Genomic DNA, 72,089 nt, shown 5'->3' with positions numbered 1-72,089 from the left:
GTTCTAATCAAGCTACTTGGCAATGATGGAATTCAATCCCCCACTCGATACATAAACACTGGAAATAGAGACATGAACAGGGAGATAATTGTGTAATCTTCAACAAGCCTTCTTTACAATGAAATGCAGAAAATAAAGAAGAAAACACAACACAATTTCAAGTGGTGGTAAAGTCTATGAATTAGAATGAAACAGAATGAGGGCCATAAAATGGAGAGAGGTCTTCAATACAGAAAATTCAGGAACACTCTTCTTCTGAGGAGGAGCCATAAGAAGAAGTTTGGGTTGTATTTTAAATGTGAAGACAGTGTTTCACATGGATTTGAAACAAGAGATGAAGTAACATTTATCAAAAGTTCATTCAGGCTGTTGTGTGATAAATACATTGTAGAATACAGGAGGAAATTCAGAGTCAGTTTGGACACTGCTGCAGTAGATTAGGTAAGAATTGTTGTTGACTCCTGCAGAATGTTAGCCATAATGGTAGTGAAGGATGGTAGAATTTGAGAATTATTTTGAAATTAGGATCTGTATTCACACAAATATACATTTTGAGCCAAAGTGGTTGAATTCATATATTATTTACCTTTCCTTTTTAAACCACAAGCACTTGGATGGCAATCAATTAATTCATGCATCTTTATTAAACTCATATAATTCAGGAGGCATTCTTTTTAGCTTTTAATATTTTTTCCTCTTTATAACATCTTTGCAAGCTATTCTTCTTTATTTATTGAATGCCTATGTTACTTATGGTTTTGTTTTCACCCCACATCCTCTTCTAACTGGAAGTAATCTTGAAAAGCCTTATATAGATCAATCAATTCAATAACCACCAAGTGCCTAAAGCTTCTAAAACCTACGTGTTCTGCCCAGTTTTCTTTTCTGCATTCTATATGCCTATATCAAAATACCTATTAATATTTTGCATTTTGTACTGGCAATTCTCTATTTGTCACTACAAATCCAGTCCCCATTCTTTTCCATCATATCTGTGACCTGGGAAGCTGTACTCTGTGGAGTACTGGGCTCCCTTGCCTCCTGACTTTCTGATGGATTTGGCCAATGAGAGGCATTGTGAGAGATTGAAAAAGACAGGAGAGAGAGATCAGGGTATCATTTCTGCAAACTTGTCAGGTTATTTATTACTCCCTGCTGTGAAGAGGTTTGCAGTAGCTGAATTCATTAATTTCATGGCTCCTGTGAGGCAGCATCACTTCTGGGACTGTATCTCCAACTGAATGCCAATAAAGTCTTCTTTCCTTTGGCCTTTAGGTCCATGAGATGATAACGACTTCCTGTGCTTCCTAATCCCTGGGTGATTTACTTTCACTCCTAGTCCCATTAATCTTGCCCATTTCTTTCTTAAAAATCCCTTAATTAAATATTTTAATTACTCCTTAGAGAAAGCATCAACAAACTTTCTTTAAAGGGCCAGATAGCAAATATTTCAGACTTTGCAAGCCAAGAGTCAAAATTGAGTATATTTTTGTATCAAAACTACACTTTATTTTTGACTGTTCAAAATATAATAATTGAATATACTTTTATAATAATTGTCTAGTAATGAGAAGAGTGGGATTAGTTTTTGGGGGCAGGGGATAACATATTGCTTAACTGGATTTTATGGTTAGTGTTCCCTATCATCAAATTAAATAGAAATGTTCATCTATAAAAACCACTCTTAGCTCATGGTTTATAAAAAATAGGCAGCAGGCCTGATTTGGCAACTGGGCCATAGTTTGCTAACCCCTTCCTTAGAGTGTGCCATAGTTTACTGCTTGGGACCTGAGTAATAAACATCAGGATGCCCAACAGATACCTCAAACTTGTACATCCTTTCATAGCCCTTCTCTTGATAACCAATAACAACATTTACATCATTCCAGCCAAAATGTTTTCTTCATATGTTCTCCTTTCTCCAGTATATTCTATCTAAAATACAAATTGTGTCCTCACTCTAGTCCTTTAATTTCCTCTCAGCTGCTCACAGTGTTCAGAAAGAAAAGCTTCTCCAGCTTATGCCTTCATTGCTCTTCAACATGCACCCTATGCTCTAGTTATATGGATCATTTGCAATTCCTTGATGTGACCGCCTTCCTTCTTTTACCAAACTCCTGAATCATCTGTTGGCCATTTCATTCTTCCTTTCCTGGCTAATACTTCATGAAGCTTTTTGAAGTTACTTCTTCCATAGGCTGAATTTGATAACATTAAAAAAGTCTCTTTATACATGTGTATACCTCCATCATAGGATAATAGGACTGTATTGCAAATGGTGACCAATGTGTAATATCCTCTGCTATAGGTTCCCCAACAACTAGGACAACTCCAGACACATAGTGGGGCCATAATACATGTTTATAGAATTAATAAGTGAATGAATAAAATCAATGATTTGCTAGGCTAGATCTCAACAAGCCACAAAGGCAATGCTGTAATTTAAAAACATATAAAATATTTGTACTCTATCTCAGAATTCAATCTACCATGTTAATATAGATTGACTGATTTCCTACAAACCCAGAACAAATTATTGCACACACAAAGAAAAATGATGCAATAAGGGTAAGAGATTATCTAAAAGACCATATTTTCAGCCGTTTAAAAGAGAAAGGTCAGTCAGACATGTAAGTTTGGAATTATCCCTTCTGTGAAAGCTACTTTGATCCTAAATAACTTTTGCTGATCATTCAACATAACAGTGGTTCAGAGCCTGTCCTTAGGAGTTAGAAGTGTCCTGGTCCCATCCCATCTGATCCTTATCTGCTCTGTGACCCTGAGCAAATTTCTCAGTCTTCCACTCTCCTCTCTTCTTTCAACTATGGAATGAGAATAAAAATAAATCTTGCTTAACAGGATAAGACCCTTAGCACTTTCACTGGTACAACTTAATCCCCAAATATATTCATTTTTAATTATTGTATCAGTATTCCTGGCATTAATATAACCAAACACCTACTGAGTAAGAGGAACTAAGCTCTGGAAATATAGAAATAACACTCACTTCAGTGTGTTAGAAAAGAAATCTAAATAAATAAATAAGAGCAAATCAGGGTGAAAGCTATAAAATAAGCAGATAAAAGGGGGCACAACAGAAAAATTGTCAATGTGAAATAGAGTTTTGAAAAGGATCTTGAAAGAAGAATATGAGTTCAGATGGAAACAATATTTCAGGCAATAGCATGATATGTAAAAAGGCCATACATTTATAAAAGCCTGGTAAAGAAAAGTAAAAGTTAAGAAATAAAAAGTGATCGAAGGTTAGAGTACAAAAGTAAAATTCTACTTGGACATCAAGTGGGGTTTACTTTATCTAGGATGTCTCCTCTTACTGTGAGACTGGCTTAGGCCCCCAAGCACTACCTTATGTTTATCTTTACTGTCAAACATTTCATACCATGTTGAAATTACCAATGAACTCAAGAACAGGAACCTGGGTTCTTTTCAGTGCTGTATCCTCAAACCCCAGCACATAATAGGTGATCAATAAACACTGAAATTGGTGCCAGGCAACTCAAAAGGAGAGTTGCTGTAAAAGACCTAGTAAGAAATAACATTCAGGTAGGGAGAAAGATCTTCATATGTAACTCATTTTTTTTTTTTTTTTTTCTGTATGTGGGCCTCTCACTGTTGTGGCCTCTCCTGTTGCAGAGCACAGGCTCTGGATGCACGGGCCCAGCGGCCATGGCTCACGGGCCCAGCCGCTCCGCGGCATGTGGGATTCTCCCAGATCGGAGCACGAACCCTCATCCCCTGCATTGGCAGGCGGACTCTTAACCACTGCGCCACCAGGGAAGCCCTGTAACTCATTTTTGAAGCAGATTCCAACAGCATTATTATATTGTATGAGTTGGACTAAAAGGAGGAATTAATGATTACTTTAATGCAGGGGTTAAAATAAATGACTACAAGAGCCTTGGAGGTAATGTGCCTTAAAGTAAGATACTGAATTTTTTTGGTTTCTGTCAATCTGAAAATGACTATGGGTGAATATATGCCAAGTAGTTAGTCTGGAGGTGGGAAAGTGTTCAAATTTGGATGTTATTTACTTAATAGGATAAATCATATTAGAATTCATGATATTTCCCAGAAAGTATATAATGAGAATTTTTAAAATGCTGGATCCTCTGAGAATACAGATATTTAAAGAATGGGTTGCAGAAGGAATGTGGGGAAAGGGCTAAAGTTGTTGAAAATCTTTTTTATTCCAGTGATACTGAAATAATTAAGCTATATCATCAGATAACAAAATTCTACATATTATTGTAAAGATGATGAAATTCAGAGTTAGAAAAGGTTAAATAACTTACCCCAAGGGGATGGCTCATCCCTGAGTCAAAAGATAGACTCTATGAACCTGAAACTATGTTTTTCACTCTACTGTGCTGCCATGGGTTTCTCCTGCTATGAAATGAAGAAGTTGTTATCAGACACTTTCTAGGGGCACTACCTAATATTTTATAATTGCAGGTGAAGAACCTCTTATTTATATATTTATTACTGTGTCAAATAATGTTCTAAAAGGTTTGTATATATTAATCCTTATTTAATTCTCACAACAAGCCTATAAGATAATTGATACTGTAAGATAATTTTTTCCACTTAAAATTTGCCAGAACTGAGGCATGAAGATATTTGGTGACTTGACCAAGGCCACATAGGCAGGAGCAAGCAGTGCAGCTGTAGAGCCTGTGCTCTTAACTGATAAACTTTATTGCTGCTCTGCTTTGGCAACACTTACTGCAGAATTGTTCAAATTCTTCATCTTACAAATTCATGAATACAGTAGGAAGTAAATCTTGGAAGAGAAAATTTCTAGGCCTTTGAAAAAATAGAAAGAAAATAAGAGCTGAAAAGTGTGAGATGTGACTTAAAAGCCCTATAGATGTCCCTAGATTTGTCGTCATCAAAAGGGAGGCTGTCAATACATTGCCATGCTCTCAGATTGTAGTTATTATATATATATTATATGTATATATTATATATAATATATATATGGGCAATTCAAAAGCTTTATTTTCTGGTATTTTGTGTGTTTATGTTCTTCACAAGTATTTTGAAATAGTTTATCTCAATTGAATAATAATTCAGAAAAATTTTGTGTATGGAATCATTAAAGAAGTTCTGACTGTTCTTAATAACATAGGTACTTTAATGAAGCTAAAAGGGCAAATGAGCAAAGTGGCCTTGAAGGTTGATAACCATGTGTGCATTATATGAAGTACATTGTGTAATGGATAAGAAGAGTTTTACTTTGAGCAATTACTATCAGTGTGAGAATTCTATATATGAGCAAATATTTCAATCAAATTTTTCATAACCATAATAATCTAAATACAGTTTTTCGTGACAAATATATAGTTTACCACAGTTAGTAATTTATTACAGTGTAGCAAAATTTGAAGATTATTTACAGCTTTTACAAATTATGAAGTATTTGATATGTAAATTATAGAAACAATACAATAGGAAATGATGACTCTATCTTTTGAATTAAAAATACACAATATCAAAAAGAATCCTATAAATTTTTTCTACCTGAAATATAAATAACTGTTATACCTTCATCAAATTTCTGAGGAAGACTTGTATTTTTATATTGGAAAAAAATGAACTCTACCTCACTGAAACCTGAGTATATAGGCATATAAGTTGAGAATATCAAGTACTGTGAAGTAAGGTGCACATCTAAGAAACAGGTACTTATGAGTCACTTTTTCTGTTACCATGAGATTAGATGCATGAGATGGAAGAAGACTATCCAAACTGCCACTTGGAACTATGCTGACCTACTTTTTCTTAGAAGCAACATCAAATATGGAAGAACAGCATAAAGAACAGTATTTATAACATTTGTTAAAATATCTTCAATAGAATATCTACTTTTAGATAATGTCTTATATGTGGGATATAAATAAATATGGCAAAGGTATATCCCCTATACTCTAAGATTTTCTTATAAGGGAGAGAGACTTGGAAGAGTAGAAGGATTTATGCATGAGTGAAAGGAAACTTTCCTACTGAAAGGAAGGATTGAAAAGCTTAATTTGGGGGATGGGGGGAGCGTATAAGTTTTCGATTACTAAATAACAATTTACCACAAATTTAGCAGCTTAAACAATACCCAATATCCATTTATTTATGTCACAGTTCTGTAAGTCTAAAGTCTTGTTGGAGTTGGCTGGTTTCTTTGCTTAGGGTCTCTAAAGACCAGAATCAAGATGTTGGCCTAGATGCGTTCTTATTTGGAGGTCCTTGGGAGAAATTCTCTTCCAGACTTATCCATGTTGTAGGCAGAATTTTTCTTTGCAGCTGTAGGATGGAGAATTCTGTTTCCTTGCTGGCTGTTAGCCAGGGACCTCTCAGCAAATAGAGCCTGCCCACCTTCCTTAGCATGTTGCCCTTTCATTTTTATGTCTAGAAACTGTGGCTGAGATGCTTCTCTTGCCTCAAATCCTTCTGATTTCCTCTTCTTTGTACTAACTGGAGAAAATTCAGTGCTTTCAAAGGGGCTTGTGTGATTAGATCAGTCTCACTTAGATAACATCCCTATGTTAAGGTCAACTACATTATAAAAACATGGTATTAAGGGAGTGATATATCATTTATTCACATGTATCTGAGATTACGGTGTGGAATCCTAAGAGGACCTTTTTTTTCCTGAAGAATTCTGCCAACCGCAGGACCTGTTGGAAGAGTCCTCAAATGATGTAATGTATTAGCTGACCAAAGAAGGAAGACAGGCCTTCAAGAGGTCATTGTATGGAAAAGTATTTTGGATTAAGGAAAAAGCTCAGAAATGCCTAGATCTGAGAATGTACAAAGTGTATTTAGAAAATAAGTATTGCAATGTGACATAGAACATACATATTGTAGCAAGAAACAGGATGAGGGGTTAAAAGGTTATAAGGGATCAGGGTTTTGAGTGCTTCTGTGAGCTTCCAAAACTTTGTTCACTATTTGGTATGAAATAAGATAAAATATGTCAATATTTGCAGATACTTGTTTTTATCTGGGGTAATTGAATGAATGAATATATTTCCTTCCATGAACTGCTTAGTATTTCTCTTTTTTTCTTGAATTAAACCCTAAGTTTAGATATTAGCACATGAGGGCAAAATGTCACATATACCTATTAAAAAACAAGAAGCAAGAGTCTCTTAAATATTTTGCTTGGAACTTCTAGATTAACAGACTTAATGATAACATTAGCCTATACCATTCACTAATAGTGAAAAAAGATATGATACTTCAAAAATAATTTCCTTTATTTCAAATTCCTTTCCTACATCACAGATGTTGCCTTTTCTTAAAAGATATTTTAAACTAGACAATTCAATTTCTTCAGGGATTGATTTATAGAAAACTAATCTCTCTGCTTCTGCTCTATGACACAAACTGAAAACAAAAAGAGAAATGAGGAGCTTTTTGATGAACAAGAAATGTTATATAGTGCTACTATGATATATATAAAGATATGCTACCAGAAGAGAGGGGAACACCTGAACAGGCTGAACCAAAAGTACTGAAACAGGAATGGCAGGAAGAACAGGTGACAGGAGACACATGAAGAACACACGCAAAAACTTTGGTTAAAGAAGAGATGAAAATTATCTTCAAAATTTTCCCCAAGAATTTAGAGGAATTGTTGGAAAAATCAGTAAAAAATTACAAAAAAATATTATTAAATGAGCTATCGGTGGTGCTCAAAATGAATGGGAGGGGCTTCTCTGGTGGTGCAGTGGTTGAGAGTCCGCCTGCCGATTCAGGGGACACAGATTCGTGCCCTGGTCCGGGAAGATCCCACATGCGGCAGAGCGGCTGGGCCCGTGAGCCATGGCCGCTGAGCCTGGGCGTCCGGAGCCTGTGCGCCACAATGAGAGAGGCCACAACAGTGAGAGGCCCACATACCACAAAAAAAAAAAAAAAAAAAAAAAAAAAACAGTATTAAGAAACTAAAATATATAATTCAAGAAAATTTATTGAAAGAAAATGAGTGATCCCATCTATTGAATCATATAATTCTAGAAATATGAATGCAATTAATCAAAGTGATGGCCTTGTGGATTTGCATCATTTTTTTTCAACAAAATGAATCAGTTATATATATACATATGTTCCCATATCTCTTCCCTCTTGCATCTCCCTCCCTCCCTCCCACCCTCCCTATCCCACCCCTCCAGGCGTTCACAAAGCACGGAGCTGATCTCCCTGTGCTATGCAGCTGCTTCCCACTAGCTATCTACCTTACGTTTGGTAGTGTATATATGTCCATGCCTCTCTCTCGCTTTGTCACAGTTTACCCTTCCCCTCCCCATATCCTCAAGTCCATTCTCTAGTAGGTCTGTGTCTTTATTCCTGTCTTACCCCTAGGTTCTTCATGACATTTTTTTTTCTTAAATTCTATATATATGTGTTAGCATACGGTATTTGTCTCTCTCTTTCTGACTTACTTCACTCTGTATGACAGACTCTAGATCTATCCATCTCATTACAAATAGCTCAATTTCATTTCTTTTTATGGCTGAGTAATATTCCATTGTATATATGTGCCACATCTTCTTTATCCATTCATCCGATGATGGACACTTAGGTTGTTTCCATCTCTGGGCTATTGTAAATAGAGCTACAATGAACATTTTGGTACATGACTCTTTTTGAATTATGGTTTTCTCAGGGTATATGCCCAGTAGTGGGATTGCTGGGTCATATGGCAGTTCTATTTGTAGTTTTTTAAGGAACCTCCATACTGTTCCCCACAGTGGCTGTACCAATTTACATTCCCACCAACAGTGCAAGAGGGTTCCCTTTTCTCCACACCCTCTCCAGCATTTATTGTTTCTAGACTTTTTGATGATGGCCATTTTGACTGGTGTGAGATGATATCTCATTGTAGTTTTGATTTGCATTTCTCTAATGATTAGTGATGTTGAGCATTCTTTCATGTGTTTGTTGGCAGTCTGTATATCTTCTTTGGAGAACTGTCTATTTAGGTCTTCTGCCCATTTTTGAATTGGGTTGCATCATTTTAAAGGTAAAGAATATATTCTGCAATTAAGTAAAATACAAAATTAAGAACAAAGGAAAAACAGACTAGTTATAAAACTTTTCCTCGTTGAGATATAAATATAAAAATATGACTAATTTTCATCAGTAACTGGTAAAGTAAAGTGAGGAACTTAGAGACAGAGAAAATTACATGTATAATTACATGTATATGCTACTAGTTATATGTATATGCTAGTATATACATATATGTATGTATATAGCATATATGTATATGCTACTAGTTAATTATTAACTAGTTAATTATTAACTAGTTAATTAATCAAAACCAAACACTAATAAGAGACAAATATTGCAATGAAAGTTAAAGGCTTCAGGGGTGGTAAATGATAGATAGATAGATAGATGATAGAGAGAAAAATGTACATTATTAGAGTCAGTAAAAATTGTTGGCATTTATTGAATATTTAAATGTCATAGTCAATTTTCAGTGCTTACATGTGTGTGACTGTGTGTGTGTGTACATAATATCATTTAATTTTTACATCTCTCAAGAGGTAGTTATTATCACCTTTTGAATATGACGAGAATGAGACAAATATACTTAGGAAACCTACCCAGTACTCCACAGCTTGTAAGTGGTGGCTCTAGAGATGAGGTACCAGGCAGCCGAGCTCTGTGAACTGGTGCTCTGAACCATTACAAACTGGTGGTCTTAACAAGTGTAAACTGGTTCTTAATGGGTGCAAACTTCATCTGAGGAAAGATAGTTAAAATTACAATTTTAATAGCTGTTTATTGGCCACAGTCAAATCTCTGAAACATAACAGATAGTCTTAAAAGAACTTTATACATGGGAATACCTTAATATATGACAATCCAATAATAACTAAGGAATAAATTAATGATCTTCAACTTCTAACCACTGCCAAACCCACATTCACAAATCTCAGAGGTTCACAGATTAGATTATAACAATTTGTAAATATTTAAATAGTCTTATGACCAGAGAGAGTTTTCAAAGTATTCAAATGAAAAGGCAAACAATTTTACAAAGAAAAGATCAAGAGAATAAATTCTTCAAAATTTAAAAACATTTTTGCCAAACACCATAAAAAGGTACAGTATCAATTTAAAAAAAGTCTAAGTGAATATTGAATATCCATAATCTGTGAAGAGCTTTTAAAATTAAAAAAGACAAGTTGCAATAATTGTAATTTTTCTTAGGAAATAATCAGAATTGAAGGCAGTTTTAAAAATATATGATGTTTATTTTTGAAACTACACATTCACAAATATGGTCAAATAAATGATGATGTGTGTCCGATGGCATATTGTGCTGTCCTAAAAACCATTATTCAAGTAATTTTCCATGAAAGGGTAAAATTCATTGTTTCCTGGTTAAAATGAAAAATTTATGATATATAACTGTATATATGAGTCCAGGCTTTAAAGTAATATTTATGTAGTAGATTCATGCCAGATATATGCACATATTGATATATTGCCAGCGGCTTCATGATTTTGCCACTTTGACAGTGAAGGATCTTAAAACCTAGGGCCCAGAGACTTTGTAAGGGCCGTTTCATTTTACACATGACTGGGCTCTTCCTGCTCTAATTCTGAGAAATATTGTTGAGGATTTTTCCTTCCAGATATACTTGTTTCTGTTGTTATTCTATGCCTTACTGGACAACCAACAGGAGGTAACACTGAGTTTACTTCTTTTGGGGGGATCATAGCTGACTACATAATATGTGAGGCCCAGTACAAAATAAAAATGTGGGTTCCATTACTCAAAAAACAGGAAAGCTGTGTCAGTAAAGGTACTAATAAATACACAGAGAGAGAGAGAGAGAGAGCGTGAGCATGTGTGTGTGTGTGTGTGTGTGTGTGTGTGTGTGTGTGTGTGTGAGAGAGAGAGAGAGAGAGAGAGAGAGTTCAGACACATAAGTTAAATGATGCTTTTTATATTTTATCTGTAATTTCTAGGTGTTTGTAGGAGGATATTTTCCCACAGAATACTTCCAACTACCATACTATTCTTGACAAAAAAATACTTAGTCGATCTAAGAAAGATATGGAAAACTTTATTTGAGCCAAATTGAGGATTATAACCTGGGAACAGCTTCTCAGAAAGCTCTGAGAACTGTTCCGCCCATTAGAGGTCAAAACACAGTTACCTAAGTCTTGAGACAGAGGGTGTACATTAAATGACATATCATTGACAGTTTACACAATCCAGAGCTACATGTACAAAGTGAGTAGTGGGTCATGGGTCATCGTGGCCCCTTACAAGATTAAGAAGAAAGGTTATCTCTTAAGTTATCTTGTTGAGGCTAGGAGAATGTTGATTTTCATAGTTGAGCAGGAATTTCTGCCCATGGGGAGGTTTGGTCGATGCATAATGCAGGTACACAATGCACAGTAGAGGAGAGAGGGAAAAAATGTTAATGTCCAAATTTTCTTTGACTTGCCTTAGAATACAAATTTTTATTTCATCACTATTCTAATATTTTTTTAAAAGCTATTTGATTTTGTTGATCTTTTCTCCTACTTACTTTATGTTTACTTTATTTATGGCATAACTTCTTGAGTGGAATCCTTAGATCTTTTATCTTCAGTCATTTTATGTATTGTTTTAAAAAATGAATTCCTACCTTGTATGAGGAGACATGAGCCCTTTGTTTCCTATGGCCTGCATTGTCCTGTGACCGCCTTGAGTGTGTTAACTCAGCAGGCTGAGCTGTTCAGGAGGAACCACCAGCTTTCTGATCTCCAGCAGAAACAGGTAGTAGTAGGCTACTTCTTCTACATGACCGACTTGATTGCCTGGTGTTCTTCTGGTTGTTAAAGTATCCTCCCCCTCAGCCAGTTTCTGATGCAATCATTACAAGTTCTCATGGTTACATAGTAAGTTAGGCACAGTTGTCCACCTCCTAACTTCACTGAAATTATGTAAAATGTTACTTGGGTGGGTTCCCTCTCTTGAGCACTTATGTTTGCTTCTGAGTTTTGTCTCCACCATCTGGAATAATAGAGTAAAAACTTTGCTATAATTGTCACTTCAGTTTTATCCCTAAATTTTGATATGTGATACTTCTATTGTTTTGTCATCCCTATATTTCATAATGATTTTCTCTATAACACATTGTTTCTTTAGACTTATGTCTTCACTTGTAAATATCTAAAATAATCTCCCTTTCTATTTTCATTTTTACTTTCTAATTTCATTTTATTTTGTTTAATCCATTCATTTTTATTTTTGTTATGTTTTGAAATATTTCTAATATGTGTTTTTTCTGTGCATCATTTTTTAATCTTTGCTTCTCCCACTTTCTACTTTCATGACTTCCTGATTTATTTGTATTTGTTCATTTGTGTATGCATTTTTATTGATTCTTTAATTGTTCTTTAGAATTTTGACAGGCTTATGGTAGAATGAGAGTAATCGATCATTAAATCACACATCGTTGAAAAGAATATGAAATAATTAGGCATATAATGGTTTTTACATACAGTAAATGTAGAATATGCAAAATATAACTAAATTTGGAAGAAAATATTCGACAGAACACTAAAATTAATTAACATAAAAATTGGGGGAAAATGTCTTCTTTGGAGATAGATTCTAGTCTTTTGTGGTTTACTCTATTTTAACTTGTGGTCTTCTAGCTTCAACTGCTTTTGATAAAAAAGTTACTATGGTAATTATTTGAAATAAGATCAAGTCATATAATAAACATATTGTGAATTAAATAGAGGTTAATCAGTTGTAAACATTCATAGCACAATATATTGAGGGAGGAAAAAGAGCAGAATTATAATTAAATTTGAGTGAGACTGTTTCATTTTTATTTTAACAGTCATTTCAATTAGGTTCCCACTAAAGTGGTTGTTTTGATAATTCATTTTTAAAAATCTCATTTTAAATAATTTTTAAAATCCTATTTGGCCATAAAGAAATTACCAGGGATGCATTTACTTGATTGCATTATTGCAGAGATTGCATTATTTGAGGGACTTAACATAGCTTTTGAAAGAAAATGTAAAAATTGACATTTCTCTAAATGTTCAGTTATAATGTTACAAATATAGTAGGGCTGAAATTTAATAATTTTTAAAGAAAGTGATCACACCAAAACTTAACATGCAGGTACAAGTGACAATAAAGAAAGAAAAATCCTATTTTTATATCATATTAGACAATAATACAGTTTGACATAATTTGCAGTTGAATAAAATTAATGTATTCACTAACCAGTTGTTATCAGCAGCACATTAAATGTAGTATAAAGCATGTAAAAATTCAGCAAATCCAAAAAGTAAAATTTCTATAGAGCTTTCATTGATAAAATGGAAATTCAATGAATATTTTATTATCTATTTTCTACAAAGTATATTTAGTACTTCTCTGTGGGAAATATAACAATGAATAAGGTATAATTACTGTCCATCAGTAATTTAAAGTTAAATGTGACAGAAAACTTAATTATAAAATATCACAATTTTAAATTAATATTATATATGTTACAGAGCATATGCTGTATAATATTTGTGTTATGTGCTTTATATATATAATGTATAATACTTGTTTTAAATTTGTGATAATTTTATAGTCAAGTTTTTCTGTCTCAGATTCTAAATTATTGGGGTTAGTGCCTGGAGGTGCATATGTGGGGAGCTTCAGATGTGGTGTTAATATTCAGTTTGGTTAATTTCTTGATCAGCTTAATGGGTAGATGGATGTATTCAGTTAGTAAAAATTCATTAAGCTGTGCATTCCTGATTTGTGCACTTTTATGAGTGTATATTTTATTTCAAAAATACTTTACTTTAAAAAATACATTTATATTACTGAAAGAGATTCAAAAGTTTGAATGTTCCACTAAAACTTGTTTGAAACAGTCCCAAATACCAGCTGGACAGGTAGAGGAAAAGCTTTATTTCTGTGGGTTTGTTGCCTAGTATAGCAATTTATGATATTCCTGGCCAAAGACTGGGGTCATCAGAGAAACTTGTATATTGTAGTCCATTAAAAGTAAAGTGAAACATTTAATTTTTCACCTTGAAACCAGAAGTTCTCACATAGTATTTTTGATTTTTAAGTATTTGGATGGGTGACATAATTAAAAAGATGTATTGTTTCTTCATGGTTTTAGTTGCATGCTCTCTAATTGTGTCCACATTATGTGCCCAACTTTACCCTCTTATAAAATTATGTTGTGGACCATCCAGAAATAAAATTCAGGCATAATCTAAACATAGACATTTTCTTCATTGGGTAGAGTGATTGTTTGCTACTAACATAAATCTAAGTGAGAAAAGCTTGACTCATCCATTATAAAGGAAAATCGCAGCACAATATCTTTCATTATCTTTTTCCAGATCTTTCTCTTTACTTATATTTTGCTGTTTCTTAATCTATCCTTTGAGGTTAGAGGAATTCCAGTAATGACAGAAGTCAGTTCTCTTCTATCACTGTTTTCTCTCAGGGTCTTTGAACAATGAAACATTCCCTTGTCACATGTGAATCAGCAAATATCAGATGAATTAAATGATAAATAGGTCATGTAGAAATTCTAAAAAGTGATGTGTTAGTATAAACTCATCCACCAGGGATGGAATTGGGCCTATTAGGGTGGTTAGGATTTTGGTAGACAGAGAAAAATAGAAGATGCTTTCAAGGGAACTGTCAACTTTAGCAGAGGCTGAAAATTTCAAAATATCACCAGTATTCCTAGTTTCACAAAATCTGGGGACCATTGTCATCATCTCCCATATCTGAGATTTTTGATTAACTACATTAATTTCCTCTTTTATAATTTTGAAACAGGCAGAGACAACATGGAAAGTGAGGCCCATAGGCTGTGGGAAACTACTTCAGCTACCTTTATTGGCTGGCCAAAAAGTTCATTCGGGTTTTTCCATTAAGATATTAACACTTTGGCCAACCCAATATTTATTATAGTGAAAAATTGTATATTTTAAAAGATGCATTATTTATGTTCATATACACCACACTACCCACTTATACCACACATATTCATTAAATGAATAAACTGACTGAATCTTGTAATATCTTATAAATTCCCAAGTAATGTTAATAGACCTTAACTCAGCATTTAGGATTTGGGGGTATTTTCTGTTTTTTTTTTTTCTTTTTTTAAAATTTTATTTATTTTTGGCTACGTTGGGTCTTTGTTGCTGCCTCGGGGTTTCTCTAGTTGCAGCGAGCGGGGGCTACTTTTCATTGTGGTGCGCAGGCTTCTCATCTCAGTGGCATCTCTTGCGGAGCACGGGCTCTAGGTGTGCGGGCTTCAGTAGTTGCCGCAGGCTCAGTAGTCGTGGCGCATAGGCTTAGTTGCTCTGCGGCATGTGGGATCTTCCCGGACCAGGGCTCGAACCCATGTCCCCTGCATTGGCAGGTGGATTTTTCAACGACTGCACCACCAGGGAAGTCCTAGGATTTGTTTTAACTTGATGGTAATTGATGAATTGTAGTGCAAAAGCAAGAAATGTATCTTGAAGTAGAGCAGACTTGGATTTAAAGAGCAGCTAATAGCTATTTTTCTAATTTGTAGAGTAAAATTGTGTAGATATTTAGGTTAGAAGCTTTACATTTAACAACAAATTACTTTGTTGCTTTGGCACTCACTGCATAAGCTATTGCATAAGGAATTTCAGAAAAGGGGGTGTCTTAATTATACCAAAAAAAAGTATGTATAAATATAATCATAAGACTTTTTCCATTAGTCTGTTTGAAGAGCTAATCTGCCTGAAGAAGCAATTAAAATGCTTTCATTTTAAGCGTATATTAAATAAATCAAATATGATGTTGTAAACATTCATTATAGATTTATTTTGATATTTGTTCTGCATAAATTACAGATATATGCATAATTTTATCTTTAAACATCTAATAACATTTGATAATCAGGGCACACAACCATGCACTGTAAGTGTTGATGTTTAGCTAATAAAATGACTGTTTCATTGCCTGATTTTTAAACAAACCAAAGAGATCCATTAGCAAAGCTATTCTTTTTTTTTTTTTTTTTTTTTTTTTTTTTTTTTTTTTGCGGTACGCGGACCTCTCACTGTTGTGGCCTCTCCCGTTGCGGAGCACAGGCTCCAGACCCTCAGGCTCAGCGGCCATGACTCACGGGCCCAGCTGCTCCGCGGCATGTGGGATCTTCCCGGACTGGGGCACGAACCCGCGTCCCCTGCATCGGCAGACGAACTCTCAACCACTGCGCCACCAGGGAAGCCCAGCAAAGATATTCTTTAACTTCTTTTGCCTGCAAATATCTTTTTTTAGCTTTATTACATTTAGAATTTATATTACTGATTTGTTGATAATTCCCATCAGTATCACAATTTTACCATCCATCAGTATGATCGTATTTTTAGATATTTGGATTGCATGAGAGACTAATTTATTTTACTTTTCTTAATTTTGGACATCTTTATTCAAACTGCCAAAGAGATATTCTCTAGGTGTTCCAACTCAAAGCCAGGGGTTACTTGGGCACTCAGTCTTAGTATGTGATCTAATTTCAAAACGGAGGGTATGTGCAGTATATCTTATTGGCACTTTTCTGGCCAATAAGATAGGTAGGAAAGTCTGCTGAGGTGGTGCAGTGTAAAGATGATACCTCACACTGGGAAAGACTTTAAACCCTGCCTCTTTATTACTACATGTGCTAGAATAAGGATGTGGTATTTGGACCCAAAGTGGCAATATTGTAACCATCAGGGGGAAAAAGGTGATTAAAAAAATTGTAGATGTAATTGCAATGACATGATATTATTGAGTTATTAAAACAACCTGGAACGCCTAACTCTAGCTTTTCTTATAGAAAATACATAATCATTTCATTGCTTAGGCCAGTGCTAGTGAGATGATTCTGTGATTTGCAGCTGGATGCATCCTAATTGCTGTAAACTTTTTGGTAATCTACACATAACTACCCACATCAGTTTTTATTTTCTCCTTTAATAATTAACTTTTGGGAAGATTTTTATAAAATTTTACATAGATAAGAAGTTATTGTTTGACATGAAAGCACCAATAAGTGTACCATTGAGTTTTCTGTAATAGCTTGATAATTCTTTCTGCCCCCATTAAGCAGCAGAAATACTATTTTCCTCCTGATAACCAGGATAAGTAACACTTGTGAGCATAGTAACTCCTTTCTTTGACTCCTGGACTACTGGTATGAGGAGCACAAGATGGGAGATGGCATTATGTTTAAGTTTAGCGAAACCCTCTACCATGGCTTCTGATAGAAGCATTATTCCTCTCTGGGAACTAGGAACTCTAGTTCATCCGAGATAAAAATTATGGGGAAGGGAAGCTTACATTTCTCAGGTGAATCACAGGGAAGAATGATGAGCAGGTAATCTTCTCCATCCACTCCTTTGTTGAAGACACAGCATTACACTGATCAGGGATATAACACCAATTCATTAGTTTAAAATATATACCATGTCTAGAAGGATAGCACTCCAATCCCACAGTGCTTCCAGTGGAACCATCCACAGTGTCATCCTCTCAAAGAACAAGCTGTTGTACTTTCCAACTCCTACCACCAAGAAAGAGGCACATGACTTGGCAGGTCAGCTTGAGTTTTGGAGATGGTGTCTACCACAAAGGGAAATATTACTTAAGCTTATTCACTGGGTAATTTGGAAGGCTATCAGACTTGAGCAACATCCAGATCAAAAGATGGCATTTAAAAATGTATATGCTCTGATATCACGTAGCATGCTACTTAGGCCTTATGATTGAAACAAATCTGTGGTTTTAGAGGACCCAATGGTAGAAAATGTGCTGTGTGGAGTTTCTGCCAAGTTCTTTACACTAATAATATTTACATTATCTCTGATAGTTAAGTGCAGTCAACAGGTCTCTGCTATTCCAGAACTCTGTCTTTGCCACTGACACCATCAAGTCAAGTTTCACAGCAGATATCCCTATAATTAGCCCTGGCCTACAGAGGAACACCACTGTTGAGCTTCTTAGTGATAATAATGCTCCCTTCACTAGTGCGTTTCTTATTGTTTTGGTGAAACACACACAATGAGTTGGGTTTTCTAGTCTTACATAATAAATCTGTCCTAGTGTACTTGTATCTCAGAGTATGTTCCTCAATACTTTGTCAAGGCAATGGCAGAATCTCCACTTTATTAACTATGGACCATCATTGTACCCACATGTTCCTACCAGGATTTTAAATACTGAAGAAGGAGAAAGGTCTCCACTGTCACTAAATTCTTGCTTATCCAGCCTTATATTCCATCCTTGTGGTCCTCTACATTCAAAATCATTTTCCCATGAATGTTACTCTAGTACCTTCCAGTACTTACTAGTCGTTATTTCAGTTCCTTTCATGATTAAGCTCTTATTTCCTGGATCAGACACAACACTTCTCCAGTTATTCCATGTTGAAATTTGGCCCTAGTTATTTATCTAGAAACAATTAGGGGTAGTGATTTCAGACTTTGGATAGAGTGAGTATTACCTTGCAAGACATCATGTAAAGTCTTTGCATGGTCATAGTCAAGGGCAGGCCTCTTGATGACTTTTGTAAGCTCAGAGGTTCCAGGGAAATCCGGTGGCTCAAAGTTCTCAAGTATTTCAGTGTAGGTATCCTTACTTCAGATCTCAGGGTCCTATTCCATCCATATCCTTGTCCTTAATTTAGTCTCAGAGGCTTGCCAGTGCTCTATATTCAGCCTTATTTGTAGCATTTTTCTTCTTATAATCAGGGCTTAAGCATGAATTTGAACACAGACTTGCCTTCTGATGCCAGAAATCAGGGTCCCTTTACAATGTGATAGAGGCTCTTCTGTAACTTTTGCACCAAGCTGACTGACCTGAGCTTGTTTTCTTCCATCCTTGCTTCAGTGATACTTAATAACAAATAACCAACTCCACATTCCTTATAATTACCGCTACCTCCGTATCTCTCCGTTGTTAGAGATATTACATAAGTCACAGATCTCCTTCCACATCTGTTATATCCCAATTCATCACATGTGAGAGTTGCAGTAATTGTGATGATTCAGCTCACCAAGAGTTATCACCACCCACTTAGCACCAGCAACGTAATCCTTGTTGCCATTTGGACAACAAAAATTCAATTTCCAAATTATATCCTGAAAAACTGCTTTAAAAATTCATGGCTGTTAATACCTGTCTTAGTTTGGATTTTGCTAGAAGCAGACACTTGGACAAGTAGGATTTAATGAAAGCAGTTTTAATGAGATATCATTCTAAAAAAGTGTTACGGGAAGGAAGAAGGAAAACAGGAAAGGAAAGGCAGGTGATAAAGTGTATCTTATCCAACTGTCATCATGGGCAACGTTAACTTAAAACAGTGAAGAACTCAGAGTTAATAAAAAAACATGAGCTTCAGGGTAAACTCAGTAGAGGGGCAAGAAAGCTAGGATAAAATTCTATCAAGCATGGATCAAAGTCTTCTCTTCAGGGCTTATATTTTTATCGCACATCCAGTATACCATGTGCACAGGCAAGGAGGTCTCCAGAAGCTGATAAAAAGCTTTCAGGAAAAGAGAGATGCTGGTAGTGAAAGTGTGGCTAATGCACTGAAATGGTAAGACACAAGAGGAGTGGAGAGGACACCATAAGTATCTGTTACAGTTATATCCTATCTGAATCTTTTCAGGTATTCCTCTATTTCTTTTTCATTTTATTTGTTTTCTCATTCTATACTCCATATTACCTCCTGAACTTTTATGGGGTCTATTCTCTCTCATGCTCTTATAATTTAATTTTTATTTCTGAAATAACTTTCCCTTCAATCTCTTTCCTAAAATCGTACAATTCATGTTTCACATCCTCTGTTTACTACACACCACTTCTTGTTGTTTGCCTGAGTTCCTGTATTTGCTTTGAGTTGTTTCATTGTAACTGTAATTTCTTCAATAATTTTTCAAATTCATGTCAGATTGTCGTGACATAATATTCCTGTATTTCAGGATGAATTTCATCTGTTTTTGTTTATTCTACTGGGAGAAGTTGATACTTGTTTTTTAATTCTTTTATATGTATGCTGCAATTTCATTTTGGATTATTAATACTTGAAGAAGTTGTACTTTTGTACCATTTATTAGCACAACAATCACATATTTCCTGCCACCTAGTTTCAATTAATATATAAGTTGTGTTTTTTCTGTTTGTTTTTGTTTTTTCTATTCAACTTGTTTTTCAATATGCCTTATAGGAATTGAAGTAGTTGGATATAGATCCAGAACTTGTAATCAATCTAAAAAGCATTTTAATGGATTTATTTTTCATTTTCATAATTTGTATTTAATGTTCTTAAACATTTTTTCAGACACTCTTTGTCTTGCCTCTTGGTCTAAAAAAATTTTTTCCTGACATAATTGTAGATTCACACACAGTTGTAAGAAATAATATAGAGAAACTCCATGTACACTTTACCCAGTTCCCAGCTGTGGTAACATCTTCCATTGGTATTGTACAATATTATAATCCATATGTATCACAAAAGGACATTAATAAAATCCATCAATCTTATTCAGACTTAATTAGCTTTACATACTTTGTGTGTGTATTTAGTTATATGCAATTTCATAACATGTATATTTCTGTCCTGCCACAGTTAAGATATAGAACAGTTCAATCAATCAATCCCCTTGTGCTACTAACTTTGCCATAGCCATCTCCCTTCATCCCCCCTCCCTAACCCCTGGAACCAACTAATTTGTTCTCTATCTCTATAATTTGTCATTTCATGATTGTTATATGAATGGAATTGTACAGCATTTAACCTTTAGATTGGCTTTTATCACTAAGCATAATTCAATTGAGATCCATCAGAACCGTAGTGGATATTGATAGCTGTTTCTTTTTATTGCTGAATGGCATTCTATGGTACTGATGGTTTAACACAATTTGTTAAACAATTGACTTCATCTTTTATGTTTTGAAATATCACAGCATATTTATTTTGGGTTAATTTCATACTATATTATTTTTAAGTATCAGAGTATAAATTCTACACTTCATTCCATCTTCTAAACTCTCTCTCAAAGGGGATTACCAACTCATGAAGTTTTTAAACTCTAGCCATGAGCCTTTTTTTTAAGCTAAGAAAACAACCTTCATAGGTGTGTGAGCAACTTATAACAACAAAATAATCCTAATTTCCCCTTCCCATACCTTGTATCATTGCTGTCATTTATTTCACTTTTATATAAGCATATAAGTGTGTATGTGTGTGTATATATATGGTATTTACCTAAACATACATAATTGAATATATTTTTGATACTATTATTTTGAACAAACTTATATGTTAGAAAAATTAAGAATAAAAAATAAAAGTTTTTATTTTACCTTCACTTTTTCTTTCTTCAATACTCTTCACTTTTTATGTAGATCTGAGTTTCTAACCTATATTATTTGTCTTTTCTGTAATGAACTTCTTGTAACATTTCTTGCAAGGCAGGTGACAACAAATTCCCTCTATTTTTATCTGAGAAAGTCTTTATTTCTCCTTCACTTTTGAGAGATAATTTTGCAGAGTAAAAAATTCTAGATTGGCTTTTTTTCTCTCTCTCTCCACTTTTAATATTTCACCCCACTCTCTCTGGCCTACATAGGTTTTGAGAAGTCAGATGTAATTCTTACCCTTGTTTTCTTTTTATATGTAAGGTGTTGTTATTGTTGCTACAGTTGTTGTTTTTTCTCTGACTTCTTTCAGGATTTTTTAATCTTAGATTTTCTGTAGTTTGATAATGATATGCCAAGGGATAGATTTATCTTTAGCACTTATCCCACTCGGTGTTCTCTGAGCTTCCTGGGTCTGTGGTTTGGTCTCTGACATTAATTTGGTTAAATCCTCAGTCGTTGTTGTTTTAGATATTTCTTCTATTCCTTCCTCTCTTCTCCTTCTTTTATTACCATTAATGTGTATTTTATACCATTTATAGTTGTCCCCCCATCCTTGCATACTCTCTTCTATTTTTGTTGTTGTTTTTCCAGTCTTGTTCTCTTTGCTTTTCAGTATTGGAGGCTTCTATTGATATATTCTAGCTCAGAAATTATTTTTTCAGCCATGTCCAGTCTGCTAATAAGCTCATCAAAGGCATTTTTAATTTATGTTACAGTGTTTTTGATCTCCAGCATTTCATTTTTGTTCTTTTTTATGATTTCCAGTTCTCTATTTATACTGCCCATCTGTTTTTACATGCTGTCTACTTTATCCACTAGTGTGCTTAGCATATTGAGCATGGTTGTTTTAAATTCCCAGTGAGAGAATTCCAACATTGTTGCCATGTCTGGTTCTTAAGCTTGTCCTGTCTCTTCAAATTGTGTTTGTTACCTTTTGCCTTATAATTTTTTCTTGATAGGTAGGTATGATGCAATAGGTAAAAGCATCTCTTGTAAATAGACCTTTAGTACTGTGGTGGTAAAGTGGTGGAGGGAAGGGAAGTGTTCTGTAGCTCTACAGTTAGGTCTTTGGTAGCCTGTGCCCTTGGACTGTGAACTTCACAAGTGCTCAGTTTTCCCTCCTCCCCCTTTAATTGGACAAAATGACTGGAGTGGACTAGAATTGGGTATTTCCCTTTTCTCACATGGACAGCTAAGAGCTGGCTGGAGTTGGGTATTTCCCTTCTCCTAGATCAGTTAGACTTTTCTAAAACCCCAGCAGGTTAGGCTCTGGTTAGATAGTTTTTCCTGAGTACAGGCCTTATTAAGAAGAAACAGTGCTCTGGAATATTTCGAAATGATTCCTTTTCCTCTCCCCCTGCTGGGAGCATAAAGAGATTTTTCTCCAATGTTTACTGTGAAAACCTAGTCCAGCTCCTGGAGGTAAAACTCACAAAAGTATGAAAAGTATGGGTACCACCCCCGCCCCCCACAATGAATCCCAGTGGAGTTTTTAACTCTCTGACTTTTCACACTGAACCTCCAGTAATTCACCAGTTACAGTTCAGGTTTTCCTTCCCTGGCACTGATTTCTGTTTATGAGTCTCTGTTCTGGTAAGTCCTGACTCCCTGTGTTCGCCTGTCTCTGCAGTCTTAGGGGCAGCTGTTTGCTCTGTGTCCTCCCCTCTCTTATTAATCCAAGAAAAGTTGTTGACTTTTTAGTTTGTTCAGTTTTTTACTTGTAGTTGAGATGGAGTGGTGACTTCCTAGCCCCTTACATGGGAACCAGACCCAGCTTGTTTTATTAAAGTGTTGGTTACTATGGCATATCCAAGTGCTTTGGGCTTTGGAGGCATACTTGCATGGTAATTTTCATGTTTGTCATGCACAATCCTCTGGATATCAACTGCTTCATTTCTGTTAGCTTCTTATTTTTAAGGTTTTTATACTACTTTAATAAGACAAATGTTTATTGAATGCATGCGTGTTGTGCAGCCTCAGGTTCAGAATTTATTTGGATTATTGTTTGATCATAGCTACACCTAAGCAGAGAGGAAACTCTTTTTCTTTTCTTAACCCAGTGGGAAGATACTTTTCAGCCCAAAGTTTCATAGAAAGGGAAAATTCTTGTGTCCTCACATTAGTTAAACTAGGTAGTGAATCCCCAACTCTCATCCATGTACAGAGAAAGAAACTATGTTGAAGACTTAAACAAATCCAGAAGATCTACATGTTTTCTCTTAAACTTACTTTCTGTTAAAGAGACACATTTTGTATGTAAATAGCCATTTTGTATGTATGTAAATATATACATTTTGTGTATAAACAGCCATGTACACAGGTAAGCAGTTTGTGCTCTAAGTAAAATGTAAAGAACTATACAAAGTTGGAGGTAGGAACATATGAAAAGAAAAACACTGTGTTAGCACCGAACAAATCAGGGTGAGAGATGTGGGTCACTGCCACCGTGTCCTCTTTATTAATCCTAATATCACCATTCCTCCCAAACCTACTCACAGGTAGTATGAAGTAATCACTAATTATCCTCAAAAATAGGTAGAAAAAAAACCCTGCTTTGCTAAGCTGAACAATTTATCATTTTCTGTATGTGAACATTTTTCTGTTTGATTATGCTGCTAGAGAGCACAGCATGAGCAAAAGAGAGATGGTGCATGTTTCTGGAAATTGAGGTTGAGACCAGATTATAAGGAGATCTGATCCTAAGGAGTAAGAGTTTAATTCGTTAGGCAATGGGGCATCATTGATTTTTTTTTTTTTTCTGAACCAGGGATTAATGTGATCTAATTGTACTTCAGGAAGAAGGCTTAGGAAGAACTGTAGAATTGATTAGAGAAAAGTGACTGAAAGCTAAGTAGTTTTGTATATTCTTAAGTGTAAAATGTACAGTTCTAATGATGAGAAGCAGTTAAATATAAACATAAAGTTAAATTTAGATTAAATATATTTCAACTAGATGATACATAAATATATATCCAATGACACATGAGCATTTGGTTTAATGCAGTTTTCTGTGATTAATCCTTCCCATCTTTCTTATGATGTCAGTCCAGGCCTTCCTCTGATGTTTACTCTGTGAAAGATCTTGCAGTGATAATTATTTCATTGAAATATTTTTAATTTGAGGTATTTATAATAATCTGTTATGATAATTATTGTGCCCTTCGAGCATTTCTTTTAAAACTGAAATCCTATTTTCTTTAACTTATGAGAATGTTACAGTTTTGATCGAAAATATTTTCTCTTTTCATCTGAAATTCTCCACAATCATTTCTGAAAACAACCATATAATGGAATGGTTGCTAACTTGAATGAGTTTAGGAACAATTTTTGACTCAGTAAATAAAACATTTAAGTGATCAGAGTATTCATGGTTATGAAAAATCTTTCTTCCCTTGTAAGATTTTGTGAACACTCACAAAATGAAATGGAGAATATATAGTTAGTTATCTCTACATTAAGGAAAAAATAATTATTTAGTCTTGATTGAATTCAGAAATTCAGTTACCAAGCAGTTAAATATAGGGACACATTATTTGTACATAGAACTTTAAGTCAAAATCAACAAACTCCTATTTTAATCAGAAATCTTTCCGTGGTAGTGTGCTTCTTTCACCCTGCCATAAAATATCCTCAGTCTTTCATGGTGTGGTATTTCTCTTATTTCTCTTTTCACACAACATTTGTGTTACCCTCCTGGTCAGATATAATTTTACTGAAAATAGGAAGAGCCTCAGTTTCATACTTCTACCAATTCTTTTGCTTAATATTGTATTTGATTATAGCTACTTTGGAGCTACTTCTCTTAGAATAGGAGGAAGTATTTGGATTGTCCCAGTAAGTGACAACAGTCAGATGTAATTTGTTTTCTGTCCTGGCTATCACAGCTCTCAATATTTCTGAATTTTCTTTTATCTGTTAAACAGTGTAATCTTTTATCATGGATTCTCTGTCTTCAAAGATTGAAACATATTTGGTATTAGCATAAAATTTGGGGGGAAAGGCTAACTTGAAATGCATATTGCCGAGAATGTTGGAGTAGAAAAGTTATTCAGTCAACATCTGAGAGTTCATAATGGGCATAAGAGGCTATGAAATCCTGAATAAGGACATAATGAGACCTCAGAAAAAAATAGCTGAAGTGCGGGTACCATCATTCTTTCCTGACTTTCCAATGGGTAAATTTGCCAAATGCTTCAGACTGCATCAAATATACTATACTTGTTCATGGGGAAAGGGGGTAAATTATATGAGTGGATGGAAAAATGCATAACATGAATACATTTACAAGATAATTAATCAAAGAACACAGTCCATGGGTAAAAAATAGAGCATGAAAGTTAGAGCACAGTATCAGAGAAGATAAATTACCAGGAAACAGCGAGTTTAGATAATTCGTTTTCCACATTTGATTCTTAGGCCTAGGTAAGAATGGTATAGCTGCAAATGTATCTGTTGAGAAGGGGCGTTTGTCACATAAACATATAGTACATGTAGTATATTCTAATGATATAGTTCTATCTTGAAGCATTAAATATAGGAATATGTTCTTGCAGGGTAGGAAGTAGAAAGTGGAGATAGAAGTTCATGTGGAAAATGTGTCACAACATTTCTTTTATGTGTATTTGAAACACTTTGTTTAGATTCTGGTGTGTTGTAAGTGCTTACTAATTATTTGTCAATGCAATGGATGAAGGTCTAAGACCTAAATTTCCTATTGTGCTCCCTAGTGGTAATTGCTTGAAAGCTGTAGTCGGACTACATAAAATACAGTAGGACTAGGGAAATTTTATAATTCTTTCAGAATTTAGCCTGGTTCATGGCTCAGCCTGGTTCATGGCCATTTTCTTGATGGTTATTGCAGCCTGAGCTTTACAATGGCCTTTATAGCCCCTATTAATAGCAATATTTTCCCTTTTATATTTGTCAATTATTAACTTTCTATCTGTAACTCTTATTATATTCATTCAGTGTATCTTTCTTTCTTTTTTTTAATACATGGTGTTCCCATACATCACGTTATTTATTCAGTCAACATGATATTAAACATGTAATATACATTAATAAACTATGATAAAAATAGCATTGGCATTTTTCTGCGGAACTGATGGGCTAATTATTCAGATAAATATCACAACAACTTACCCTTATTTGTTCATGGAAATGGGTTATTGTTCATGGAAATGGGTTATTTTCCAGGAATATTTGATGAAAAATTTCCATTCAACATTATGTTTTAATACATAGTAAAATCTCACTTATTTATCAGTTAAGTAGATTATGCACATTCAAGCCTATGTCATCCATATTTAAGCATTATATTTTATTATATTTCTTAAATTTGATGCCAGAGCTTACTCATTTTTATCTCAAATGCTTTTTTGTCACAGGAACACCATTCACTAGTGTTATACTTTATAAACATCACAATTTGTAAGACACACACACAGAGAATATATATGTGTGTGTGTGTGTGTGTGTGTGTATATATATATATATATATGATTGCTTAATACATTCATGAAGCTTTGTAGCAGGTGAATAATTACTTACATAAACTGACTTTAGTGGCTACCATAAAAGAGTCTAGTTATTGCATTCTTAAAGTGACGGTAATTAATGTAATCTCCAAAGCTGTAAAATATTATTTCAGGTTGCAGATTATCTGTAACATTTGTTGCACAAGATGGTAGTTTAATGTGCAGTCAGGGTTATAATTCACTGTTAATCTTTCAATACTGAACATTTAAAGTGCCAGTTCTTAATAAATTACTGCTGTAGTATCATAGGTTTGAACTCAACTTCAGGTAAAAACGAGCAGTTAAATGTGCAGCAAAACTGAAACATTAGGAAAAATGCTAATCTTAAAAATGAATGTTAATATCTGTATCTGTTAATATCTGTAATATTTCATAAGCAAGAAATCTGAACACTGGATAAGAATTTAGAGTATTTGATAGCTTGTCTTTACTGCTTATTGCAAAAGCTTTGCCATCCTATGAAATAACAAAAAGCTATATATGAACTGGCACAAAATAGTCAAAGAAAACACGATCTATGAAATGTATGTTAGAAAATTATTTATTTTAGAAATATTCTTATTCGGCAGGTACAAAAATTGTCAATTTCAGTTGTATATATTGAATAGTTTGGGCCTTTAACCTTGTGGTGACAAAAATGTGCAGGTGTGGAGTGGGTCAATAACTAAATAAAAAATCTATATAGTGTTATTTTTGTATCAAAAGTTGTCTTAGCCACCAGTGCACCTTGTTCTTGAGACACTGTTAAGTATGCTTAAAGGATTTGAAACTCCAAAAACTTTTATTAAACTGTAGACTACAGTAAATGTGTTATTAAAAAATAAAGAACAGGCTTCTTTCAATAAAACTGCCCTTGGAACTGAAAGACTCTTTAGAAACAAACTATAGTTCATCCTCTGAGACTATTTTCTTTTTATTATTTACTCTTAGTTTTTGCTTAGTTTCTTACACTATTTTAAACAGTATATTTTTAAACTACTTAATTATGACATAAAAACTTTTGATCTTCCCTTAAATTTGGACCCTCTTTGATCAAATAAACACAAAGATCATTCTGCTATTATGGATTCCTACTATTAAAATCTATAAATAAATTAGAATATTTATCAATAAAATATGTTTATAATATGTATAAAGTTCCACTGAAGTATATAAGTAAAAACAGTTCTTGTAAAGGAAGATAAAGGAATGAAGTAGAAATACTAGTGTGTGGGCCTCTTCTAAACCCTTCCTTACCCTTCCAAGTTCTCTGTATTCATAAATCAGGGGTATTGACACCTGACTGAAGTGAGGAAGAATATACATCATGTTCAGAAGACAGGCTATAAGATAGCAATGAAATAAATGATTTCTAGATTAAAAATGGAAATATTGTTTACATCCAAAGAAATTATCATTTTTCCAAATTATCAATTCTGTCAGGTTTTTAAAATAGATGTAGAAACAATAACAGTTAAAATTTGAGAGTTGTTGATATAATTTAAACTTTGGAGGAAGAAAGAGGAGGACTTACGGTGATGAAGGCATTTTCTTGACTTAAATTTACTGTGAATACAGTTTGACCACATTGACCGAAGTATATTTAATTGTATTTAACTCATTTAACTGGTAATGGTATGAAACTTTCTAAATGCAACACACATTTCTTTCTGAATAGCATGTTATATGTTAAATCAGACACTGTAAACTATTCCTGAGCAATAACTTTAAGAATTACAAATTATTTTCTAGGGATAGTCTGGGAATTGATACAAAAGCCTGAATTCTATACTCTCTCTCTCTCTCTCTCTCTCTCACACACACACACACACACACAGACACACACACACACTCTAATATATTTCTTTATATACTACTGTATTTATATAATAGAAGTGTCTGTAATTACCTTTACTGTAGATATATATGCCTTTATGTCTTATATATGGTGGCATGATCAGATTACTTTATAGTCTAATTTACTTATTCTGCTTCCAGAGTTTCTTATATTTTGAGGGTCATTTCATACAGAAATGTGTTTGTTTGCACCTTAAAATTTCCCCCTATATTTATTTGGTTTTGATAGATTTCACTAAAAGGATGCTTATTATGACAATCTTGCATAATAACACTGATGAACCATGAAATATGAATGTAAAAACTATGAATGTATAAAAGGTGCCTTTAATCTCAGATACTAGAATGAATAAAATTGTCTTGTAAAATTTTCATGAAGTCATATAGGATTAAGTATAAAATTTTAAAGACTTCAGAAGGTAAGCATGATGTTCCTTATTTTCACAGCCCTAAGTCAACCTTTTATGAATTAGTTTTTAAACTCAAGCATCTTTAATTTTTATAATTTTTACCTCTGAAAGATCTTAAAATAAAATGAAAAGATGCTCAACCTCACGAATTATCAGAGAAACGCAAATCAAAACTACAGTGAGGTATCACCTCACACCAGTCAGAATGGCCATCATCAAAAAAATCTACAAACAATGCTGGAGAGGGTGTGGAAAAAAGGGAACCCTTCTACACTGTTGGTGGAAATGTAAACTGGTACAGCCACTGTGGAGAGAACAGTATGGAGATTCCTTTAAAAACTAAAAATAGAGCTACCACATCATCCAGCAATCCCACTCCCAGGCATATACCCAGTGAAAACCATAATTCAGAAAGATAAATGCACCCCAATGTTCATTGCAGCACTATTTACGATAGCCAGACATGGAAGCAACCTAAATGTCTATCAACAGAGGCATGGATAAAGAAGATGTGGTACATATATGCAATGGAATATTACTCAGCCATAAAAAAGAAAAAATATGCCATTTGCAACAATGAGAATGGACATAGACATTGTCATACTGAGTGAAGTAAGTCAGACAGAGAAAGACAAATATTATATGATATTGCTTATATGTGGAATCTAAAAAAAGGGTACAAATGAACCTATCTACAAAACAGAAATAGAGTTACAGATGTAAAAAACAAACTTAGGGTTACCAGGGGGTAAGGGGGGGTGGGATAAATTTGAAGACATATACACACTACTATATATAAAATAGATAACTAATAAGGACCCACTGTATAGCACAGTGAACTCTACTCAATACTCTGTAATGGCCTATATGGGAAAAGAATCTACAAAAGAGTGGATATATGTTCATGAATAACTGATTCACTTTGCTGTATACTGAAACTAACACAACATTGTAAATCAACTATACTCCAATAAAAATTAATAAAATAAAATAAAATTCTTATGTATTTCCAGGATACCATCAAAAGTGTTGCTCAGGAATTCTAAAAAGGCATTTGGGGGAAAAAGAAAATGAAAACATTCAACTTGAGTCCATTTAATTAAGTGTTCATTTTCTTGACTTCCTACTCCTCTTACCAATATTACTTCAGATTTTCTTTCTATTGTAAGCAGATTACAAAGCATGAGGTAAAATAAAGAATATAAGGAGATTTTAAATCCTATTCCAGTTCTGCCACTGTTAGCTGTGAAGTCTTACATATATCAGACAAGCTCTCTTGGATGCATTTTCCCCATTATTAAATGAAAGTGTTGGACTAGTTGAATACTGTATTTTATATATATCAGCTGTAGGGATGAATAAAATTTGAAAAACTGGAAGGCTCAGTGTGTTTCTGCACATAAATGCACGTTTTTACATTTTGAATAATCATCATGTGTCTAAGAGTGGCACTCAACCAAATATTAATTTTCAACATTATTATATTAATTTATTTCTACTTCATGTGTTATGTTAATACGTCAGGCTTTGTATTATGTAAAAGTATCAATATAATATAAAATAACATGTTATTACTTATGCAGATAAAATTTCTGCTATGTATATGACATAAATTTGCTAGTAAAGGATGAATAATTTAATACTTTATGGGAGTACCAGTATAAAATTAAAAAGGCATGAGGTTAGATATCCCCCTTTATCCTTAATAGGTCAATATTTCTGCTAAAGAATACTTTTTAGGAAATAAAACTTAGGCAAGTTCCGTAAAAGCAAAGGTTATGATTTCATTATGTTATTTAAAATATCTGTGTAGAATATTTCTACCAAATATTTAAAAAACGTATAAATTTGAAAAAATATTATCAGTGCACATAAACAGTACAGGTTAACGCCTTTACCATATTAGTGCATTTTACTCATTCATGTGACTAATGATCTAAAACAATAGGAAATTTAGGGAAGAATAGAGAAGTCACAAAAAGAAATACAGATAAGCAATAGACATGTAGAAATATCTTTATTTTCTTTAGATTAAAAAACTTAAAGTTAAGGATATATTTTTGTCTTGCAAGCTTATAAACATTAAGAGACTGGTGACGACTACTGTTTGTGGGTATGTGAGGAAATAGACGCTAGAGGGAGATTTGTCCATGGTTGTCAAAAAGTCTTTACGTGAATATCTTGGGATGTAGCAATTCCATTTTTAGGTTTTTCTCCTACAGAAAAACTACACGAGTGAAAAATAATGAATAAAAAAGATTTCATAGCCTCAGTGCAGCATTTTTTTCTCAAGCTGTCACAAGATCTTAACCACACCACTGTCATCCTTCATATTGTCCTACCTGCTGACCATCGTGGTTCCTAACAAAGTTTGACCAAAGGCTAGATATATCTCAATAGATCTTAAAATTATAATCAAATGTAATTACAAAGTTAATCTGACTAATATTTAATGATATGCATGGCTATTATTGATGCTGTATAAGTAAAACTGGCCAAGTATTCATTTAAATCACTACAACTAGTATTATGCTTAGAAATTAAATCAAATCTCAGCTCAATTCAAGAAATATTGAGTTTATGCTGTATGAAAACAACTATTCTGTGGTTACTATATCATGGGAAATGACTTTTATCTATTTTATGGGACTTGTTCTGTCCTTTACTGCACGCATACATATTTATGTTTATCTTAACCATTCCAGGAAAACTACAATTTACAGCTAGGATTGTTTATGTGTGCCAATATAAATTTTTATGATATATTTTAAAATATACAGTTATGAATATGAATGTTATTGATAATATTAAAATTATTTTATTCTGACATCTCTCTTTCTCCCTCCCCCACAATTCACTCAAATTGATTCCAGTATATAAGAGATATTATATTTCCTCACTGAATTAATATTAAAAATCTGTGAAGTTGGTAATGCTTTTCTAAAAAATTCTGTCGTATTCCTTCAAAGTATTAACATTATAGAAATAATTTTGCATGTATGTTTTCAGAATGACGTTTTAAAAAATATTTTATTGAAGTATAGTTGATTTACAATGCTGTGTTAATTTCTACTGTAGAGCAAAGTGATTCAGTTATACATATATATACATTGTTATTCTTTTCCATTATGGTTTATCACAGGATATTGAATGTAGTTCCTTGTGCTATATAGTAGGACCTTGTTGTTTGTCTATTCTATATATATATTTTTTTTACATATAAATATATATATATATATTGTTTTTTTACATCTGCTGGTCCCAAACTCCCAGTCCATTGCTCCCCACTTGGCAAACAAAAGTCTCATCTCTATGTCTGTGAGTCTGTTTCTATTTCATAGATAAGTTCATTTGTGTCATGCAGAATATGACATTTTTTGATATTTAATACTTCTGTTTCAAAAAATAGATAAAATCAACTGAATAAATTTAATACATATTTAAATACTCTCTAAATAAAATGGATTTATAGAGACTTGTGCTTCATTCTGTATCAATGAGTTCGACCAAAAGAACACGAGTTTTACCAACATTATATTTATATACATTTAAACACTAATAGATAAATATTGCTTTCTAAAACAACATATGTATTATCTTTCCTGTAACTGTCATTTCAAAAGTAAGCATTTTGAAGAGCCTTAAACATAGACATAATGTTTACAGTATCACCATTAAAGGAAATTTGGCAAGATATTGTCAACAGAATAAATACTAATTAGTCAAAAATAAATTGAAAAGGATGAATAGTGAGGTATTTTTAAGGTTTTAATGTAAATGTTTAAATGTTATTTTCCTTGTTTTCTTGCAAAACGGATTGCTAAGAGAAAGAATTGACTAATGAAAGCAATTTGAATCTATAAAATATGTAACTGATGTAAAAGTAAGTACTATTTTGGACTTACAACCTGGAAAACATGGGAAATATGGGTTAAGAGGATTTTCATATGGCAAATCATTAATAATGATAATACTTTATAATTTCAATAAGTAGAACTAAAAACTCATCAGTATAAAATAACATACATCATGTGCACTTATTTTAAATAAGGAGTTTTAAAACAAGCAAGTAAAAGACAGTGGAAATTTGTGACTGGAGTTAATAAATACATGATATTTAAATTTTCTGGGATGTAAATGATTCAAGGAAAATTCCCTTTAGGTTTTCATTGAATGAGAATTCTTTATGTTATTACTGAGTAGTAACACAATTAGAGCATTTCTAAGATGTTCTTAAGATGATCTTGATAAATCTCTATATATTAGGACTAAGGAATTTCACTGTGAATTGAAACAGAATCTGTGAATCTGGAGCAAAATATTAGGTAGGACAGTATAGAAGTGCTTCACACACATACTAACTATGCCCATCTTCTTAATAGCAGTTATCCTGCTGTTTCCAGGACTTTCCACTTATTACATAGAATCACCAAGAATTATTAATTTTCATACGATTTTGTTCAAAAATAACTTATTTCACCCCTAATTCCAGTATAGTGTAATTATAACTATAATTATCAATATTGGTCCGTGGTTTGAGGCATTATTATACATTACATATTGGAGGTGCTGTTTTTTTTTAACATTAGAGTTTTGCCATTTCAATTCACTCTAATGAAGCTAAAAATGGAACAAAGTTGCTACATATCATGGTTCCAACTTGACCGTTAATGACAATTTCAGTTTTTCACTGGATGGTGGGCATTAATCAATTACCATTATGACAAGATTTGTTGAGGGAATAAAAATATATGTTGTCTGGATATACAACAGTTGGAATATAACTATAATTATGTCTTAGGAATAATTTATTACCTGCTATCATACCAATAAAACTTAGAGTAACTCAATGACTTAATAAAAAAATACGAGTGTTCATTATGTGTTTTTTTAAAATAAAACATGATTCAACACCAAATGTCAAAACAGATTTGATTACAATCACACACGATTTTTATCTTACACTTGGAAAAGGAGATGCAAATTGTTTCCCTCTGTTTCCATTTTGACAAATGCTATTAATTGTTACAAAGAAAAAATATAAAAAAATCATAAGTTACCAATGATTATTTTTGAAGTAAACTGTTTCCTTTTTCATTTTATTGAAGTATAGTTTATTTACAATGTTATATTAGTTTTGAGTGTACAACATAGTGATTCAATATTTTTAGAGATTATACTCCATTTAAAGTTATTAAAAAATCAGGCCTATATTTCCCTAAACTGTAAAATATATCCTTGTTGCTTACTTATTTTATACATAGTAGTTTGCTCTGTTAATCCTCTACCCCCTCCTACCCAACCCCCCTTCCTTCTCCCCATTTGAAACCACTAGTTTCTTCTCTCTCTGAGTCTGTTTCTGTTTTTCTATATATATTCATTTTATTTGTTAGATTCCACATATAAGTGATAACATGTACTATTTGCTGTTCCTTGTCTATCTTATTTCACTAAGCATAATACCCTCTAGGTCCATCCACATTATTACAAATGGCAGAATTTCATCTTTCTTTTTTTTTTTTGTTTATCTTTATTTTTTATAGGTTATCACAAGATATTGAATATAGTTCCCTGTGCTATACAGTAAATCCTTGTTGCTTATCTATTTTATGTATAGTAGTTTGTATCTGTTAATTCCATACTTCTAATTTATCCCCCCCTTTAGTAACCATAGGTTGTTTTCTATGTCTGTCAGTCTGTTTCTATGTTGTATATAGATTCATGTGTATTCTTTTTTACATTCCACATATAAATGATATCATATAATGTTGGAGTTTGCCAATATTCTACAATTAGGAGTAAGCATCAGGGAACTTTATGGGATCCGAATATGTTTTAAGTCTTTGTTTCACTTGTGATAAAATGAGGGTATACATGTGAAAAATAGTTGAGCTGTACACTTAAAATTTGTGCAGTTACTTCTCTATTCTTAATTCAATAAATAAATTAAGCACCATATTGTGCTACTACTTACCCTCAAGATGTTGAAAATTACTAAGACAAGCCATATCAAGTGTTGGTAAGAAACTGTAACTACCAGAACTCATAAACAGATTGAGTGCAAAATTAAGTACTGCCACTTTGAAAAACTGACTATAAGTATAAATATATATTTATATATATATAAATATATATTTATATATATTTATATTATATAAAATATAAATATAAGCTAGTGAGAGGCCCACATACCGCAAAAAAAAAAAAAAAAGTAAGAACCTAGGGGCAGGACAGGAATAAAGATGCAGATGTAGAGAATGGACTTGAGGACACAAGGAGGGGGAAGGGTAAGCTGGGACGAAGTGAGAGAGTACACTACCAAATGTAAAATAGAAAGTGGGAAGCAGCTGCATTGCACAGGGAGATCAGCTCAGTGCTTTGTGACCACCTAGAGGGGTGGGATAGGGAGGGTAGGATGGGATAGGGAGGGTGGGATACAGGAGGGAGGTGATATGGGGTTATATGCATACATATAGCTCATTCACTTTGTTATACAGCAGAAACTAACACACCATTGTGAAGCAGTTACACTCCAATAAAGATGTTTAAAAAAAACCCAATATGATGCATTTGTCAAAACTAATAAATTGTAAGGACACAACACTACTAAACAAACTAAACTACAAACTTTATTCAGATAACACCAGGTGCAACTAACATCTTTTTCCTCATTGAGGAACCCAACAAGATACCATATCACATTCAGTTTTCAGGTCTCCTTAAAGAGTCACCTCTGATGTGGGACAGCATCTCAGTCTTTGTTTTTCTCAACCTTATTTAACAGTTTTGAAGAGTACTAGTCAGGCATTTTGTCAGATGTCCCTCAGTTTGAGTTATTCAGATGTTTGCTGATGATTAGACTGAGACTGTATTTTTTGAAGGAAAGAATATCATAAAGTGCCCTTTTTCTTACATAATATAAGGGAGGGTGCATGATATCATCATGATTTTTTTTGATAATGTTAAGCTTGATCAGTTAGTTAAAGTATCACATGCCTGGTTTCTCCACTACACTGTTATGATTTTTTTCTCTTTGCATTTTCTATACTTTGGTAATGAGTCAGTGACTCCTGCCCACTCCCAAAGAGGTGCTGGGGAATGAAGCTACAGCTCCTGAAGTGAGGAGTATCTACATTTATTGTTTGGAATTCTTCTGCAATGAGTACTTGTACTTTCTCCTCCATTTATTTATTCAAGTATTTATATCAGTATAGAAAAATATATAGTTAATTTATTATTTGAATTAAAATCTAATAACTTTATTATTTAAAATTTTTTTTTAATTTTAGAACTTTAAATGTTACCGTGGTTTGATTTGCATTTCCCTGATGATTGGGAGCATATTTTCGTGTACTTGTTTGCCATTTGTATGTCTTCTATGGAGAAATGTCTGGTCGGGTTTATTGCCTGCTTTTTAATGGATTATTTGTCTTTTTGTTGAGTTATATGGATTCTTTTTTATTTTGTGTATTTTAAAACCTTATCACAATTTTTTTTTAGTTTTTTTTCAGATCATTCATTGTTAAATGTATGTAAACACAACTGATTTTTATTTGGTAATGTTGAATCCTTCAACTTTGCTGAATTCATTACCTTTAGTATTTTTTTCTTGTGAATGCTTTGAAATTTTTGTTTTATATGTAGAATCATGCCATCTGGGAATAGAGATATTTTTACTTCATTTCCAGTGAGAATGATTTTCTCTTTTTTTCTTGACTAATTGCCATGTATAGAACTTCTGATACAATTTTGAATGGAAGTGGTGAAAGCAGAAAAAAATTTAAAAGTGTATTTTTCTTACAGAAAATTTGCAAGATAGTACACAGAATCTCTATATGCTATACACCCAGTTTCCTTCATTATTAATAACTTATACTTGTTTGGTATATTTGTTACTATTAAGGAATCAATGTTGATAAATTATTAATTAAAACTTGTTACTATTAAGGAATCAATGTTGATAAATTATTAATTAAAACACATACTTTTTTCAGGTTTTCTTACCTTTTACATAATGTTATTTTTTCTGTTCCAGTATCCCATCCAGTATACGTTGTTAAATTTTACAGTAATGTCTCTTTCGGCACTTGTTGGCTATGACGATTTCTCAGCCTTTCTTTGTTTTTGATGGCCCTCAGTTTTAAGCTGTACTGGTCAAGTATTTTATAGACTACCCCTCAATTAGGATTTGTCTGATGTTTATCTTACAATTGGACACAGATTATGATGGGTTTTTTGGAGGAAGACCACAAAGAGAAAGTGTCATATCAAGAGTATCATCACAGGGCTTCCCTGGTGGCGCAGTGGTTGAGAGTCTGCCTGCCGATGCAGGGGACACGGGTTCGTGCCTTGGTGCGGGAGGATCCCACATGCTGTGGAGCGGCTGGGCCTGTGAGCCATGGCCGCTAAGCCTGCGCGTCCGGAGCCTGTGCTCCGCAACAGGAGAGGCCACAACAGTGAGAGGCCCGCGTACCACAAAAAAAAAAAAAAAAAAAAAAAAAAAAAATAGAGTATCATCACAACTTATCAGTGTTGACGTTAAGCTTTAGGTAGGGCTGAGGTAGGAATCCTAAGTTACTCTTTTTGTTCTCCTTTAATACTGTACTCGTTGGATGTACTCACACTAGAAAGAGTGATGAGTTATACTCCACCTGCTGGAGGAAAGAGCATCTAAGTAAATTATCTGGAACTTTTCCACATGAGCCATTTGTATATGTTCTCTTTTATTTATTCAGGTGTTTATATATATATATATATGTGTGTGTGTGTGTGTGTGTGTGTGTGTATCAGTATAGACTCACATTTATTATATACGCATATAAGTTTATGTATATATTGTGTATATATGTAACTATTGGGTTGGCCAAAAAGTTCGTTTGGATTTTTCTGTAAGATGTTATGGAAAAACCTGAATGAACTTTTTTTTTTTTCTGAATGAACTTTTTGACCAACCCAATATATATGTAATAATACAATAATATTTGATATATTTTTGCTCCAATTATTCTAGCTTTAACCATTGGAAGTGATTTCAATTGGCTCCTATGTTACTTCAGCACACCCCTATTATTAGGCATGTGCCTGTGTGAGAGAGAAAGAGCACTTCCCTTCTGGCCTGTAAGATGCTCCAGGTTCATCTTGTATATTGCCTGCCCTGGCACTAGAATCAGCCATTTATTCCAGGACCCCTGGTTTCTCTTATTACAAAACGGTATTAGAACTAAGATCAAGGTAATAAGTGTGCTTATAGCTACTGACATGTTGTTGCTTCTAGGCCCTCTCAGCTGACACAGCAAAAAAGTACATGTATGTATGTATACTAATCCGTGTAATATACGTACATACTATATATATATTATATATATATATATATATACACACACACACATATATATATTCACTTGTTTATCTGTTAACTTCCCACTCCAACAGCGAGAAATCTGGCTACCACCATTTACTGTCCATTTATTTAATTGTATAATTCCAGTATACATACCTAGCACAATCAGAATTATTAACAGATGCCAGCATGAGAAAGAGCTTTACTGAGTAGAGTGCAATCAATGTGTTCTGTGGGACTTATGTTTACAGTTGACCCTTGAACAACTCGGGGTTAGGGACACTGATCCCACACACGGTGGAAAATCTGTGTATAATTTACAGTCAGCCCTCCATATGTGTGGTTCTACATCTGCAGATCTTGTAGTACTGGACTACATGTTTATTGAAAAAAATCCCCACATAAGTGGACCTGCACAATCTAAACCCATGTTGTTCAAGGTCACCTGTAGTTTCTTTTGTCTCTAGCCTTACATACTCCACTCATTTCCAAAGTTTCTTAGGTCAGCACCATTTTTCAGACCCCCTTCATTGACGTTGTTTCATACATTTATAATCTGTTTTATAACATCTTCATTTCATACCAGGATCCCCCCACCACCTAAATTATTTTTTTCTAATTTGTATATACACTGTGGTTCAGTCCTTGTGCAGTAAAGTTCTGTGAGTTTTTGCAAATGCATTGTCATGCATCTACCATTACAATATCATAAAGAATTGTTTCATTGTTCTAACAATCCCCCGTGCTTCACCTGTTCAGCACTTTACCCTCCTCCATCCCCTTGGCTATCACTGATATCTTTACTACCTATCCGTTTCTGTTTTTCCAAAATGTGATGTAATTAGAATTATACAGTATGTAACCAGTTAAAGATATGTTTCTCTCACTTATCAATATGCATTTGTAATCTACCGATGTCTTTCCATGGCTTGAGAGAGGATTTCTTTTTATTGCTAAAAACTACTCCATTTTATGGATGTACTACAGTTTGTTTATCCTTTCACCTAATATTAATGGACATTTTGATTGCTTCCAGTTTTTGTCAGTTATGAATAAAACTGGTATAAGCATTTATTGTGGGTTTTGGCATGGACATCAGTTTTCAAATCAAGAATATGTGTGTTGTGTAAAAATCGAGAATATGATTGCTTAAATGTATGTTACAAAGTGGTTGTAATATTATGCATTCCCAACAGCAATGAATGGGGGTTCTTGTTGCTCCACATCTTTGCCAACCATTGGTATTATCAGTATTTTGAATTAAACTATCCTAATAGGTGTGTAGTGGTATCTCTCTGTAGTTGAATTTGTAATTATCTCTTGGTGAACAATTTGAGCATCTTTTCATATGCTTATTTTCTATCTCTGTATCTTCTTTGGTGAAATATCATCTCAAATATCAGCTTCTATATTTTACCCATTTTTAATTGAGTTGCTTTCTTATTTCTGAGTTTAAAGAGTTTTTGTACATTTTGTACAAAAATCCTTTATCACATCACATCTGTGTCTTACAAATATTTTCTCCCAGTCTTAACTTGTCTTTTCATTTTCTTACTACTGACTTTTGAAGAACAGAACCTTTTAATTTTGATGAATCCAGTACATTATTCTTTTCTTTCATGGATCATATTTTTGTTTCCTATCTAAACTCATCAAACCCAAGGTCACATAGATTTTCACCTGTGTTTTCTCCTAGAAGTTTTTATGGTCTGTAGTTTACATTTATACATGTGATCTGGTTTGAATTTGTTTTCATGAAAGGCATAAGACATGTATCTAAAGTCATGGGTTGGTTTTTAAATTTAAAAAAAAATTTTTTTTTTCCAATCTGGACTTCCAGTTGTTCCAGCAAAATCTGTTGAATGTTCAGCCAGCCTTAAATACCTGAAATAAATCCCATCTTGTCATGGTGTATTATTTTTATTATATATTGTTGGATTTGATTAACTAATGTTTAATAGGGGATTTTTTATATCTATGTTCATGAGAGCTATTGTATAGTTTTCTGTTTTGTAATGTTTTTGTCTGATTTTGGTATTAGGAGAATTTTGGCCTTACAGCATGATGTAAGTGTTCCATTTGCTTAAATTTCTGAGGAGAAATTGTGAAGATTTGTTAACACTTTTCTTTTAAATGTTTAGTAGAATTCACCGTTAAACCATCTGGGCCTACTTCTTTCTGTTTTGGAAGGTAGTTAATTATTTATTCAATTAAATATTCAAGTAAATAGACAAAGACCCATTCAAATTATACATTCATCATTGTGTTGATTTTGGTATCTTTCATCTTTAAGAAATTGGTCCATTTCATCTAAGTTATCAAATTTTGGAGCATGGAGTTGTTCATAGGTTTTCTTTATTACTCTTTTAATGTCTATGGGAGCAGTAATGATAATTTCATATCTAATATTGGTAATTTGTGTCATCTCTCATTTTTCTTAGCATGGTTAGAAATTATTAACTTCATTGTTCTTTTCAAGCAATTATTTTTTGGTTTTGTTGATTTTTCTGTTATTTTCCTGTTTTCAGTTTCACTGATTTCTGATCTAATTTTTAATTTGTTTTCTTCCACTTCCTTTAGTTTTATATTGCTCTTCTTTTTCTGCTTTCCTAAGATAGAGTTTTAAGTTATTGACGTAAGATATTTCTTTTTTTAATATATATATTTAGTGTTATAAGTTTCCCTGAGCACTATATTAGCTGCACCCTACAAATTTTGATGTTATATTCTTACTTTCATTTAGTTTAAAATAATTTTACTTTACATTTGAGATTTCATCTTCAACCTACTGTTATTTAGGAGTATGTTATTTAATATTCAGATATTTGGGAAGTTTCCAGCTATCTTTCTGTTACTGATTTCTAGTTGCCTTAATACATTTGAGCTGCTATAACAAAATACTAGAGTCTGGGTAGTTTATAAACAACAGAAATTTACTTCTAACAAATCTGGAAGATGAGAAGTCCAAGATCATGGTACTAGCAGTTTTAGTGTGATGGCTGGTGACAACTTACTTCCTAGTTCATAGACGGTGCCTGCATGTTGTGTCCTTACATGGTGGAAGGGGCTAGGGATTGCTGTGGGATCTCTTTTATAAGAACACTAATCCCATTCTTGAAGGCTCTACCCTCAATCACCTAAGGTCTTCCCAAAGGCCCCACCTCCTAATATTGTCACTTTGGACATTAAGATTTCAACATAAGTATTTTGGTGGAAAACAGACATTTAGACCATTGCACTAGTTTAATTACCATGTCTGAGAACATTTTTTAAATGACTTAGTATTTTCAGAAACTTAAAAAAATATACTTTGTGGCCCAGAGTGTGGTTCATGCTGGTGAATATTGAATGAGAGCTTGAGAAGAATATGTATTCACAGGTTGTTGTAGTATTGTATAAATATCACTTACATTAAATAGATGGTTAATGCTATTTGGGTTAACAGTATCCTTTCAGATTTTCTGCCTGCTTTATCTGACAGTAATGGAGAGGTATTGAAGTCTCCTACAATAGTAGTGGATTTCTCTTTCTCCTTTCAGTTCTATCAGTTTTTGACTCTCATCATTTAATGCTCTACTTTATTCCTGATAATTTTCCTTGTTTTGTTGTCTTCTTTGTGTAAAATTCATATATAGCTATGCTAGCTTGCTTTTGATTAGTGTTAGCATAATATATATTTTATAGTTCTTTTAGCTTTTAGTTCTTTAGCTTGCTTTTGATTAGTGTTAGCAAAATATATATTTTATAGTTCTTTTAGCTTTTTTGATTCTTTAATAGGGGTTTCTTGTAGACAGCATATAGTTGAGTGTAGTGTGCAAAACTTCAACAAAAGCTTCAGAACAAGGAAAATTATCAGGAATTAAAAGGAATATTAAATAATAAGATTTAGAAGTGGATAGAACTGAAAAGAGAAATCTATTATTATTGTTGGAGCCATGTAACCTCTCTTTCAGGCTTCCTTGTTTGTTTTTTCTTTTGACGTCTTCCTCCTGAAAGAGAGGCAGCATCTTACAGTTTAATTCAACTGTAATCCACTATTATCCTGAAACTCTTTTCATTTGTTTTTTAGTCATTAGGTAAAGGAAGTATTCTATAATCTTATGTTTAAACCCCAAGAGTTTTAGTGGGCCTCTGTCTGGGCTGTGTCCACCACAATTGCTATTTCAGTGGCAGAGCTCTTTTTTCCTGTTAGATAATGTAGGAAGATAAGACCTGCTGGTGTGGAAGGAATGTCCTTCTCCAGCTGGGGTAAGTTTCTAGTAAAGTCTTTTACCATGGAGAGTAGGACTTTGGTATGGAGAACATTCTAGGTATATTTCACAATGATTATTATTCCCTTACCTCTGCCAGAGTTATGAGAGGATCTTTCTTGGAACTTCACTGTAGAACCTAGTTGGTTTCCTAGAGTTAAACCCATTAAAAATGTGGACCCTACTCCCCAGACTTTAGCATTCACAGTTTATCACTCTTGACCTCATGCACAATCAGTCTCCAGCAATTCATAAAAGTTACCATTCAAGTGTTACTACCAGTTCATGGCTCCTGTACCTTCTTGCCGTGTAAGCTGATCTCAGCTATGACTCTGTATTAGCCTGTCTCTAGATTTGAGGGTGAGTGTCTTGCAACCTCAGTTCTCTGATAGTTACAAGAAAAATAATTTATTTTTGGTCTGTTCAGCTTTTTCTCCTTGCAAGGTTGAGAATGACAGCTTCTAAGCTCTTTATATGTTGGGGCCAAAACCAGAAATTATGAATATCATTATTTATTTTGTTGATTAAAATGTACTAATTTTGGACATTGAGAAATCTCTCAGAGCAACCTCCATTTTCTTTAGGTGTTGTTGTTGCTATTATTATTATTATTTAACATTTACTTTCTGGAAATACAAGAGGCCCTAGTTTCATCTTGTTTTATCCCTGCCCCTTCATAGAAAGAGCCATTTCTCCAAGGAATCCTGTTTCCTTTTATTGGAGAATGACATTTAGAAACCAACAATCGTCACTGGGTTTGCTTGTTTCTGTTGCAGTTCTAGAAATTTTCAACTATGCCTCCATGCAATTTTCACTACCCCAAATTTATTTTTCCTGCAAACATTATCTATGCTTTTTGAGTACAGGAAAAGTACAGAAAACAAGAACAATGTACTTAAAATATATTATCTTACTACCTGTGAAAACTTAAATCAGAGCATCTAGGCATATGACAAAAGAATATCTATTGTTCACTTACTCTATAAGGTGTTCTAAGGCCTCTAAAGTTAAAAAAAAAAGAAAAAATTGTCCTAGAAAAAAATGATCTCCACACTAATTTAGAGAAGGAGGATATTTTATATTTTAATTTTTATTACAGGAATGATATGTGTGAAATAGGAATATAACCCCAGGAATATTAGGAAATCTAAGGAAATAATCATTGTTTTTAGCATAGCAATGTTAGAAGAGTAATAAAGTTACCAAACTTGAATTCATGTAGGAGATGCTGTACTGTACTTCTGTATATCATTCCAAACACCCTTTCAAGATGGAAGCACTTTTTTCCTACTTGCTATAGATGTTGGTGGCTGAGTCTGTGTACCTCTCCGGTAATTGCCCTGGTTGAAAAGAGCTACCTATACCAAGGTTATCCTCCCCTACTTTCAGGAGTAATCCATATCCAATGACTGGTCAGTATGGGGCTATGGAAAGCCACTACCCTTGCCTCAACTGGGACAACTTTAAGGAGCAATGTCCGCTCTAGAGCCACTTTTAGGACAGCCTCGCCTGCTGCTGAAAATGTTCTGTAGTTCAGTCTTCCTCTGCCCAGTCCTGCTTTTCTCACACCTGACTAGTGGTACTTTTTAGAGTACGTCTGTATAAAGCTCCTGCACCCAAATCTCAGAACCTCAGAGTCTCTTTTCAAAGAACCCAACCTCTGAAAAGGTTATGTCCTCATAATGTACCATGTGATGAAACAATGGAAGAATAATAAAATAGTTTAAAAGTTTTATTGTGCCATTAGGATTTGGCTGGCATATATATTTACTTTTTACATTTAATACTTCCAATAAGCCCGTGAAGCTAATTTTTGAAATAGACATCCATCCTAATTATGCCATCATTCAAATTGTATCTATTTTGAACTTTGATTCTAGTCAGGCTGTTGATTAAAGTACTTTTAAATAAATAAATAAAAGATACTAGGGCTTCCCTGGTGGCACAGTGGTTGAGAGCCCGCTTGCCGATGCAGGGGACATGTGCTTATGCCCCGGTCTGGGAAGATCCCACATGACGTGGAGCGGGTGGGCCCGTGAGCCATGGCTGCTGGGCCTGCGTGTCTGGAGCCTGTGCTCCGCAATGGGAAAGGCCACAACAGTGAGAGGCCCACGTACCGAAAAAAAAAAAAAAAAAAAGATACTATCAATATTTAAAAGGTACTTGCAAATAAACAATGCATCTGAAATTAATTTTCCTGACTTAGAAACAAAAACACTGAAGTTTACAAAAAGCCTACAAAAAGTTTTATGTCCTAGAGATTGCCATAAGTACTTTTATTCTATTTGCCATAGGTTAAAGGGGAAGATAATTCTTTTAATTAGTTTTTCTTTTATATATTCTCATAATAGCAAATACAGATAATAAAGAAAGAGAGGAAGAAAGCTAAAATAGTTAAATCACTGAAATATTACCACATTTAATGTTTTTGTATATCTCTTTTGTCTTTTGCTTTAGTTTTGATTGAGCTATGATTATATTACCTATATAAATTAACACATCTCTATATCTAATAATCCAATACTTTTATATATCATCAAGTTATCAAAAACATTGATTACAGAAGTAAAAATTATTCTGAAATATTTTAATGAATATATAATATTCTATTGAATGTATGCTTCATAGTTTATTTCCCTAATGTTATTTTATGTTGTTTTGAATATTCCCTATTATGGAAGTAGTATAATATTATTGCATGATGCTTTCATAATATTTAATAAAATTTTGGTATTGTGTCTGTGAAATAGAACTATAAGTGAAATGGTATACAGACATTTTTTCATCTTGAAATATATTACAAAAGTTTTATCAAATATATTTTAAATCATTTAAAGTGCTACCTAAAATAGATGATACCTATTTTATCATGTCCTTGCCAGCATTATATATTCAATATAGGCTAATTTTAATAATGAAAATTGAAGTTGAGGGACAGTCCACTGAATTTAAATGTTAATCATTGTATATAATCTGTATGTGTTCTGAAATAGTTACACAGCTTAAATTATACAAAATAGATTAGAAAAGGCAAAATAGGCAGTTTGAAAAATGTTAGGATGTAAGTAAACAATGATGGTTTGTCTAGGTAGTGGTAAAGAAAATGGAAATATATACAAAATTTTAGGTATATTTTTGAGAAGGAATTAACAATTTTATGTGAGAAAACTAGAGTGGAATTGCTAGGAAACTGTAGACTTCAAACTTACTTTTAGAAAATGAGCCAGAATCTGAAGATACATTTTGAGCCTGTGTCCTCACAATTTCATTTTAGGCACATATGCACATACTCCAAGTCTGAAAGAAGTGTGAATGTGGTGTGAATGCTTGAAAGTACATGAGTGTCTATATGTGGGATTTGCATGTGTTTATATGTGAGTGACCGTGTATGTGGGGTAGGTGCATATGTGCATCTCTGTGTGGGAGTATGTGTATATATAAGAAGATGTTGAGGGAGCTGTACATTTATATGAATATGTTTGTGTGTGAGTGTGGGTACATTTATGTATACATGCATGTGAGTATGTGAGGAATGCATGTGTATCAATTTGGGTGAGGGAATACAAGTGTAAGTGAGTGCATGTGTGAGGGGGTGGTATGCACACATTTATATGAGTATCATTTGGTAGTGTCTGTGAGTGTGTAGTTACAGAGATATTCATATGCTTGTATGTGAGTGTACGTTTATGTGGGGAAGTGCATGTGTGTATGAGAATGTGTATGTGAGATGTGCACATCTGTGTATGTAGGTGAATTCACATATCTGTTTGAGAGTGTGCTATGTGTGTCTTCTGAAGGAATATTTACTCCCGTTTTGGGCATGTCAAGCACTGGAGACTGAGTTGAGATAATCAAATATCAGGGGAAAAATTAGGATTTGGTACTATCACAGATGCAAAGAGAGGAAAATATTTAATGAAATAGAATCATCAGTAGAATCATCTGAGATACAGAATGAGGTGAAGTAAAAGAATGATTATTGGATTGAGCAATGTGGAATCATTGGTGACCTGAGCCAGATCAGTTTGAATCGGGGTATAACCCAGACTGGAAGATATCAAACAATAGTTAGAAATTCAAGAAGAAGCGGTGGTATATACAGATTATTTTTTCAAGATCTGTGGTTATGAAGGGGAGCAGAGATATGAGGCTCTAGTTGGATGGTGTTATAGGCAAATAGGGGTTCAGGAGTTTTGTTTTGATTTTTGGTGTTATAGGCAAATAGGAGGGTTTGGGGGGGTTGTTTTTAGGATATAAAACAGTACATGTTTTTATATTTATAGGAACAATCCATCAAAGATGGAGAAAGAAGGACATCCAAAGGATAAAATGAGAAGGATGGGATGCAGTGGACAATTGAGATTTTGGTGTTGAGAGGAGTAGGAACATTTCTTCTTTTGAAATAGGAGGGATAAAAGGAAGAGGTGCTTACTGAACAGGTAGATTTTAATAATTAGTGAAGGGAAGGGAAGAGCCCTCCAGTCTGATGGCTTCTATTTTATCAATAAATTATCAATAATAGATAATAACTTGTGTGAGAATAGCTTTTGCCAAAAATATTATGAAATAAAAGACAAATATGATTGATTTGCAGGGAAGTTTTGAGTGTCAGTTTGACCCTAATGGTCTTGAACATTTTTTGGACACTAATATGAATGTATTATTCTCAGAAGCAATGCTCACCCATTCAGAGATGAGCATGGAAAATGTAATATATTGAGCTCATCATGATTTTGGATTTATTAGGTAATTACAACTGAAGGAAACAAAGACTAAGGTTTTGAGCCGGTTGCAAAGCTGATTTATAATAGTAATTCATTGAATATAAGATAGAAAATGAGAACATGATGAGAAAAAGATAGAAAAAATATTTTGAGGTAACTGGATTGAGTTGTATAACTGCATTTTATACATTTTACATTTCGTACCTCCTTCAGTGAAGCCTGTGGTGATTCAAAAACAAGTGGGAGAAAAGATAGGATGTTTCATTTGTTGTTACCACAATGAGTATCTAAATTCCTACTATTTGCCAATTAGTATTCTAGGTACTAGAGAAACACAGTGTAAAAAAAAGAATGAAGAAACTATCCTTCACCCCCTGGAACTTAAATCCTAGTGCCAGTGGCAGATAGTAAACAAACTCATGTATAATATGTTAGCAAGCAGTAAATGCTATAAATAAAATAAAACAAACACAGCTAAAGATTGAAGTGTATATTCTTAAAATTGGTTTGTTTAGACAAAGCTTATCTGAAAAGGTGACATTTAAAAAGAGATTTGAGGGACTTCCTGGTGGAGCAGTGGTTAGGTGGTTCCCTGGTGGACTTCCCTGGTGGAGCAGTGTCAGGGGATATAGGCTCGAGCTCTGGTCCAGAAGATCCCACATGCGTACATGTTGCGGAACAATTAAGCCCGTGCGCCACAGTTACTTGAGCCCACGTGCCACAACTACTCAAGCTCGGGCGCCTAGAGCCCATGCTCCGCAGCAAGAGAAGCCACCACAGTGAGAAGCACGTGCACCACAACGAAGAGTAGCCCTTGCTCGCCACAACTAGAGAGAGCCCGCGTATAGCAACAAAGACCCAACGCAGTCAATAAATAATTTATAAAAAAATTTAAAAAATAAAACATGTCTCTTTAAAACAAAAAGTGATTCAAGGAAGTAAAAAAGAATAAGCTGTAAGAATACTTGAGAAAGTATATTTAGACAGAGGGAATAGCAAGTTAAATCTCCTTAGTTTGTGGCACACTTGACAGGTTTGAAGAAGAGCAAGCAATTGTAGCTGGAGAATATGGCATGTAATTTTTAGAGATAACCAAGGACCTATGATGGAAACTTTAGATTTCATTATCAGAGTGGTGGAAACTTATTGAAGTGCCCTGAACAGAGGAATGGCATAATCTGATTGACATAATAAAACCACTACTGTGTTTTTTGGTGGCCAATAGGAAGAGAAGGATGGAAGGCTATGGAAACATTCCAGTTGAGACATATGTGGAATAATGTTAGTGATGATGGAGAATGGTTGTAACCAGTTGATGTTCCTTATAAATGTAACCATACATTCACCAGGTGACCCAGCCATTGCAATCCTAGGTATTTATTCAACAAAAGTGAAAACGTGCATTACCCTGAAAAGAAAAGCTGAAAGTATTGCTTGCTGAAGCAAGTAAGACTCATAATTGTCTGGTACAGGTTTACTGTGCAAAGCATAGATCTCTTCTAATATAAGGTTTTAAGAGCCTTTCAATTTAGCAATTGATACACTTTCAATGCAGGAGTATTTCTGAAAGGGATTGGTTAAATCTTAAAGGTAGAAAGAAGTGCTTCCATTGTTGCAGAGCTGACAGTGGATTTTTTTTTTTTTTTTTTTTGAGAATGGGTACTTTTAATTCTCACTTAGGATTTTGTCATAAAAATTTTGATGCAGAGGTAATAGCTTAAGTTCTGTGATAGTTCTGTCAGGTGTGGTAACAACATGAGGAATTGGGAAGATAAGTATGGACTATCCCTTTGAGTTTGTAATATGGGAAGAAACAAAAATTTAAAACAAGTATGAAAAGGAGAGTGGGAAAAAAAGAGATAATGGAAAAAACTGATTCCTCTAAGAGCTGGGACATCTCTTAGACAACAATAAGTATACATAAAGGAATACAACCTGGGAGAGAGTGTACACTTTTTTTTCCCTAAGAAAAAAAATAAATGGATATGTGGAAAAACATAAGAATCGTTGAGAGGGAGGGAATGTGGTGCATTACACATTTTCTCAGCAAGTTAAATTTCTGAAATTGAAGAGTGTTGGGAGTTGTGTTGGGTTTTAATGGAGAGCTGTGAGAAAATTAAAGATGATAAGCCTAATTTAGAAACTTTAGGATTTGGAGGGCATCTGTCTGTAGCTGATCAAATTCTGTTTTAAAATATAATTTTTAAAATATAATATATGCTACTTTCTTCTAAATTATTATTTCATGGCCCTCTGGGGTATTTAACCTTGTAAATCTTATTCATTTTCAAAATTTGCCATTGACCTACTTCTCCTACAGGCTCTATTTTAATGTATTTATGATCATATTTATATTTTACATGTTGCTAATTGGTCTTGTATTACCTTGAGCAGGAATGTCATTTATCTTTGTTGCTGGACTTTAATGCAATCTTAGGTAGCCTGTAAAGACTCTGTGAAGACACTTCAGGGAAAAAAGAAGAGATTTTAGGAAGGAACACATTAAGCCTTTGTATCTCATTTCATTTCAGAAACAAAGTAAAAAATGGGTAGCAGTCCTAGGTGGGTGTCTAACTATTTTTGCTTCAAGAGTATGAACTGTTACAAGTACTTTTGTCTTTAAAATAAAAGAGAATATATAATAAAAGAGCTAGTGACTCAGTATCATCTTAGTGCTTTCAGATTTTCAAAAATTTATTTTAAAATAGTTACTCAATAAATTGTCAGTCACCCATTTTTTTTCTGCCAGGAAAGAAGAAATCATTCACTTGATTTCCTACTGACTTGATCATGGAAGATTAAGCTATCAGAGAAAGGGAAGGAAACAGTTTAGGAAAAAGGAAGTAAAGATGTATATGCATATATTCTCTAATGCTTATTTTTTTAAAAAAGTCCTGTGTGTGAAATATCAATATCCATAACATGGAAGGTAATATCCACAAGTAAAATATTACAAAAACTTTCTACGTGGTTTAGAGACATACATGCTTTTGAATGATATTAATTTGCTGTTCTTTAGTTTCTTCACTAAAAGTTATATGCATCCTAGATTCTTAAGAATAGACAATCATGACAGTTTGAAGCAAAAATCTAATCTAGAACATTTTTTTCTCTAACTCCCTTACATATGAAAAAATTATGGAGAATAATGGGGAATTAAAAAGTAAATATGGACTTTTGAGAAATATGTGATTTTATAGTCACTTTTCTTCTTGAGTATCTCAGGTTATTGCTGAAGATTAGGGCCACTGAAGCCTAGCTTAATCCAGATTTTGTGAGGCACTAGAGTGCTCTAAATTCAGACAAATAAACCAAACAGCAAACATACACACAGAAGCAAGCAAAACAGTGTCAGCAGTATGAACCTTCATTCATTTAATAGATGTTTATTGGACATCTATATGTCGAGCATTGGACTATATGTAGATTTATATGACATGGTATGGTATTTTAAACGAGAAAATTTTCAAATTAATGAATGAACCAATTACTTTGTGTTAAATCTTACAATTTCATATAGAGTATACATTTTTAAAACTATAATAGAATATTGTTTATAAAATCCTTTCCAAAATATTATGTGAGAATACCTTTAAAAAGGAGAAAGGGAAGATCCCGACTTGGGAGTGAGAGTATTGCAAGGGGACCCTAGAGGAAAGTGTTAAATCACAACTAGCTTTGCAGTCTTTACCCCTTAGGATTTTGATTGAAAGACTTCATAAGTATCCTTCCTTGCCAAATTATAACAAAGGGTTACGGGTGAAAAAATTTCCAGCTTCACCTTTTTTTTGAACCAGATAGGATTTTCATACATGGTTGTTTGTAATATGGAGTAGATTTGGGAGGTGGCAAGATAAGGGAGAAGCTTAATTTCCTTTTCCTTTATATAGTATATAGTACAGTATACTCTTGATATAGTATATTTTACATCATGATTATGTGAATTTTCTAATAAAAAATATTATTTTTAAAAGTTTGAAACATTCAGAATGTGAGTACAGGTATTTAATGATAAATGATAAGGTAATGCAAATATTTTGGAATTACTTCTATTTTATGAAAGGAAAACTAATTTAAGTTCTGAAAGATAAACCTAGCATATGAACTTACTGATTTTGAGAAAACCTACTAACAATGAGAAAGCTTAGTACAACTAAAACATATTCACATTTGGTCTTCTGTTTTCTGTTGTAAGAAATCCTACATGCTTTGTACTGTGTTATTAGATTTCTGTAGTATCCAGAATTCAATTCCTGAAACTTGCTTGCCTAAGCTTGCCACTATTCTTTATGAACCTGGCATCACTCTCGAGAAACACCGATGTTCCAGATTTCATTATTCTTTGAGATGGAAGAAAGACTTGTATTATTTGTAAATGGGTTTTTCTCTCCTCATAGATAGATAGATAGATAGATAGATATAGATAGATGTTGTAGGTATAGATATAATCTTTATAATACATACAATCTTTATTTTAAATATATATATAAAACCTTTGTCCAGCTTCCTGGTCTGTATATTTCTCTGATTACAAAAATGTAAATATCTTTAATTTGACAAGTAGTGTATCTAATTCTTAAAAAAATATTAGCAACTGGATCTCTTTGATTTATATATAAACTGAAAAAATGTAGAAAATTCCCCAGTTATTGTCAGCAGTCTTTATTTTCTTTATATATCAAAAATGACCATACTTTGTCTCTATTGTTTTATAAGTCACATATTTATAAGTCCTTGGTATATTCATTTCATATCCCAAGATCTTTTATTGGTTTTCCACAGTTTGTAGAATCTCAATTAAAAATTGTAGTTTATCTAGCTCTACCTTGTATTGTTAATTAAATTTAGATTCTGTGTGTTTTATTTCCATAACTCAATTTTAACTATTTGACGGTTCTCATATTGAGTCTAAAATTAAAGTTAAAATGTCTAGAAGAATTGTCTCTGTGTAAGAGACAACTAATATTTTGAGAGATTAGATAAATGGAGAGAGTACTATACTTACCAATTAAAACATTTTGCCTCAAATTTTATTCTACCAAAAAAAAAATCCTTAGCAGGCATAATAGGTACAACTTCTGTTTTTGATTAAAGAAATCTAGCTTTGAATCCTAGATCTATAAAACAATAACACCTCAACAAAGTGGTTTAAAAAATAAATACATATACATAGACAAATATTATGCATCCAAGAAAAAATAATAAGACATCCTTTAATTTTAAAGTGATTTTCTGATTATTGATTGACTACTTGGAATATAAATTATGTTTAGAAGGGGCCTGAAAAGATAGTTGAGCTCCCAGATGTAATTATCCTTAAGACTTTTTTTTTTTTTTATGTTTGGCTGCATTGGGTCTTCGTTGCTGAGCGCAGGCTTTCTCTAGTTGCAGAGAGTGGGGGCTACTCTTTGTTACGGTGCGTGGGCTTCTCAACATGGGGGCTTTTCTTGTTGCAGAGCACAGTCTCTAGGCACACGGGCTTCGGTAGTTGTGGCTCATGGGCTCAGTAGTTGTGGTGCATGGGCTTAGTTGCTCCGCTGCATATGGGATCCTCCCGGACCAGGGCTCAAACCTATGTCCCCTGCATCGGCAGGCGGACTCCCAACCACTGCATCACCATGGAAGCCCTTAAGATATTTTTATATTGTCATTATAAACCATTAGAATTATTTGTTTGATTAAATACTAAAAACTCTTCTCCCCAACTGCCTGGTCATTACATAATGCATCATTATAATAGAGAAGAGTAATACTGTAATACAGCATGTAACATGATTCTATGATGGCTTAAGAACACTTTTTTTCCCTTGAATGTCTTGTCACATTTAATAGAGTATACGATAAAAGAAAGATTTAATCTAATCCCAAATTTCTGGCACAAAATTTTGGGTCTGATACTGTTTGGAAATCAGATAAAATTGAATCTCTACTTGAATGTTTCTATTATGCATTTAAGACAGAAATGGCAACTTACATATTTGGTTGGTATAGACTATTTCTTTTTTATCCAAGAGATTTGATTTGTTTAAAAGTGGAGATTTTCATCTGTAGATTACAGCAGAATATTCTTTTACCAATTAAACTTCTTTTCTGTTTTATAAGAGGTAGACTTTTGTTTTAGGAAATACATCATAGTTTCCAACTCTTGATAAGAAGAATTTTTCATTGTTTCATTTATTAACCTACATGAGCATCTGTTTTAATGAAACGTATTTTTTATTAAGTTGAATAAAATTTTGAAAAAATATGTAATGTGCGAATGGAAAAATTTATTTCAGGAGAATAGTCTGCTTAAAAATATTTTAATGGTTTCTGCCTCTTCCAAAACAATTTTATTTTAAAAAATATTTTCCTTTTGAAGTAACAATTTGTTTAAATATATTAAACTGATTGAATAATATTAACTATTTCTTGAAATTTTTCATGGGTATTCTATAATTTTTTTAAATGCTGAAGTTGCGGGTTTTTGAGAAGATAAATTATTTTAATTCGCTTGTTTGATCCTTTTTTTGGGAGGGAAGAGGAGCAGGGAGGGTAGGCAGGTAATATTTAGCGAGCACATTTTACCAAAACTGAAGGTTAATGGCACAGAAGCTGATGTCCAAAGCATAGTTTACTTTCTCATTTTCACTCTACTCTTGTGTGATTTACAAAAAAGCACTTGAGTTTCACAGAGAAAAAGAGGTAGTTAATGAAGAAAGACAGAGGCTTCATTCTGTGAAATGAGCAAAGTTTGGTACTCTTCTGCTTATTTCAGTTCCTAGCAAGTTACAAGAAGATAGCTACTCTTGCTTTTTGATGAGGAACTTCAGCTTCCCACAGTGACCCAAGTTGGAAAAATCCCTCTTTATATTACTCATTTAAAATGTTTGCATTTCTTTATGATGAAAATACGTAAGTTTTACTCTCTTAGTAGTTTTCATTTATGCAGTACAATATTATCAACTGTAGTTTTACCAAACTCTCCCTATTTCCACCATCCCCCAGCCCCTGGCAACAACCATTCTACTCTCTGTTTCTAAGGTTTCATTTTTTAAAATTCCACATATAAGTGATTTCATGCAGTATTTATCATTCCTTGGCTGGCTTTCCTCACTTAACATAATGCCCTCCAGTTTCATCCATGTTGTTGCAAAAGACAGGACTTTCTTCTCTTTTAAAACTGATAATACTCCATAGTGTGTGTGTGTATATGTATGTATACATATCACATTTTCATTATCCATTCATCTCTTGGCAGACACTTAGATGGTTTACATACCTTGGGTATGGTGAATGGTGCTGCAATGAATATGGCAGTAGTACAGATGTCTCTTAGGGATACTGTGTTCGTTTCCTTTGGATATATACCCAGAATTGGGATTGCTGAATCGTATGGAAGTTCTGTTTTTTAATTTCTTGAGGAACTTCTATACCGTTTTCCATAATGGCTGTACAAGTTTAGATTCCCACTAACAGTATACGAGGGTTCCTTTTACTTTACATCCTTACAAGCATTTGTTATCTCGTCTGTTTTATAATAGCCATCCTAGCAGATATGAGGTGAAGCTTCACTGTAGCTTTGATTTGCATTTCCCTGATGATTAGTGATGTTGAGCACATTTTCATGTACTTGTTGACCATTTGTATACCTTCTTTGGAAAAATGTCTATTTAGGTCCTATACCCATTTTCAATTGGGTTATTCTACTATATTTAATCATATAAGTTCCTTCTACATTTGGGGTTTTCTGCTTCTAGTTTTATTGAGAATCTAATTGACAAACAGCACTGCATAAGTTTAAGGTGTACAGCATAATAATTTGACTTACATACACCATGACATGATAACCACCATAAGTTTAGTCAACATCCATCATCTAACATAGATTCAAAAGGAAAAAAAATTTTCATTGTAATGAGAATTCTTAGGATTTACCTTCTTAACAACTTTCATGTATAACCTATAGCAGTGTGAATTATATTTATTATGTTGTACATTATGTCCCTAGTGCTATTCATCTTAAAAACTGGAACTTTGTACATTTTGACTCCCTTCATCCAATTACCCATTTCCTGTGGTAAGCAGAAATCTTATCTCTTTTTGTGATTTTGTTTGTTTGTTTTTGAAGTATAATGAACCTAAGGTACTATGTTGGTTCCTGGTGTACAACATAGTGATTCGATATTTCTATACATTATAAAATGATCACCACTACAAGTCTAGTTACCATCTGTTACCATACAAAGATACTGCATTATTATTAACTATATTCTCCATACTGTGCATTTCATCCACCTAACTCATTTATTTTGTAACTCAAAGTTTGTACCTCTTAATCAACCTCACCTATTTCTGTCATCCCCCTTCCCACTTCCCCTCTGGCAAGCACCTTTTTGTTCTCTATATCTGTGACTCTGTTTCTGTTTTGTTATGTTTGTTCATTTCTTTTGTTTTTGATATTCCACATATAAGTAAAATCATATGATATTTATCTTTCTCTCTCTGGCTTATTTGACTTAGCATAATACACCCTCTAAGTCCATCCTTCTCGCAAATGGCAAGATTTCATTCGTTTTATGATTAAGTAATATTTCACCATATATATGTGTGTGTGTGTGTCTGTGTACATACACACCCCCCCCCACATCTTCTTTATTCTTTCGTCTGTCTGTGGACATTTAAATTGCTTCCATTATCTTCACTATTGTAAATAATCTTGCAATTTACACAGTTGCTGTTCTAGGTGCTGGGGCTGTACAGTGAACAACACAGAATCTCTATCTCATGGAGCTTATTTTCTGGGAAGAGAGAGACAGCTGCACCTTCCAGTGACCAGTTTCTGTGCTCTGTACTACTACATCCTGATTCTCTTCTTCTGATAATATTGCCGGAAGTGTGGGAGGTCTTTGTGGAAATTCTGGATTAAATTCATAAGAAAGGTACATGCTATCCCCACACTTACACACTTGTAAACGGGCATATTAAGGTATATGTTTGTGTATGTGTTTGTGCCACACACTCTTCTTAGCTAAGTAACCTGGTTCAAGTTACAACTCTGGGCCTCAATTTCTCATCTGAAAAATGGGGATTATCCTAGTACCAAGCTTACCTTGTAGGGACTAAACGGATGTACATAATTCAGCATAGTGTCTGGCACAAACTAAGAGCTTAACAAATGATGGATAGTATTTATTATTATTCTTCTTACTAATATGTATATATTTATGCACATGTGCCTAATATTCCTCAATAGAAAAAAATAAATAATTGTGGACCTCATAAATAAATAAAAGGGATGCATATACCTTTTCAAATTACTGTTTTTGTTTTCTTCAGATATATATCCAGGATGAAATTGATGGATTGTACAGTAGTTCTATTTTTAATTTTCTAAGGAAATGCCATACTATTTTTCATAGTGGCTGCACAAATTTATATTCCCACCAACAGCGTAAGAGTGTTCCCTTTTCCTCACATCTGTGCTAACACTTGTTATTTCTTATCTTTTCGATAATAGCCGTTCTGACTGGTATGAGATAATACCTCATTTTGGTTTTGATTTGCATTTCCCTGATGATTAGTGATGTTGAGCATTTTTTCATGGGTCTGTTGGCCACCTGTATATCTTCTTTGGAAAAATGTCTGTTCAGATCCCCTGCCCATGTTTTTTTTTTTTCCTGCCCATGTTTTAATCAGGTTGTTTGTTGTTTCTGATGTTGAGTTGTATGAGTTCATTGTATATTTTAGATATTAACCCTTTACCAGGTATATCATTTGCAAATATCTTTCCCCACTAAGTAGGCAACATTTTCATTTTGTTGATAGTTTCCTTTACTGTGTGAATGTGTTTTAGTTTGATGTAATTTCATTCATTTATTTTTGAAATTGTTTGTCTTGCCTGAGGAGACATATCCAGAAAAATATTTCTGAGATCAGTGTCAAAGAGCATAGTGCCTATGTTGTCTTCTAGGAGTCTTGTGGTTTCAGGTCTTTCATTTAAGTTTGTAATCCATTTTGAGTTTATTTTTATGTGTGGTTTGAGAAAGTAGTCCCATTTAATTATTTTGCATGTAGCTGTCCAGTTTCCCCAGCACCATTTGTTGAAGATACTATCATTTCCCCATTGTATGTTGTTGACCTCTTTGTCATCGATCAATTGACCATGTACATGTAGGTTCATTTCTGGGCTCTGTATTCTGTTCCATTGATCTGTGTGTTTCTTTTTGTGCCAGTACCATACTATTTTGGCTACTGTAGCTTTGTAGTGTAGTTTGAAATGAGGGTGCATGAAAACTCCAGATTTGGTCTTTTTTCTCAAGTTTATTTTGGCAGTTTGGGGTCTTTTGTGTTTCCTTCCAAATTTTAGAATTATTTGTTCTAGTCCTGTGGAAAATGCCACTTGTATTTTAATGGGGATTGCATTGAATCTGTAGATTGTCTTGGAGAGTATGGTCATTTTAACAGTGTTGATTTTTCCAATCCATGAGCATGGTATAGCTTTTCATTTGTTTGTGTTGTCTTCAATTTCTTTCATCAGTGTCTTAAAGTTTTCTGAGTGAAAGTCTTTTACCTACTTAGTTAGATTTATTCCTAGACATTTTATTCTTTTTGATGTGATTGTAAGTGGGATTGTTTTCTTAATTTCTCTTTTAAATAGTGTGGTGTGAGTATATAGAAATGTAACAGACTTCTATATATTAATTTTGTGTCCTGCAATTTTTCAAATTCATTGTTTAGTTCTAATAATATTTTGGTGGCCTCTTTAGGATTTTCTACATATGGTATAATGTCATATGCAAACAGTGGCAGTTTTACTTCTTTCTTTCCAATGTGGATTCCTTTTTTTCTTATCTAACTGCTGTGGCTAGGACTCCTAGTACTATGTTAAAGTAGTGAAAGTGAGTATCTTTGTCTGGTTTGATTTTAGAGGAAATGTTTTCAGCTTTTCACCAGTAAATGTGATGTTAGCTGTGGGCTTGTCATATATGGCCTTCATAATGTTGGTTATCTTCTCTTTGTACCCACTTTATGGAAAATTTTTATCATAAACTGTTCTTGAATTTTCTCAAAAGCTTTTTATGCAACTGTTCAGAGTATCATGGGATTTTAATTTTTCAATTTGTTAATGTAGTTTGTCACATTGAGTGGTTTTTGGATACTGAAAACTACTTGAATCTTTGGGATAAATCCCATTTTATCATGGTGTATGATCCTTTCAATGTATTATTGGATTTGGCTTGCTAATATTTTGTTGAGGATAATTGTATCTCTGTTCATCAGTGATTTGTTCCATAATTTTCTTCTTTTGTGGTGACTTTTCCTGGTTTAGGATCTGGGTGATACTGGATACATAGAATGAATTTGGAATTGTTGCTTTCTCTGCTGTTTTCTGGAATAACTTGAGAATGATGTGTTATTATTATTTATGTGTTAAATATTATTATTATTTATGTGTTAAATATTCTTTAAATATTTTGCAGAATTCATCTGTGAAGACAACTGGTCCTGGACTTTTGTTTGTTAGGAGTTTTTCTTAATTACTTATGTAATTTTACTACAGGTAATTGGTCTGTTCATATTTTCTATTTTTTCCTGATTCATTGTGGGAGACTGTACATTTCTAGGAATTTGTCCATTTCTTCTAAGTTGTCCATTTTATTGACATATGATTGTTCATAATAGTCTCTTATGATCCTTTGTATTTCTGTGATATCAGTGGTAAGTTCTTTTTCATTTCTGATTTTATTTATTAGGGCCCTCTCTTTTTCTTGATGAGTCTGGCTAAAGCTTTATCAGTTTTGCTGGTCTTTTTAAAGAGTCAGATCTTAGTTTCATTGATATTTTCTATTGTTTTCTTACTCTTCATTTCAATTATTTCTGTTCTGATATCTATTTCTTTATTTCTACTAACTTTAGTTTTTTTTCATTTTTCTTTTTCTCATTCTTTTAGGTATAGGTTTAGCTGTTAACTTGAGATTTTTCTTGTTTCCTGAAGTAGGCTTGTATTGCTATTAACTTCCCTCTAAGAACTGCATTTGCAGAGTTCCATAGATTTTCAATTGTTGTGTTATTATTATTTTTTATTTCCTTTTTGATTTCTTCAAGAAACCACTAGTTGTTTAGTATTGTAATGTTTAGACTTTACATGGTTGTGTGTTTTGCTGTTTATTTCTTGTAGTCAATTTCTAGTCTTAGAGTGTTATGGTCAGAAAAGGTGCTTGGTATGACTTCAGTCTTCATAAAGTTTATTGAGACTTGTTTTGTAGCCTTGCATATGATTTCCCCTGGAGAATGTTTGATGTGTACAAGAAAAGAATGTGTATTCTACTGCTTTGGAATGAAATGTTATATATGTATAAAAGTCCATCTTATCTAATATGTCATTTAAGGTCAATGCTTCCTTATTGATTTTCTGTCTGGATGATCTGTCCATTGACGTAAATGGGATGTTAAAGTTTCCTATTACTGTCTTACTGTCAATTTTTCTCTTTACATTTGTTAATATTTGTTTTATGTATTTAGGTACTCCTATGTTGGATGCATTTACAGTTATTAGATCTCCTTTTTAGATCAATCCCTTTATCATTATGTAATGACCTTTGGCTCTTGTTACATTCTTTGTTTTAAAGTTTATTTTTCTGAAAAAAGTATTGCTGCTCTGGCTTTAGTTTTATTTACATGGAATACCTTTTACCATCCCCTCACTTTCAGTCTATATGTGTCTTTAGACCCAAAGTGAGTGTCTTGTCGGCAGCATATATATGGGTCTTGTGTTTTTGTTTTGTTTTGTTTTAGCCACTCTATCTCTTGACTGGAGATTTTAGTCCATTTACATTTAACATTATTATTGATAGGTATGTACTTATTTCCATTTTGTAAATTGATTTCTGGTTGATTTTGCTCATTTCTGTTTCTTTCTTCTTTAGTTCTCTTCCCTTGTGATTTGATGACAATTTTTAGTGTTGTGCTTGGATTCCTTTTTTTTTTTTCTTGTATGTGTATCTGTTATAGAGTTTTGGTTTGTGGTTACCATGAGGTTTATATATCGTAACCATATAGATGCAATTATTTTAAGTTGATGATCTCTTAAGTTGGAACACATTTAACAACACTGCATTTTTAATTCCCCTGTTCCATGTTTAATGTTTTTGACATCATATTTTATATATTTTTGTATTGTGTATCCCTTTACTACTTACTGTGGATATAGATGATTTTACTTCTTTTGTCTTTTAACCTTCCTACCAACTTTATAATTCGTTGATCTACTACCTTTACTGTATATTTGCCTTTACCAATAATATTTTTCCTTTTGTAATGATCATATTTCTTTTTTTTTCTTCTTACACATATTCCTTTAACATTTATTACAAAGCCAGTGTAGGGGTGCTAAACTCTTAGTTTTGCTTGTATGTAAAACTCTTTATCTCTCTTTTAAATATGAATGATAACCTTGCCAGGTTTAATTATTCTTGGCTGTTTTTTTTTCTTTTTTTTTCCATCATGTTAAATACATACAACTCTGCCTCTGGTCTGCAGAGTTTCTGCTTAAAAGTCAGCTCATAGTCTTATAGGAATTCCCATGTATATGACTAGTTGTTTTTCCCTTGCTGGTTTTAATAGTCTCTCTTTATCTTTAATTTTTGCCATTTTAATTACAGTGTGTCTTGGTGTGGACCTGTTTGGGTTGATCTTGTTTGGGACTCTGTTCTTCCTGAGGTCTGTTTCCTTTCCCAGGTTAGGGAAGTTTTCAGCATTTATGTTTTCAAAGATGTTCTCTGCCCCCTTTCTCTCTCTTCTCCTTCTGGGACCCCTATAATGTGAATGTTAGTACTTGATGTTGTCCTAGAGTTCTCTTAAACTGTCCTCATTTTTTAATTATTTTTCTTTTTTCTGTTTAGCTCAAATGATTTCCACAACACTGTCTCCCAGTTTGCTGATTTGTTCCTCTGTGTCATCAAATATACTGTTGATTACTCGGGAATATTTTTTATTTCAGTTATTGTATTCTTCAGCTCTGTTTGTTACTTCTTTATATTTTCTAACTCTTTGTTAAACTCTCACTATATTCATCCATTCTTCTGAGTTCATTGAGCATCTTTTTGATCATTACCTTGAACTCTATTGGGTAGATTGCTTATCTCACTTCTCTTAACTGTTCTTCTGGGGTTTTATCTTTTTTCTTCATCTCAAAAACATTCTATGTTGCCTCATTTTTGCCCAATTCTGTTGTTATTTCTGTGTATCATGTAGGTCAGTTAAATTTCTTGATCTTGGATAAGTGGTCTTATATAGGAGATATCATGTGGGATCAGCAACACACACCCCTCTGTTCACTAGAGCTATATGCTCTAGGGGTGCCCTTTTTACAAGCTGTGTGAGCCCTTGTTGTGGTGAAAACAACTACTGTAGAAGTGCTGGGAAGTGTGGCTTGTACCTGGCCCAGTTGATTGCTAGCTCCTGTCTCATGTAGAGGCTGCTAGCTGAAAGTGGGTGGGGCCATGTCCATGACTAATAATGTAGAAGGAGGACTCCAAAATGGTGTTTGACAGCACCAGTGTCCTCATAGTAGAATGAGCTCCCACAAATGGCTGCCACCAGCATCTATATCCCCAGAGTGATTCCACCTGCCTCCTGCCTCTCCAAGAGGCTCTCAAGATCAGCAAGTGTGTCTGACCCAGGCTCCTTTCAAATTATTGCTTCTGCCCTTGGTCTTAGAGTGTGTGATATTTTGTGTGAACCTTTAAGAACAGAGTCTCCATCTCCTACAGCCCTATGGTTCTACTGAATGCAAGCACCACTGATTTTCAAAGCCAACATTCTGAAGGCTTATCAGATATCTAATTTACAAATATGTTCCCTCATTCCATAAGTTGCCTTTTATGTTGTTAACAATTTTCTTTGCTGTGTAGAAGCATTTTATTTTGATACAATCCCACTTGTTTATCTTCTCTGTGTTGACTTTTCTTTGGTGTGAAATACTAAAATCCTTGCAAAGGAGAATGTCACAGAATTTACCCTCCATGTTTTCTTTGAGAGGTTTTATTTATGGCTTCATGTTTTACATTCAAGCCTTTAATCCATGTTGAGTTGATTTTCATATGTGGGGTAAGATAGGAGACTGGTTTCATTCTCTGCATGTGGTTATCTAGTTTTTCCAGCACCACTTAATAAAGAGACTATCATTTTCCTATTATATATTTTGGCTCCTTTATCTAAAATTAATTAAACATATTTGCATGGGTTTATTTCTGGGTTCTTTATTCTGTTCCATTGTCCTATATGTCTGTTTTTTGTCAATACCATGCTCTTTTTATTACTATTACTTTGTAATACAGTTTGAAATCAGGAAATGTGATGCCTCCAGCTTTGTTCTTCATTCTCAGGATTGTTTTTGGTATTCAGGGTTCTTTGTATTTCACATTAATTTTAGAATTAATATTTCTTTTCTGTGAAAAATGACTTTGGAATTTTGATAGACATTGTATTTAATCTGTAGGTCACTTTGGGTAGTATGGACTTTTAAACAATGTTTATTCTTTCAATCCCTGAACACAAGATACCTTTCCATTTATATGTATCTTCTTCAATGTCTTTCATCAATGTTTTGTAGTTTTCAATATATAGATCTTTAACCTCCTTGGTTAAATTTATTTCTAAGGATTTTATTTTTTGAAGCTATTAATGGGATTGTTTTCACAATTTCGTTTTTTGGATAGTTTATTTTAGTGAACAGAGACACCTGATTTTTGTAAGTTGATTTTGTATCCTGCAATTTTACTGAATTCATTTATTAGTTCTAACAGATTTTTGGTGGAATCTAGTTTTCTATGTAAAAGACCATGTCATATGCAAACAGAGAGTTTTGCTTTTTCCTTTCCAAAGGAAAAAAAAATAGCATTCATCTTTTCACTGTTGTGTATGATGTTAACTGTAAGATTATCATATATGTCCTTTATTATGTTGAGTTATGTTCCCTCTGTACTCACTTTAAGAGTTTTTGTAATAAATGCCTGTTGAAGTTCTGTCAAAAGTTTTTTTCTGCATTTAGCCAGGTGATATTATTTTCCTTCATTTTGTTAAAGTGTGTGTCACTACTATTGATTTGTGGATGGTGAACCATCTTTACATCCCTGAAATAAACCCCACTTGATCATAGTGTATGATCCTTTTAATTTATTATTTGGTTTGCTAATATCTTGTTGTAGATTTTTACATCAATGTTCATCTGGAATATTGGCCTGTAATTTGTGTCTTGTATTATCCTCATCTGGTTTTGGCATCAGTGTAATGCTGGCCTCATAAAATGAGTTTGGAAGTGTTCCCACCTATTCTATTTTTTTTTGAAGAGTGTGAGAAGGATTGGTATCAGTTCTTTAAATATTCAGTAACACTCACTAGTGAGGCCATCTGCTCATGAACTTTTCTTTGTTGGGAAGTTTTTTATTACTGATTCAGTCTGTTTACTCATTATTGGTCTGTTCAAATTTTCTATTTCTTCATGATTCAGTCTCAATAGGTTGTATATTTCTAGGAATTTACCCAGTTCTTCTAAGCTGTCCAATCTTGAGACAAGTAATTGTTCATAGTGGTCTCTTAGGAACTTTTGTATTTCTGTGGTTATATTTATAATGTCTCCTCTTTGATTTACAGTTTTATTTACTTGAGGCTTCTCTATTTTTTTCCTGGTAAATCTAGCTAAAGATTTGCCTATTGTAATTATCTTTTAAAAAAAAAACCCAACTCTCAGTTTTGTTAATCTTTTCTATTGATTTTCTTGTATCCATTTCATTTCTCATTTTGCTCTGATCTTTATTATTTCCTCCTTCTTACTTTGGGCTTAGAATGTTCTTCCCTTTCTAGTTCTTAAACAACAAGTTAGGTTGTTTATTTGAGATCTTTCTTTTTTTCTTTCCTCTTAGAACTACTTTTGCTACATCACATAATTTTTGGTATGTTGTGTTTCCATTTTCATTTGTCTAAAGATATTTTTAGATTTCTCCTCTTTTCTTTCTTTGACCCATTAGTTGTTTAGGAACATGTTGTTTAATATCCACATTCTGTAAATTTTCTGGTTACCATTTTGTATTTCACTTCTAGTTTCATACCATGAACATGTGGCCAGAAAAGGTGCTTGATATGATTTCAATGTTCTTAAACTTGCTGATTTGTTTTGTGGCCTAACATATCATCCTGCTCCATATATGCTTAAGAAATTTTGTTTTCTGCTTCTATTGGATGGAATATTCTGTATATGTTTTTTAGATTTATTTTGTCCAAAGTATAGTGACAATTTAGACCAGTATAAACAATTAGGTCCAGTATTTCCTTATTGATTTTTTTTATCTGAGTGATCTATCCATTGTTGAAATTGTGGTATTGAAGTCCCCTACTATTACTATATTGCAGTTTATTTCTTTCTTCAGAACTCTTAATAATAGCTTTATATACTTATGTGTCTGGATGTTGTGTGCATAAGTATTTACAACTGTTATATCCTCTTCATGAATTTACCCCTTTATCGTTAAATAATTACTTTCTCTGTCTCTTATTACACTCTTTGGTTTTTTTTTTCCTGATATAAGTATAGCTACCCATGATTTCTTTTAATTTCCACTTGCATGGCATATATTTTTCTATTCCTTCACTTTTCTTTTTTCACAGAACACAACCTTTTTTATTGAAGTATAGTTGACTTATAATATTGTGTTTGTCTTAGGTGGACAACATAGTGATTCAGTGTTTTTGAAAGTTGTATTCCATTATAGGTTATTACAAGATAATGGGAACAATTCCCTGTGCTATATAGTAAATTCTTGCTGCTTATCTATTTTATATATAGAGTTTGTATCTGTTAATCCCATACTCCTCATTTGTCCTTCCCCTGTTCCTTCTCTCCTTTGCTAACCACAAGTGTGTTTTCTAGGTCTTTTAGTCTCTGTTTCATATATACATTCATTTGTATTATTTTTTAGATTCCACATGTAAGTAATATTATACAGTATTTGTCTTTCTCTGCCTGACTTATTTCACTAAGCATAATATTCTCTAGGTCCATCCATGTTGCTGCAAATGGCAGTATTCCACTCTTCTCTGTGGCTGAGTAGTATTCCATTTTATACATACACCTCATCTTGTTTCTTTCCAGATCAAATCCTCTTTATTATAATTATTATAATTTTTCTTTCTCTGTCATAATTCTTGATTACACTTAAAAGTTTTCATCACTAGGCTCAAAAGGATCTGTGTGTTTTTCTTGTTTAACATCAGTAACTAAATAGCAAGACTTTGGACAAACATTTAAGACAAATTCCTGTCATAAAACACAAGAAATATCAATCTCCATTTTCAAATTTCAAGTAAATATTATTCTGAAAGTGGTCCTAGATAACACTTTTTTTAACTTATTGTTTTATATTGAACAATAGTTGATAAACAATGTTGCATTAGTTTCAAGTGTACAGCCAAGTAATTCAGTTATACATGTATCTATTCTTTTTCAAATTCTTTCATTTAGATTGTTACATAATACTGAGCAGAGTTCCCTATGCTATACAGTAGATCCTTGTTTGGTTATCCATTTTAAATACAGCAGTGTGTACAAACTCCCAAACTCCCTAACTATCCCTCCCCGCAAACTTCCCCCCTGGTAACCATAAATTAGTTCTCTAAGTCTGTTTCTGTTTTGTAAATAAATTCATTTGTATTTCTTTTCTTTCTTTTTTTTTTAGAATCCACATATAAGCAATATCATACAGTATTTCTCTTTGTCTGTCGGACTTACTTCACTCAGTATTACAATCTCTAGGTCCATCCATGTTGCTGAAAATGGCATTATTTTGTTCATTTTTTATAGTTAGTAGTCCATGTATATATGTACCACATCCTCTTTATCCATTCTTCTGTCAATGGACATTTAGGTTGCTTCCATGTCTTGGCTATTTTAAACAGCTCTGCAATGAACATTGGAGTGCAAGTATCCTTTCAGATCATGTTTTTCTCTGGGTATATGCCCGGCAGTGGGATTGAAGCATCATATGATAGCTCTGTTTTTAGTATCTTAAGGAATCTCCATACTGTTTTCCATTGTGGCTGCACCAATTTACATTCCCACCAACAGTGCAAGAGGGTTCCCCTTTCTCCACACCCTCTCCAGCATTTATTGTTTGTGGACAATTTGATGATAGCCATTCTGACTGGTGTGAGGTGATATCTCACTGTAGTTTTGATTTGCATTTCTCTGATAATTAGCGATGTTGAACATCTTTTCATGAACCTCTTGGCTGTCTGTATGTCTTCTTTGAAGATATGTCTATTTAGGCCTTCTGCCCGTTTTTTATTGGGTTGTTTGTTTTGATGATATTAAGCCGCATGAGTTGTTTGTAAATTTTGGAGGTTAATCCCTTGTCAGTCAAATCATTTGCAAATATTTTGTCCTGTTCTGTCATTGTCTTTTTGTTTTGTTTATGATTTCCTTTTCTGTGAAAAAGCTTTTGACTTTAATTAAATCCCATTTGTTTATTTTGTTTTTATTTCCATTATTCTGGGAGATGGATTGAAAAAGATATTGCTATGATTTATGTCCAAGAGTGTTCTGCCTACATTTTCCTCTAAGAGTTTTATAGTGTCTGGTCCCACCTTTAGGTCCTTAATGCATTTTGAGTTTATTTTTGTGTATAGTGTTAATTAATGTTCTAATTTCATTTTTTTACACATAGCTGTCAAGTTTTCCCAGCACCGTTTATTGAAGATGCTGTCTTTTCTCCATTGTATAGTCTTGCCTTCTTTGCCATAGATTAGTTGACCATAGATGCATGGGTTTATTTCTGGTTTTTCTGGCCTGTTCCATTGATCTATATTTCTATTTTTGTGCCACTACCATACTGTTTTGATGACTATAGCTTTGTAGTATAGTCTGCAGACAGGGTGTCTGATTCTTCCAGCTCCATTTTTCTTTCTAAAGATTGCTTTGGCTATTCAGGGTCTCTTGTGTCTCCATACAAATTTTAAGATTTTTTTCTAGTTCTGTGAGAAATACCATTGGTAATTTGATAGGGATTGTATTGAATCTGTAGATTGCCTCGGGTAGTATAGTCATTTTGACAATATTGATTCTTCCAATCCAAGAAAATCATATATCTTTCCATCTGTTTGTGTCATCTTTGATTTCTTTCATCAGCATTTTATAGTTTTTGGAGTACAGTTCTTTTGTCTCCTAAGGTAGGTTATTTGTATATATTTTATGCTTTTTGATGTGATGGTAAATGGAATTGTTTCTTTAATTTCTCTTTCTGATCTTTTGTTGTTAGTGTATAGAAATGCAACAGATTTCTGTGTATTAATTTTGTAACCTGCAACTTTACCAAATACATTGATGAGCTCTAGTAGTCTTGTGGTAGTGTCTTTAGGATTCTCTATGTATAGTATCATGTTATCTGCATACAGTGACAGTTTTACTTCTTCTTTTCCAATTTGGATCCCTTTTATTTCTTTTTCTTCTCTGATTGCCATGGTTAGGACTTCAACAACTATGTTGAATAAAAGTGGTGAGAGTGGACATCCTTGTCTTTTTCCTGATCTTAGAGGAAATGCTTTTAGTTTTCACCATTGAGTTTGATGTTAGCTGTAAGTTTGCCATATATGGTCTTTATTATGTTGAGGTATGTTCCCTCTATGCCCACTTTCTGGAAAATTTTTATCAAAATGGGTGTTGAATATTGTCAAAAAGTTTTTTTTCTTCTGTTGAGTTGATCGTATGGTTTTTATTCTTCAATTTTTTGATGTGGTGTATCACACTGATTGACATGTGGATATTGAAAAATTCTTGCATCCCTGGGATAAATTCCACTCGATCATGGTGTATGATACTTTTAATGTATTGTTGGATTTGGATTGCTAGTATCTTGTGAAGATTTTTGCATGTATGTTCATCAGTGATATTGGCCTGTAATTTTCTTTTGTGCTATCTTTGTCTGGTTTTGGTGTCAGAGTGATGGTGGCCTCATAGAATGAGTTTGGGAGTTTTCCTTCTTCTGAAATTTACTGGAACAGTTTCAGAAGGATAGGTGTTAGCTCTTGTCTAAATGTTTGATAGAATTCACCTGTGAAGCCATTTGGTCCTTACGTTTGTTTGTTGGGAATTTTTAAATTTCAGTTTCGTTACTTATGATTCATCTGTTCATATTTTCTATTTCTTCCAGGTTCAGTCATGGGAAATTTTACATTTCTAAGAATTTTTCCATTTCTTCCAGGTTGTCCATTTTATTGGCTTACAGTTGCTTGTAGAAGTCTCTTATGATCCTTTGTATTTCTGTGGTGTCAGTTGTAACTTCTCCTTTTTCATTTCTAATTTTATTGATTTGAGTCCTCTTCCTTTTTTTCTTGATGAGTCTGGCTAAAGGTTTATCAATTTTGTTTATCTTGTCAATGTACCAGCCTTTAGTTTCATTAATGTTTGCTATTGTTTTCTTCCTCTCTATTTCATTTATTTCTGCTGTGATCTTTATAAATTGTTTCCTTCTACTAACTTTGGGTTTTGTTTGTTTTTCTTTCTGTAGTTGCTTTAGGTGTAAGGTTACGTTTTTTATTTGAGATGTTCTTGTCTCCTGAGTTAAAAATTTATTGCTATAAACTTCCCTCTTAGAATTGCTTTTGCTACATCCCATAGGTTTTTGGTCATTGTGCTTTTGTTTCCATTTGTCTCCAGGTGTTTTTTTGATTTCCTCTTTGATTTCTCCCATGATCCATTGCTTGTTTAGTAGCATACCGTATAGCCACCATGTGTTTGTGGTTTTTACAGTTTTTTTTCTTGTAGTTCATTTCTAATCTATGGTATAGTGGTTGGAAAAGATGCTTGATATGATTTATGTTTTCTCAAATTTACCAAGGCTTGCTTTGTGGCCAAGTATGTGTTCAATCCTGGAGGACTTAATTGATGCATATAGAACATTCCATCCAAAAGCAGCAGAATACACATTCTTCTCATGTGCACATGGAATGTTCTATATGTATCAATTAAGTCCATCTGGTCTAATGTGTCATTTAAGCCTGTGTTTCCTTATTGATTTTCTGTCTGGATAATCTGTCCATTGATAAAAGTGGGGTGTTAAAGTTCCCCACTATTATTGTGTTATTGTTGATTTCTCCCTTTATGGCTGTTAGTACTTGCCTTATATACTGAGGTGCTCCTATGTTGGGTGCATATATATTTACAATTGTTATATCTTCTTTTTGGATTGATTCCTTCATGATTATGTAGTATCCTTCTTTGTCTCTTATAACAGTCTTTATTTTAAAGTCTATTTTGTCTGATATGTGTGTTGCTACTTTAGCTTTCTTTTTATTTCCATTTGCATGGAATACCTTCTTCCATCCCTTCACTTTCAGTCTGTATGTGTCCCTAGGTCTGAAGTGGGTCTCTTGTAGACAACATATATATGGGTCTTGTTTTTGTATCTATTCAGCCAGTCTATGTCTTTTGGCTAGAGCATTTAATCACTTTACATTTAAGGTAATTATCGATATGTATGTTCTTATTGTCATTTTTTAATTGTTTGGGGTTTGTTTTTTAGGTCTTTTTTCTTGCCTTCCTCTCTTGTTCTCTTCTCTTGTGGTTTGATGACCATCTTTAGTGTTGTATTTGGTTTGCTTTTTTTTTGTGTGTGTGTGTATCTATTGTAGTTCTTCGGTTTGCTGTTCCCATGAGGTTTTGATATAGCAGTCTATATATGTACAGTGTTGTTTTAAGTTGCTGGTCTCTTTCCTGACTAGAGAAGCTCCTTTGGCATTTGTTGCAAAGCTGGTCTGGTGGTGCTGAATTGTCTTAACTTTTGTTTGTTTGTGAAGCTTTTGATTTTTCTGTCAAAACTGAATGAAAGCCTTGCTGTGTTGAGTATTCTTGGTTGTAGATTCTTCCCTTTCATCACTTTAAATATATTGTGCCACTCGCTTCTGGCCTGAAGAGTTTCAGCTGAGAAATCAGCTGATAACCTTTTAGGAGTTCCCTTCTATGTTGTCATTTTTCCCTTGTTGCTTTTAATTATTATTGTGTTTAATTTTTTTCAGTTTGATTATTATGTGTCTCAGCATATTCCTCCTTGTGTGTATCCTGTATGGGACTTCTGTGCTTCCTAGACTTGGGTGACTGTTTCTTTCCCATGTTAGGGAAATTTTCAACAATTATCTCTTCAAATATTTTTTCAGGTCCTTTCTCTCTCTCTTCTCCTTCTGAGACCCCTATAATGTGATTGTTGGTGCATTTAACGTTGTCCCGAGGTCTCTTAGACTGTCCTCATTTCTTTTCATTCTTTTTTCTTTATTATGTTCCATGGCAGTGATGTCCACCATTCTGTCTCCCAGGTCACTTATCTGTTCTTCTGCTTCAGTTATTCTACTATTGATTCCTTCTAGTGTATTTTTTCATTTCAGTTGTATTGTTCATCTGTGTTTGTTTGTTCTTTAGTTCTTCTAAGTCTTTCATAAACATTTCTTGCACCTTCACAATCCTTGCCTCCATTCTTTTTCCAAGATCCTGGATCATCTTCACTATCATTATTCTGAATTCATTTTCTGGAAGGTTGCCTATCTCTACTTCACTTAGTTGTTTTTCTGGCATTTTATCTTGTTCCTTCATCTGGGATATATTCCTTTGCTATTTCATTTTGTCTAACTTTCTGTGATTGTGGTTTCCATTCTGCAGGCTGCAGGATTCTAGTTCTGCTTGCTTCTGCTGTCTGCCCTCTGGTGGATGAAGCTATCTATCAGGCTTTTGCAAGCTTCTTGATAGGAGGGACTGGTGGTGGGTGGAGCTGGGTCTTGTCCATCTTGTGGGCAGGGCCACGTTCAGTAAAACTTTAATCTGTTTGTCCATTGATGGGTGGGGTTGTGTTCCCACCCTGGTATTAGTTTGACCTGAGGTGACCCAGCACAGGAGCCTACAGGCTGTTTGGTGGGGTTAATGATGGCCTCCAGGAGGGCTCATGCCAGTGAGTACTTCCCAGTACTGCTGCTACCAGTGTCTTTGTCTCCACAGTGAACCACAACCAAACCCTGCCTCTGTAGGAGACCCTCCAGTAGTAGCAGGTAGGTCTGGCCCAGTCTCTTAATGAGGTCACTGCATTTTTCCCCTGGGTCCTGGTGCAAACGAGACTTTGTATGCACCCTCCGAGAGTAGAGTTTCTGTTTCCCCCAGTCCTGTGGAAATCCTGAGATCAAAACCCTCTGGCCTTCAAGGACAGATTCTCTGGGACTCCTCCTCCCATTGCCAGACACCCAGTCTGGGAAGCCTGTTGGATGGGGCTTAGAACTTTCACTCCTGTAGGATAACTTCTGTGGTATAATTGTTTTCCAGTTTGTGTGTCGCCCACCTGGCTGGTATGGAATTTGATTTTGTTGTGACTGCGCCCCTCCTACCATCTTGTTGTGGCTTCTTCTTTGTATTTGGATGTAGGGTATCTTTTTTTTTGGTAGGTTTCAGCATTTTTTAGTCAATGGTGTTCAGCAGATAGTTGTGATTTCGGTGTTTTCATAAGAAGGGGGTGAGCTCACGTCCTTC

Source organism: Stenella coeruleoalba (assembly GCF_951394435.1).
Source record: "Stenella coeruleoalba genome assembly, chromosome: 3".
In the NCBI taxonomy this organism is placed as follows: Eukaryota; Metazoa; Chordata; class Mammalia; order Artiodactyla; family Delphinidae; genus Stenella; species Stenella coeruleoalba.
The sequence above is the reverse complement of the archived record's forward strand: the minus strand, read 5'-3'. Positions refer to the sequence as shown.